The sequence below is a fragment of the Lepidochelys olivacea genome (genome assembly GCF_965140295.1).
Source record: "Lepidochelys olivacea isolate rLepOli2 genome assembly, chromosome: 23".
Taxonomy (NCBI): Eukaryota; Metazoa; Chordata; order Testudines; family Cheloniidae; genus Lepidochelys; species Lepidochelys olivacea.
In genome coordinates this window covers 3,582,280-3,651,269 of record NC_140433.1, presented here as the reverse complement: position 1 = coordinate 3,651,269, position 68,990 = coordinate 3,582,280, and the positions used below count along the sequence as shown (strand labels likewise).

The 68,990-nt window shown below is 58.2% G+C and overlaps 3 protein-coding genes and 1 pseudogene across 7 annotated transcripts; 2 read left to right on the top strand and 2 right to left on the bottom strand.

The window, feature by feature from the left end:
- Positions 1-32,737: 32,737 nt before the first annotated feature.
- On the bottom strand, positions 32,738-38,930 carry LOC311511935 (calpain small subunit 1-like; the record flags this gene model as incomplete). The annotated part of the gene is made up of 5 exons (XM_084612896.1): positions 32,738-32,913; positions 37,909-38,025; positions 38,127-38,205; positions 38,692-38,768; positions 38,891-38,930. 5 exons carry the CDS (start codon positions 38,928-38,930, stop codon positions 32,738-32,740), a joined length of 489 nt encoding a protein of 162 aa, XP_084469022.1.
- A 3,219-nt stretch (positions 38,931-42,149) lies between these two features.
- MED29 (mediator complex subunit 29) lies at positions 42,150-51,573 on the bottom strand. The gene is made up of 4 exons (XM_084612353.1): positions 50,998-51,573; positions 46,591-46,649; positions 44,503-44,587; positions 42,150-43,316 (listed from the first exon to the last, which is right to left on the bottom strand). Exons 1-4 carry the CDS (start codon positions 51,235-51,237, stop codon positions 43,089-43,091), a joined length of 612 nt encoding a protein of 203 aa, XP_084468479.1. The 5' UTR covers positions 51,238-51,573; the 3' UTR covers positions 42,150-43,088.
- An 82-nt stretch (positions 51,574-51,655) lies between these two features.
- On the top strand, positions 51,656-61,923 carry PAF1 (PAF1 homolog, Paf1/RNA polymerase II complex component). The gene is made up of 14 exons (XM_084612352.1): positions 51,656-51,859; positions 53,430-53,459; positions 54,477-54,569; positions 54,718-54,839; positions 55,193-55,259; positions 55,503-55,604; positions 56,043-56,148; positions 56,321-56,389; positions 56,849-56,952; positions 57,461-57,577; positions 57,934-58,062; positions 58,486-58,591; positions 59,340-59,427; positions 59,977-61,923. Exons 1-14 carry the CDS (start codon positions 51,810-51,812, stop codon positions 60,375-60,377), a joined length of 1,584 nt encoding a protein of 527 aa, XP_084468478.1. The 5' UTR covers positions 51,656-51,809; the 3' UTR covers positions 60,378-61,923.
- A 1,544-nt stretch (positions 61,924-63,467) lies between these two features.
- On the top strand, positions 63,468-66,979 carry LOC311511926 (suppressor of cytokine signaling 5 pseudogene; annotated as a pseudogene). 4 transcript variants are annotated; one of them, XR_014714617.1, is made up of 2 exons: positions 63,468-63,566; positions 65,321-66,979. The product of XR_014714617.1 is annotated as a suppressor of cytokine signaling 5 pseudogene (transcript). The 4 variants fall into 4 exon arrangements; XR_014714618.1 differs by having other exon boundaries at positions 63,548-63,566; positions 65,326-66,979; XR_014714619.1 differs by lacking the exon at positions 63,468-63,566 and adding an exon at positions 63,739-64,019 and having other exon boundaries at positions 65,326-66,979.
- The last annotated feature ends 2,011 nt before the right edge of the window (positions 66,980-68,990 follow it).

The window sequence follows — 68,990 nt, the reverse complement described above, 5'->3', positions numbered from 1 at the left end:
TGTGTGTGAGACATTGACGGGGTGATGTTGTGTACGTGTGTGACATTAATAGCGGGGTGTTGTCGGTGTGTGTGAGACATTGACGGCGTGATGTTGTGTACGTGTGTGACACCAATAGTGGGGTGTTGTCGGTGTGTGAGACATTGACGGGGTGATGTTGTGTATGTGTGTGACATTAATAGTGGGGTGTTGTCGGTGTGTGTGAGACATTGACGGGGTGATGTTGTGTATGTGTGTGACATTAATAGTGGGGTGTTGTCGGTGTGTGTGAGACATTGACGGGGTGATGTTGTGTACGTGTGTGACATTAATAGTGGGGTGTTGTCGGTGTGTGTGAGACATTGACGGCGTGATGTTGTGTACGTGTGTGACACCAATAGTAGGGTGTTGTCGGTGTGTGTGAGACATTGACGGCGTGATGTTGTGTACGTGTGTGACACCAATAGTGGGGTGTTGTCGGTGTGTGTGAGACATTGACGGCGTGATGTTGTGTACGTGTGTGACACAAATAGTGGGGTGTTGTCGGTGTGTGTGAGACATTGACGGGGTGATGTTGTGTACATGTGTGACATCAATAGTGGGGTGTTGTCGGTGTGTGTGAGACATTGACGGCGTGATGTTGTGTACGTGTGTGACACCAATAGTGGGGTGTTGTCGGTGTGTGTGAGACATTGACGGCGTGATGTTGTGTACGTGTGTGACACCAATAGTGGGGTGTTGTCGGTGTGTGTGAGACATTGACGGCGTGATGTTGTGTACGTGTGTGACACCAATAGTGGGGTGTTGTCGGTGTGTGTGAGACATTGACGGCATGATGTTGTGTACGTGTGTGACATTAATAGTGGGGTGTTGTCGGTGTGTGTGAAACATTGACGGCGTGATGTTGTGTACGTGTGTGACATTAATAGTGGGGTGTTGTCGGTGTGTGAGACATTGATGGGGTGATGTTGTGTACGTGTGTGACATTAATAGTGGGGTGTTGTCGGTGTCTGAGACATTGATGGGGTGATGTTGTGTACGTGTGTGACATTAATAGTGGGGTGTTGTCGGTGTGTGTGAGACATTGACGGGGTGATGTTGTGTACGTGTGTGACATCAATAGTGGGGTGTTGTCGGTGTGTGTGAGACATTGACGGCGTGATGTTGTGTACGTTTGTGACATTAATAGTGGGGTGTTGTCGGTGTGTGTGAGACATTGACGGGGTGATGTTGTGTACGTGTGTGACATTAATAGCGGGGTGTTGTCGGTGTGTGTGAGACATTGACGGCGTGATGTTGTGTACGTGTGTGACACCAATAGTGGGGTGTTGTCGGTGTGTGAGACATTGACGGGGTGATGTTGTGTATGTGTGTGACATTAATAGTGGGGTGTTGTCGGTGTGTGTGAGACATTGACGGGGTGATGTTGTGTATGTGTGTGACATTAATAGTGGGGTGTTGTCGGTGTGTGTGAGACATTGACGGGGTGATGTTGTGTACGTGTGTGACATTAATAGTGGGGTGTTGTCGGTGTGTGTGAGACATTGACGGCGTGATGTTGTGTACGTGTGTGACACCAATAGTAGGGTGTTGTCGGTGTGTGTGAGACATTGACGGCGTGATGTTGTGTACGTGTGTGACACCAATAGTGGGGTGTTGTCGGTGTGTGTGAGACATTGACGGCGTGATGTTGTGTACGTGTGTGACACAAATAGTGGGGTGTTGTCGGTGTGTGTGAGACATTGACGGGGTGATGTTGTGTACATGTGTGACATCAATAGTGGGGTGTTGTCGGTGTGTGTGAGACATTGACGGCGTGATGTTGTGTACGTGTGTGACACCAATAGTGGGGTGTTGTCGGTGTGTGTGAGACATTGACGGCGTGATGTTGTGTACGTGTGTGACACCAATAGTGGGGTGTTGTCGGTGTGTGTGAGACATTGACGGCGTGATGTTGTGTACGTGTGTGACATTAATAGTGGGGGGTTGTCAGTGTGTGTGAGACATTGACGGCGTGATGTTGTGTACGTGTGTGACATTAATAGTGGGGTGTTGTCGGTGTGTGAGACATTGATGGGGTGATGTTGTGTACGTGTGTGACATTAATAGTGGGGTGTTGTCGGTGTGTGAGACATTGATGGGGTGATGTTGTGTACGTGTGTGACATCAATAGTGGGGTGTTGTCGGTGTGTGTGAGACATTGACGGCGTGATGTTGTGTACGTGTGTGACACCAATAGTGGGGTGTTGTCGGTGTGTGTGAGACATTGACGGCGTGATGTTGTGTACGTGTGTGACATTAATAGTGGGGTGTTGTCAGTGTGTGTGAGACATTGACGGCGTGATGTTGTGTACGTGTGTGACATTAATAGTGGGGTGTTGTCGGTGTGTGAGACATTGATGGGGTGATGTTGTGTACGTGTGTGACATCAATAGTGGGGTGTTGTCGGTGTGTGTGAGACATTGACGGGGTGATGTTGTGTACGTGTGTGACATTAATAGTGGGGTGTTGTCGGTGTGTGAGACATTGACGGGGTGATGTTGTGTACGTGTGTGACATCAATAGTGGGGTGTTGTCGGTGTGTGTGAGACATTGACGGCGTGACGTTGTGTACGTGTGTGACATTAATAGTGGGGTGTTGTCGGTGTGTGAGACATTGATGGGGTGATGTTGTGTACGTGTGTGACATCAATAGTGGGGTGTTGTCGGTGTGTGAGACATTGATGGGGTGATGTTGTGTACGTGTGTGACATCAATAGTGGGGTGTTGTCGGTGTGTGAGAAATTGACGGCGTGATGGTGTGTACGTGTGTGACATCAATAGTGGGGTGTTGTCGGTGTGTGAGAAATTGACGGCGTGATGTTGTGTACGTGTGTGACATTAATAGTGGGGTGTTGTCGGTGTGTGTGAGACATTGACCGGGTGATGTTGTGTACGTGTGTGACACCAATAGTGGGGTGTTGTCGGTGTGTGAGAAATTGACGGCGTGATGGTGTGTACGTGTGTGACATCAATAGTGGGGTGTTGTCGGTGTGTGAGACATTGACGGGGTGATGTTGTGTACGTGTGTGACATTAATAGTGGGGTGTTGTCGGTGTGTGAGAAATTGACAGCCTGATGGTGTGTATGTGTGTGACATTAATAGTGGGGTGTTGTCGGTGTGTGAGACATTGATGGGGTGATGTTGTGTACGTGTGTGACATCAATAGTGGGGTGTTGTCGGTGTGTGAGAAATTGACGGCGTGATGGTGTGTACGTGTGTGACATCAATAGTGGGGTGTTGTCGGTGTGTGAGAAATTGACGGCGTGATGTTGTGTACGTGTGTGACATTAATAGTGGGGTGTTGTCGGTGTGTGTGAGACATTGACCGGGTGATGTTGTGTACGTGTGTGACACCAATAGTGGGGTGTTGTCGGTGTGTGAGAAATTGACGGCGTGATGTTGTGTACGTGTGTGACATCAATAGTGGGGTGTTGTCGGTGTGTGAGACATTGACGGGGTGATGTTGTGTACGTGTGTGACATTAATAGTGGGGTGTTGTCGGTGTGTGAGAAATTGACAGCCTGATGGTGTGTATGTGTGTGACATTAATAGTGGGGTGTTGTCGGTGTGTGTGAGACATTGACGGCGTGATGTTGTGTACGTGTGTGACATTAATAGTGGGGTGTTGTCGGTGTGTGTGAGACATTGACCGGGTGATGTTGTGTACGTGTGTGACACCAATAGTGGGGTGTTGTCGGTGTGTGAGAAATTGACGGCGTGATGTTGTGTACGTGTGTGACATCAATAGTGGGGTGTTGTCGGTGTGTGTGAGACATTGACGGGGTGATGTTGTGTACGTGTGTGACATTAATAGTGGGGTGTTGTCGGTGTGTGAGAAATTGACAGCCTGATGGTGTGTATGTGTGTGACATTAATAGTGGGGTGTTGTCGGTGTGTGTGAGATATTGACGGCGTGATGTTGTGTACGTGTGTGACACCAATAGTGGGGTGTTGTCGGTGTGTGAGACATTGACGGCGTGATGTTGTGTACGTGTGTGACATTAATAGTGGGGTGTTGTCGGTGTGTGTGAGACATTGACGGGGTGATGTTGTGTACGTGTGTGACATTAATAGTGGGGTGTTGTCGGTGTGTGTGAGACATTGACGGGGTGATGTTGTGTACGTGTGTGACATTAATAGCGGGGTGTTGTCGGTGTGTGTGAGACATTGACGGGGTGATGTTGTGTACGTGTGTGACATTAATAGTGGGGTGTTGTCGGTGTGTGTGAGACATTAACGGCGTGATGTTGTGTACGTGTGTGACACCAATAGTGGGGTGTTGTCGGTGTGTGAGACATTGACGGGGTGATGTTGTGTATGTGTGTGACATTAATAGTGGGGTGTTGTCGGTGTGTGTGAGACATTGACGGGGTGATGTTGTGTATGTGTGTGACATTAATAGTGGGGTGTTGTCGGTGTGTGTGAGACATTGACGGGGTGATGTTGTGTACGTGTGTGACATTAATAGTGGGGTGTTGTCGGTGTGTGTGAGACATTGACGGCGTGATGTTGTGTACGTGTGTGACACCAATAGTGGGGTGTTGTCGGTGTGTGTGAGACATTGACGGCGTGATGTTGTGTACGTGTGTGACACCAATAGTGGGGTGTTGTCGGTGTGTGTGAGACATTGACGGCGTGATGTTGTGTACGTGTGTGACACAAATAGTGGGGTGTTGTCGGTGTGTGTGAGACATTGACGGGGTGATGTTGTGTACGTGTGTGACACAAATAGTGGGGTGTTGTCGGTGTGTGTGAGACATTGACGGGGTGATGTTGTGTACATGTGTGACATCAATAGTGGGGTGTTGTCGGTGTGTGTGAGACATTGACGGCGTGATGTTGTGTACGTGTGTGACACCAATAGTGGGGTGTTGTCGGTGTGTGTGAGACATTGACGGCGTGATGTTGTGTACGTGTGTGACACCAATAGTGGGGTGTTGTCGGTGTGTGTGAGACATTGACGGCGTGATGTTGTGTACGTGTGTGACATTAATAGTGGGGTGTTGTCAGTGTGTGTGAGACATTGACGGCGTGATGTTGTGTACGTGTGTGACATTAATAGTGGGGTGTTGTCGGTGTGTGAGACATTGATGGGGTGATGTTGTGTACGTGTGTGACATTAATAGTGGGGTGTTGTCGGTGTGTGAGACATTGATGGGGTGATGTTGTGTACGTGTGTGACATCAATAGTGGGGTGTTGTCGGTGTGTGTGAGACATTGACGGCGTGATGTTGTGTACGTGTGTGACACCAATAGTGGGGTGTTGTCGGTGTGTGTGAGACATTGACGGCGTGATGTTGTGTACGTGTGTGACATTAATAGTGGGGTGTTGTCAGTGTGTGTGAGACATTGACGGCGTGATGTTGTGTACGTGTGTGACATTAATAGTGGGGTGTTGTCGGTGTGTGAGACATTGATGGGGTGATGTTGTGTACGTGTGTGACATCAATAGTGGGGTGTTGTCGGTGTGTGTGAGACATTGACGGGGTGATGTTGTGTACGTGTGTGACATCAATAGTGGGGTGTTGTCGGTGTGTGTGAGACATTGACGGGGTGATGTTGTGTACGTGTGTGACATCAATAGTGGGGTGTTGTCGGTGTGTGTGAGACATTGACGGCGTGATGTTGTGTACGTGTGTGACATTAATAGTGGGGTGTTGTCGGTGTGTGAGACATTGATGGGGTGATGTTGTGTACGTGTGTGACATCAATAGTGGGGTGTTGTCGGTGTGTGAGACATTGATGGGGTGATGTTGTGTACGTGTGTGACATTAATAGTGGGGTGTTGTCGGTGTGTGTGAGACATTGACCGGGTGATGTTGTGTACGTGTGTGACACCAATAGTGGGGTGTTGTCGGTGTGTGAGAAATTGACGGCGTGATGGTGTGTACGTGTGTGACATCAATAGTGGGGTGTTGTCGGTGTGTGAGACATTGACGGGGTGATGTTGTGTACGTGTGTGACATTAATAGTGGGGTGTTGTCGGTGTGTGAGAAATTGACAGCCTGATGGTGTGTATGTGTGTGACATTAATAGTGGGGTGTTGTCGGTGTGTGAGACATTGATGGGGTGATGTTGTGTACGTGTGTGACATCAATAGTGGGGTGTTGTCGGTGTGTGAGAAATTGACGGCGTGATGGTGTGTACGTGTGTGACATCAATAGTGGGGTGTTGTCGGTGTGTGAGAAATTGACGGCGTGATGTTGTGTACGTGTGTGACATTAATAGTGGGGTGTTGTCGGTGTGTGTGAGACATTGACCGGGTGATGTTGTGTACGTGTGTGACACCAATAGTGGGGTGTTGTCGGTGTGTGAGAAATTGACGGCGTGATGTTGTGTACGTGTGTGACATCAATAGTGGGGTGTTGTCGGTGTGTGAGACATTGACGGGGTGATGTTGTGTACGTGTGTGACATTAATAGTGGGGTGTTGTCTGTGTGTGGGAAATTGACAGCCTGATGGTGTGTATGTGTGTGACATTAATAGTGGGGTGTTGTCGGTGTGTGTGAGACATTGACGGCGTGATGTTGTGTACGTGTGTGACATTAATAGTGGGGTGTTGTCGGTGTGTGTGAGACATTGACCGGGTGATGTTGTGTACGTGTGTGACACCAATAGTGGGGTGTTGTCGGTGTGTGAGAAATTGACGGCGTGATGTTGTGTACGTGTGTGACATCAATAGTGGGGTGTTGTCGGTGTGTGTGAGACATTGACGGGGTGATGTTGTGTACGTGTGTGACATTAATAGTGGGGTGTTGTCGGTGTGTGAGAAATTGACAGCCTGATGGTGTGTATGTGTGTGACATTAATAGTGGGGTGTTGTCAGTGTGTGTGAGATATTGACGGCGTGATGTTGTGTACGTGTGTGACACCAATAGTGGGGTGTTGTCGGTGTGTGAGACATTGACGGCGTGATGTTGTGTACGTGTGTGACATTAATAGTGGGGTGTTGTCGGTGTGTGTGAGACATTGACGGGGTGATGTTGTGTACGTGTGTGACACCAATAGTGGGGTGTTGTCGGTGTGTGTGAGACATTGACGGGGTGATGGTGTGTACGTGTGTGACACCAATAGTGGGGTGTTGTCGGTGTGTGTGAGACATTGACGGGGTGATGGTGTGTACGTGTGTGACATCAATAGTGGGGTGTTGTCGGTGTGTGAGACATTGACAGCCTGATGGTGTGTATGTGTGTGACATTAATAGTGGGGTGTTGTCGGTGTGTGAGAAATTGACAGCCTGATGGTGTGTATGTGTGTGACATTAATAGTGGGGTGTTGTCGGTGTGTGAGACATTGATGGGGTGATGTTGTGTACGTGTGTGACATCAATAGTGGGGTGTTGTCGGTGTGTGAGAAATTGACAGCCTGATGGTGTGTATGTGTGTGACATTAATAGTGGGGTGTTGTCGGTGTGTGAGAAATTGACAGCCTGATGGTGTGTATGTGTGTGACATTAATAGTGGGGTGTTGTCGGTGTGTGAGACATTGATGGGGTGATGTTGTGTACGTGTGTGACATCAATAGTGGGGTGTTGTCGGTGTGTGAGAAATTGACGGCGTGATGGTGTGTACGTGTGTGACACCAATAGTGGGGTGTTGTCGGTGTGTGAGAAATTGACGGCGTGATGGTGTGTACGTGTGTGACATCAATAGTGGGGTGTTGTCGGTGTGTGAGACATTGACGGGGTGATGTTGTGTACGTGTGTGACATTAATAGTGGGGTGTTGTCGGTGTGTGAGAAATTGACAGCCTGATGGTGTGTATGTGTGTGACATTAATAGTGGGGTGTTGTCGGTGTGTGTGAGACATTGACGGGGTGATGTTGTGTACGTGTGTGACATTAATAGTGGGGTGTTGTCGGTGTGTGTGAGACATTGACCGGGTGATGTTGTGTACGTGTGTGACACCAATAGCTGGGTGTTGTCGGTGTGTGAGAAATTGACGGCGTGATGTTGTGTACGTGTGTGACATCAATAGTGGGGTGTTGTCGGTGTGTGTGAGACATTGACGGGGTGATGTTGTGTACGTGTGTGACATTAATAGTGGGGTGTTGTCGGTGTGTGAGAAATTGACAGCCTGATGGTGTGTATGTGTGTGACATTAATAGTGGGGTGTTGTCGGTGTGTGTGAGACATTGACGGGGTGATGTTGTGTACGTGTGTGACACCAATAGTGGGGTGTTGTCGGTGTGTGTGAGACATTGACGGGGTGATGGTGTGTACGTGTGTGACACCAATAGTGGGGTGTTGTCGGTGTGTGAGACATTGACGGCGTGATGTTGTGTACGTGTGTGACATTAATAGTGAGGTGTTGTCGGTGTGTGTGAGACATTGACGGGGTGATGGTGTGTACGTGTGTGACATCAATAGTGGGGTGTTGTCGGTGTGTGAGACATTGACAGCCTGATGGTGTGTATGTGTGTGACATTAATAGTGAGGTGTGTGTGTGTTTCATTAATAAGTGGGTGGGTGTATGTGAGTGCGACATTAGCCACGGGGTGTTGTGTGGTGTGACATTAACAATGTGTATGTGTGTGACATTAATAGTGGGGCATGAGGGTGACATTTGCCGCGGGGGTGGGGGGAGTTGTGCACACATCCGTCTCTGGGTCTGCCTGCGCCGAGGTGTGTGTCTTTGCATGGGCAGGCGTGTGTCTCTGCACACGGGAGTTTGTGCAACCTTGCACCTGATTGTGTCTCGATGCGTGCGCGCGTCCTGCCGCCTCCTCCTGGATGGACTCAGAGCCGCTCCGCTGTTTCCTAGCCCCCTCTCTGGCTGGCCCCCGAGGGAGATTCCCGGAAGGAGCTCTGCGGTGGGGGCGGGCGGTGAGGAGCGTGTGGGCTCTGGGTTGCAGGAAGGTCTCTCTGAGTCACTCTGAGCGGAGCGTGATGCCAGCTGGGTTCCCTCGGCCAGAGACGCTGAGCACTGCGGATGCGCTGGGCCTCCCGCCCATCCCGCCGCCCGGGAGCTTCTGCTGGTGCTGCATGGCCCCCGCTGCTGCCTGCAATCTCATCCCCCACGTCTGGGGAAAGAGGCAGAAGGGATGAGTTCAGGCCTCTGGGATGTCAGACGGCACCGTCAGTAACCTCAGCCCCGACCTGCGTCACCCACTCGCACCCAGCCCTGCCGGTGCCCCACAGTCCCGACCCGCAGGCCCCTGCTATCCCGGCCCTGGGCTCCCCCCGTTCCCCACAGTCCCGACCCGCAGCCTCCTGCTATCCCGGCCCTGGGCTCCCCCCGTTCCCCACAGTCCCGACCCGCAGCCCCCAGCTAGCCCAACCCTGGGCTCACCCCATTCCCTGCAATCCCGACCCGCAGCCACTCTGTTATTCCAGCTCTGGGCTCCCCAGAAATGCACCTTCTCTCATTAGTGGCACATACATATCAGGGGAGGACCCTTCCCTCTCCTCCAGGAAGGGCTGGGTGGGACTTGGGGCAGGTCCGACTGCCGGATCAGACAGTAGAACCAACGAGTCAGACCCGCAGCTGGTGCAGATCAGCCCCACTCTGCTCAATGGAGCCATGCCAATTTCCCCCAGCTGGGGATTTGGCCCCATTGACGCAACTGGAGTGACACCGATTTAGCCCAACTGGGCATCTGGCCCCAAAGACTCCATTGGAGCGAAGCTGATTTACCCCATGTGGGGATTTGGCTCCATTTGGAGCCATTGGAGTGACTCCGCTTTACCCCAGCTGGGGATCTGGCCATATTGACACCATTGGAGAGATGCTGATTTATGCCGGCCGGGGATCTGGCCCCGTTCTCTCCAGCCAGGAATCCCAGTCCCCTGAAACCACTTGGCAAGAGAAGTGGTGAAGAACGGGGGTTTTGTTCAAAGCAAACAGCCCCTCCAGCTTCATTTGGTGAAGCCCCCTGTGGTTATTTCATGCCCTCGATGGTGCCAAGTTTCTCAGTCCAGCTGTTGGGACCAGCTCGGGGGGGGGGGGGGCTGGAGAACTCAGAAGAGGTTAAAGGAGCAGGGAGATCGCATCCCTGCACGGGCCGGTTTGCAGGATGAACCAGAAACGTTTCCCAAGTGAGAACAGGACTGGGGCCCAGGGCGCAGTTGGGGGGAGACGGGGAAATTGAAAGCTCCCCCCCGCAGCAGTGGTCATTTGCCCAGAAGAATCAAACCCCAGCGGCTTGTGAATTTGAACCTATGTGCTCCTTTGAGTAGGGGAGGGCTGGCCTTTCACAAGAGTTTGATGCAGTTCTTGGGAGTCAGACGCGGGGGTGGGGGTGGGGGTGGTTCAACCACTCAGTTTCCCGGTTGAGAAATTCCTGGACTGTGTCCCACTAGTGGAAAGGTCTGGGGTGGGGGGCGGCGGCTGGGTTCTATTCCCAGCTCTGGAAGGGGAGCGGGGGCTAGTGGTTAGAGCAGAAGGGATCTGGGAGCCAGGACTCCTGGGTTCTCTTCCCAGCTTTGGGAGGGGGGTGGGATCTAGTGGGTTAGAGGGGGGCTGAGTGTCAGGACTCCTGGATTCTATTCCCAGCTCTGGAAAGGGAGTGAGGTCTAGTGGCTGGAGCAGCAGGGGGCTGAGTGGGTTCTGTTCCCAGCTCTGGGAGCAAGGGGGAGGGGGCGTAACTGGGGCATGCACTGACCCTGCCAACGTTTCCCAGAGTCTCAGCTTTTGTTTATAACAGACAGGAAGCCTTCAGCAGTTACAGTCGCCCCCAAAAATAAAAATCTCAAAAACGTCACTTGAGTTCAGCTGAGGAAGTCACATGCGCCTGAGTTTGCAGAGAGCCTGAAAAACTAGCGCTGCGAGGTGAACTGTCCCTTTCACGTCGGACTAGATGGGTCCCGTGGGCTGACCTGGGCTGGTGCCGTGAGATTCACGTCGTGGAGAATCCAAGAGCCTCTCGATCATTCGTCACCATCCCTACGGCGCGTCCACTGGGGCTGTTCCCTCCGCCCAGGCGTGACAAAGTAGGAATGTCCTGTAATATTTTTATGATGCCCATGTGTGCCCCCACCTGCCCACCTAGCCAGTGGGATGGCTTGAAGTTTACGGCTAAAACACCATGAGTAAATAGGTCTTAGTTCCCTGCGTGCCGTCGAACCGTTCTACGGTGGCGGAGCGAAAACTGAGCGACAAGACGTTGCTAAAAATGTTAGGCGCTAGGCCAACATGGGACAAGACAAGCCTCGCTGTGTGTACTTACAATTGTAGGGCACTGGCAAGGGAGGAAACGTTAAACCACCTGATGGAGGAGAAGAAAAGGGTAAGATGCTATCTCCTCAGTGTCTGTGAAACCCGATGAAAGAAGGAGTTGGAGGTCAGCTGGAAGGATGGAAGCGCTGTGGGGCTCGGAAATGGAGATGGGGCTAGAAATGTCGGAGGAGTCGGATTTATCGTCAGGAAGGATTGGCCTTCGAAAGTCAGATCATGCCCGCTAATATCATCACGTATCGGTGGGCTTCATCTTCAGACGGCGTCAAAAGTTACCCTCAAGGCCATCCCGGCCTACGCTCCCACAAGTACAAGCGAGGACGAAGAAGTGGAAGAATTTCTACCGAGAGCTCGAAAGAGCCCTCGCGCAAAAGTCCACTCACACTGTCGCGATGGGCGATTTCAACGCCAAGGTCGGGCGAGGGCAAGCTGGCGACAAGTTCATAGGGGGATACGGCAGCAGCGAAAGGAATGAAAGAGGAGAAAGGCTGGTCGCGATGGCAGAAACGAAAGACCTGTACGTGGCAAACACCTGGTACAAAAAGAAGGTCGCAAGAAGGTGGACGTGGATCACGCCAAATGCGAAGAGCAAGAATGAAATGGACTGTATTTTAGTCGATAAAAGGCGCATCGTTCAAGATGTCTCTGTGGTGCAGGCTTTCAACACCGGCAGTGTCCATCGCCTGCTTGGAGCGAAGTTGATTTTCGAGGAAGCGGTGAACAAGGCGGCGTTACAGACGGCAGACAGGAAACATCGTCCGAAGACATTCGATGAAGCAAAGCTGAAGAAAGCGCTTTCTGGGTTTGACAGGAGCCAGACGGAAAAGCGTGATGAGGACCATAGGATCTTTGCTGACGAGCTGAGACATTGCATAAAAGCAGCTGAAAGTGAAAAGCTGAAGAAGGCGAAGGGAAGGATCTCGAATGAAACGAAAAGCTTGTTGGAGAAGCGGAGAAACAGGCAAAGGAGCTCAGATAACAACCTCGAGTCCTCCATTCTGTGCAAGCTTATACGGCGAAAACTGAAGGGCGACGTGGAGAATTTCCGGAAAGAAAAGCTCCTCAAAACAGCCGAATCACGCAAGAGTCTTAGGACATGCAAGTGGGAATTGACACAGTATCGACTGAGCATAACAGCATTGAAGAACAAGGACGGATAGACAGTGATCAACAGAGCAGGGATGGAGGAGGTCTGCAAGGACTTCTATACAGAACTGTTCAAATCAAGAATCAATGTCCCTCTCCCAACGCTCCAAGAGTCAGAAGAACGCGTCCCCCCAGTAATCGTCAGCGAAGTCCGAAGCGCACTACACCAGATGAAGAAGGGAAAAGCTCCAGGCAAAGATGGAATAACGTCAGAAATTATTTCTGCAGGAGGTGAAAAACTTTGGAAGGCCCTCGCTTTAAGATTTAGTCTATATCTTGATGAAGGAAAAATACCATCAAGCTGGAAGGAGTCGAATACCATCTTGCTGCACAAGAAGGGTGATCGAGAAAATCTTAAGAACTACCGCCCTATATGCCTGCTTTCTCACATCTACAAGCTTTTTACAAAAGTGATAACAAACCGACTCTCACAGACTCTGGATGAACAACAGCCAAGAGAGCAGGCAGGGTTTCAAAGAAATTTCAGTATGATCGACCATATATTTACCCTTATCCAGCTCCTAGAAAGAGCGAGGGAATACAAACTCCCACTGTGCATTGCTTCCATCAACTATGAAAAGGCTTTCGATAGTGTCGAGTTTAACGCACTATTAAAGGTGCTCGCAGAGCAGGGCATTAACGCGCAGTACATCAGTTTGTTGAAGGAAGTGAATACTGGATGTACAACAGACATTACTCTCCTCGAAACTCCCCTCCGCATCCCAGTCGAAAAAGGCATGAAAACAAGGAGATAACGATTTCACCGAAGCTATTCACCGCCTGCCTTGAAATGCTTATGAACAAGATCAATTGGAGAAGTGGTGTCAACATAAATGGAGAACGATTATCCCACCTCAGATTCACAGACGACATCGTACTAATTGCCGAAAGCACCAACCAACTGCAGAGCATGCTACGAAGACGCAACAAGAAAAGCAGTCAGGTCGGCCTGAAAATGAATCACTGCAAAACAAAATACATGTGATCAGACGTCTTACGAAAAGCCTGAATAACGGTAACAGGAGAAGAAATCGAAGAAGTGGAACAGTACATATATTTGGGCCAAGAAGTTAATATGTGCCAATACCTGAATGGAGAACTCTCGCTAGGGATTCGGGCAGGATGGTGTGCGTTTAATTCCATCAAGGACGTCCTCAAAGGAAAAACCGACAAGACCACACGTACAAATATCTTCAATTCAACAGTGCTGCTAGCCATGCTGTATGGCAGTGAAACGTGGGCACTGACAAAGAGCGAACAGTGGCTGTCGGTGGCTGAAAGGGCAATGGAGTGAGCTATGTTGGGAATTTCCCTTCTGGATCGCGTCCCAAATGAAATTATCAGAGAACGCAGCGGTGTGAAAGATATTATCGTGGAAAGCAGACATAACAAGATGCGATGGGTGGGCCACACAGCATGGCTCACGGACAAAAGGTGGACAGCAATATTGCTGAATGGGACCCGCAAGAAAAAGAAAAGACCACCCAGTCGGCCTCCAAGAAGATGGGAAGATGACATTGTGAAATGTTTTGGACGAACGTGGAGAAAAAAGGCAAGAGTGTGAAAAGAATGGTGGGCGTGTTGTGATCGGCGCAGTCTTAACAACAGCTGAAGACCTGTCAATCCAGGTGATCCGGGTGTGTGCCTCAGTTTCCCTCTGCCCTTTGCATTGATCCCCCATGGTTGCAAAAAAGGGTAAAAAAGCTGCTCCTGGCCCACAACAGGAGACATGAGTCCTGTGTGTCCCACTGACTGTCTGAGGGGTGTCTGTGTGAAAGGGGCCTTAAAGGACTAGCTGAAACTGACCTGTAGCAGCAGAGAGTCCAAAAAGACGAGGATGGAACAACTGACGCCTAGCACAGACTGGCAGCTGTCCCATAGGACTGAGCCACGGATGGACCCCACGGCAGCTCGGGAAGGACCATATCAGAACATTTGCTCCTCTCCGGCGGCCCACGGCCTGCCCTGTGGTGCAGCCCACTGGCTGACAGACCCTGCTTGGTTTGGTAAAGGCTGCCTGGGGTCATCGCCAATCCTCACGGAGGTGCCAGCGTCCGGGAAGAGCATAAACACGTCAGAGCCGGGGGCATCCCAGTTGGACTCGCCTGGCAGAGCTCACAGACCAATAATTGACACTTATAGAAAATTCATTAACTAAGTTTCATAGAGCCCAGGAGTCCTGACACCACTCCCCTGCTCTAAACACTAGACCCCACTCCGCTCCCAGAGCTGGGATAGAACCCAGGAGTCCTGACTCCCAGCTCTACCCACCAGCCCCCATTCCCCTTCCAGAGCCAGGGATAGAACCCAGGAGTCCTGACTCCCAGCCCCTTCTCCCTCTAACCCACTAGACCTCACTCTCCTCCCAGAGCTGGGAAGGGAACCCAGGAGTCCTGGCTTCCAGCTCCAGTCCCTAGGAGATCAGACTGGCTCCTTATGGCCTTAAAAACTTACAGGGCAAATCCCCCACTCAGGCCAATCAGCCGAGGAGTGATCCTGATTCACACCAGCTGCGGACTCCGGCCCTCCCAGACTGAGCCATAGAACCCAGGAGTCCTGACTCCCCCCTGCACCCACTAGACCCCACTCTCCCTAGCCCATGTGGATAACTGTGGGCAGCACTCCTCCCCAGCGCCCCCGGAGCATTTTGGGTCTGCCTGGTGTGGCCCTGCCTCTGGCCTTTGCCGGGAAAAGGCTGACGCGGGCAGGCTGCAGATGTGTTTCTGACGACCTGGCAGGCCGTCAGAAAAGCAGAAGCTGATGAATTGCACAACTCGAAGGAACGTAAACCCGGTGCTCAGCTCCAAGCTGCAGCCCTGCCACGCCAGGAACAACGTCCCCAGCCCCGCGGGCGGCGGCTGGAAACGCGTCGCCGGGACTAGCAGCCGCTGGCTAAGCCCTCCGAACCCTGCAGCAGCGCCCGAGACCCGCAGGCAATTCCTGCCTCTGTTACAACTGCCTTTGGCTTCAGTCCCGTCCTCTGATTGTCTGTATTGTTGCTTGTATAAAGGCAGAGGCTACAGGCCCCAGCAGAGAGAGATCAGGGCCCCATTGTGCCAGGCACTGCACAGACCCCGAGATCAGGGCCCCATTGTGCCAGGCACTGCCCAGACTCCGAGATCAGGGCCCCATTGTGCCAAGCACTGCCCAGACCCTGAGATCAGGGCCTCATTGTGCCAGGCACTGCCCAGACTCTGAGATCAGGGCCCCATTGTGCCAGGCGTTGCCCAGACCCCGAGATCAGGGCCCCATTGTGCCAAGCACTGCCCAGACTCCGAGATCAGGGCCCATTGTGCCAGGCACTGCCCAGACCCTGAGATCAGGGCCCCATTGTGCCAGACACTGCACAGACCCCGAGATCAGGGTCCCATTGTGCCAGGCATTGCCCAGACCCCGAGATCAGGGCCCCACTGTGCCAAGCACTGCCCAGACCCCGAGATCAGGGCCCCATTGTGCCAAGCACTGCCCAGACTCCGAGATCAGGGCCCCATTGTGCCAAGCACTGCCCAGACCCTGAGATCAGGGCCCCATTGTGCCAGGCATTGCCCAGACCCCGAGATCAGGGCCCCATTGTGCCAAGCACTACCCAGACTCCGAGATCAGGGCCCCATTGTGCCAGGCGCTGCCCAGACCCCGAGATCAGGGCCCCATTGTGCCAAGCACTGCCTGGACCCTGAGATCAGGGCCCCATTGTGCCAGGCGTTGCCCAGACCCCGAGATCAGGGCCCCGTTGTGCCAAGCACTGCCCAGACTCCGAGATCAGGGCCCCATTGTGCCAAGCACTGCCCGGACCCCGAGATCAGGGCCCCATTGTGCCAAGCACTGCCTGGACCCTGAGATCAGGGCCCCATTGTGCCAGGCATTGCCCAGACCCCGAGATCAGGGCCCCATTGTGCCAAGCACTGCCCGGACCCCGAGATCAGGGCCCCATTGTGCCAGGCGCTGCCCAGACCCCGAGATCAGGGCCCCATTGTGCCAAGCACTGCCTGGACCCTGAGATCAGGGCCCCATTGTGCCAGGCATTGCCCAGACCCCGAGATCAGGGCCCCGTTGTGCCAAGCACTGCCCAGACCCCGAGATCAGGGCCCCATTGTGCCAGAGACAGAGTCACCAGCATTAAAAATCGCACCCTGGTTCTTTAAAAGTCCGTAACCCTCACCGCACCCTGAACTCCTACCTACCAAATATGCTGATAGTTACATAAAGGTGGAGCGGGGATAGATGGGGGGGACAGACGGGTGGACAGAGGGGTGTGTATGGAGATCTAAGGATAGATGGGTGAGTGTTTGGGGACAGAGGGGTGTGTAGGGGGACAGATGATGGGGGGTGTAGGGACAGAGAGATGGATAGAGGGGTGTGTATGGGCCGGAGAGATCACCCAGCACTAAGATGCAGCCACTTCTGGGGTAGGACGCAGCAGTTAGTTATACACAGATCCCTCACCCATGTACAAGGGGCGCCCTTGTACAAGCAAGCAGAGCCCAGCCTGGAATGGGCGCCCCGGCCCATCTCTCATCCCTGAGCCGGCTGAGCGCTGCGGTAACTCCCTGTCCAGGTTTACAGCCCCTGCCGGCTCTCAATCGCCCTGCGCTGGCATGGTGGTAGCCACACCCCCTCCCTGATGCCACAGCTCAGCCCGACCTGGCCTTCCTCCGGCCAACGCCCCCTGCCAACCGAGCCCAGGCCAAGCCGGTTTCGCCATCTGGTCTGAGAAGCACCACCCGCTTTCCCGGACAGCAACAATGCTGAAGCCCGGCAAGTCCATCAGGAAGTGCGGAAGGCTACTGGCAAGATCTCGCCACACGTGGGTGATTCCGCAGGGCTTCCTGGTTTGTGCCAGGCCCCGGTTCTCCCTCCAGATCTCCCTCTCCCGGAGGGACGTGACTGAAGGTAGTCGTGGGAACAAGGATGTTGCTCGCCAAGCCTGCCTGGGAGCTCCCCCCGCAGACCCCCAGACTCATTGCTTCGTGAGCCATGGCCCCTGTGAGCTGGGCATCGCTGAGCCCGTTATAAACACTGAGGCAACGTCACAGCCTGCTGGCAGGCCAGTCGGCATCACGTCCCCCGTTTTACAGACGAGGAGAAACTAAGGCACAGAGCGGGGGAAGGGCCTGCCTGAGGTCACAGAGCCGATCGGTGGCAGAGATAGGAACACCCCTGGTCCCCAATCCCACCTTCCCACCACTAGACCCCACTCCCCTCCCATGCCAGGGATAGAACCCAGGAGTCCTGGCTGCCAGCCCCCCACTGCTCTAATCACTGGACCCCACTCCTCTCCCAGAGCCGGGAATGGAACCCAGGAGTCCTGGCTGCCAGCCCCCCACTGCTCTAATCACTGGACCCCCCTCCTCTCCCAGAGCCGGGAATGGAACCCAGGAGTCCAGCCCCCCAGTCTCCTGCCCTAAACACTCCCCTCCCAGTGAGAACCCAGGAGTCCTGCCAGGTGTACAGAAACCGCCTGGGGGTGGGGAGAAACGGTGCCGAAAGGGGCGTGCAGCGCTCAGACAGCCGAGCGCCCAGGAGGTGGTGGGGGCAGTTCCAGGAAGGGATGACAGGGCTTCCCTCTGGTTACATAAGGGCTCACGCGGGTGACCTCAGTGTCACGCGCTTCCCCCGTGTCCCCCGCCCCGGCCTCCTGAGTCACCTCCCAGCCGGGCACAGGGCTGAGCCAGGCCAGGCGCCAGATGATCAGAGCCGGGCGCCACCTGAGCTCATTCTCTTCCCCTGGCACCGTGAGCCGGGCACGTAACCCTCGCCGGCGGGGAACCCTCGTGTGCAGCACAGACTGGCACTCGTTCCTCCTCGCACACGCCCCCATCCCCTCCCCCATGCAGATAGGGAAACTGAGGTACAGAGCCGCTAAGTGATTTGCTCACGGTCATCCAGGAAGCCTGTAGCAGAGCCACCTAACCACTGAGCCAGCCTTCCTCTTCAGTGATGGAATGGGTCAACACCCTTGCCCTGCAGTCTCTTATTGGTTATCATCTGCTAGCCCCCAAAATAAGATCAGGGCCCAATTGTGCCAGGCACTGCACAGACCCCGACTGAGATCAGGGGCCCTAGCAAGCCAGGCGCGGAGCGAGAGACAGTCCCTGCCCCAAAGAACATCCAGTGTAAATACACAAAGGCAGGGCTAGTCTCCCATTGTACAGATAGGGACACTGAGTCCCCCAAAGGCTGCTCTAACGCTTGCTTTTCTCCCGGGGGGGCGGGGGCAGAGAATAGTCACAGTTCAATGTGCCCCAGACACGCCCCCGCTCCACCCCCTATGGGCCCTGGGGGGCAGAGAATAGCTACACTGCAGGGACAGCCCCTTGCAGGTGGCGGGGCGGGACTGAGTCTCAGGGGGTTGTTTGCAGCCCAGAGGAGCCCGAGAACCAGTGCGCCCGCCAGCTGGCCGCCCCAGGATCCCCTCGCCTGGCTCAGGGTGGCGCGGGTAGGCAGGGCATGCAGGAGAGGGTTAAGGAATCAGCTGTTGCAGGTGAGCTCAGGAAAGGCAGGGAGAACAATGAGCTCATTGTGTGCCAAGACTCAGGTGAGCCCAGGAGTAGCTGTTTACCTGCTGGCTCCAGGCAGCCTCTTGGGGGAAGGGAAACGTAGCAAGTTAAATCCCACAGGGAGGGAGGAAGGGAGACCCCTCTAGGGTTATAGATGGAGCAATTATTATGGTGATTACGGTATCACCTAGAGACCCCAGCTGCGATCAGGCCCAGGGCCCCCAACTGCCAGGCGCTGCAGACACCAAGGACAAATCAGCCCCTGCCCCCAAGAGCTTCCGGTCCTCTCCAAGGCAGGCGTATGCACCCCATGTATGGAGATCACTTTGCTACTGCTAAAACGCAGCCACAGCTCTTTTTACAGCTCACTCAGCAATGAAATGCAGCCACCTCTGGGGTGGGGCACAGCAGCTGTTTGTACAGGAATCTCCCCCTCGGCACTGAAACACAGCCAGCTCTGGGGTGCAGCGTGGCCGCTGTTTATGCAGGGATCACTCAGCTGCTTCTGAGACGCGGCCCCCGTCTTCAGAAAGGCCTGGCTGCTGTGTAGCACAACAAGGAGTGAGGGTGACCCCGGCATCCGACTGAAAGCGCGGAAGGATCTGAGACAGGTTTATCCTCATCTGAGCGCTGGCAGGGGACGGATCACCCCTGCTCTGGTGGAAACCGCCCTGGGCTCCTGAATGGCCACAAGGGGTTTTCTCTTGCATGGGGGAGATAGCACCCCTAGGGCGTTGGGTTCGGCACTGACTCTGCGGGCAGAGCGCCCCCTACTGAGCCGCCCAGCTCGCCCACCCCACTACCCAACCACACCCATGCCAGCTGCTACCCTAATGGTGTCGAGCCCTACCAGCGCCAACCCCCGGGGGGATTTTTCCCAGGCCCCAGTCGCCCTTAGCCGCCACCCTGGCAGCTGCCTCTTGCATCAGCCGATAAGGCTGCCTGGAGGGAAGGACCCGGCTGGAGACCTGTCAGCTGATGATGGCTCATGCCCGGGGGATGGGGGTGGACAGTTCCAGGTGGATCCACCCCTTCCACTTCCTCTCCCACCCCCCGGCTCGGAACCGAGCTAGAACCGGCCTCTGGAATAAGGCTGCTGCTGAAACCCTGAATCTGGGGAGCTGGGACTTTGGATCCAGGCTGCTCCCGGGGTTTGGAACCTTCCCCTCAAGCGTGTTCATAGAGCCCCTCACAGGCAAGGCTGGCCGGGCGGGACTCAGGACTCCTGGGCTCCGTCCCCAGCTCTGCCTGGGCAGCCCTGGGGAAGTCACTGGTCTTCCTGGGCCTCTGAAGTGGGGTAGTCACCCTGCCTTCCCCTGATTGGACTCGGAGGCGGGGTCTCTCTTGCGTGGTGCGAGGGAGCCCCAGGTTTGGCTGAGGCCTCCAAAGTACCCCCTTAATAGCAACAGTGGGGTTTGTGGACCCTCAGTCAGTGCCAGGCGGAGTCAATGGCTTTGCCAGCTCAGGCTGTTGGTCAGAGGCAAATCTCCTGGGAGAGAGATTTCCTTCCTGACCTCTGTGGAGGACAAATGGGGGCCCTGGAGCATGACCTTGACCCCTCCCATGTTGGCATCTCAGTTCAGAGCTGCAGGGTTAGCCAGGCCTCTCTTGAACCCTGTTTTAGCCCTGGTGCCCCCCAGCTGATGCAGGAGAGCATCGGCACGCCAGTGCCCCACGGGCAAGGATTTGCACAAGCGAAGCAGCCACCAGCCACGAGCAGAGAGGCTGCCGGCTGTATGGCCTGGCTGACTCTTACGCTGCCGGCTGTCCATTGCCCCAGTGGCTGTAGGTCACCGACTGTAGCGGGATGGTATCTGTGGCACAGATGTGCCCTGCAACCAGTCAGCGGGGGCTCAGGTCCATGCCACTGGGTTGCCCCTCCCTGTGTCACCCACTCCCGGGCACTGATGCTAGGCTACCAGAGTTGAAAACCCGTATACAGCCAACAAGGACTGACAGGATGGACACGGAAGCCGGGCCGGGCTGGTTTCTCCAGCACTGGTGGGCGCAGAGGCTGAGAAGAAGCTACAGGCATGGGGCTGGCCTGGGGGACGTGGGGTTTTGAGGAGGATCCCAAAACACGGAGGAAACCACTTGAGGGAAAATGGATTTGTCACTCACAGACTCACCACTGCACACACAGAGAGCCGCAATTAGGCGCACAAATACAGTTACACGCAGACAAGATGCACAATTACACGCACACAATTACACACCTGTACGGGTCGACACTCCCCCCCCCCCGAGACACCGTTATGCACACCCAAAAAGCGGGGATGCGCCCATTACAGAGGCACAATTACGCACCGAAATGATGTTCACGCCCACACAATGGCTTACACACGCAGCAACACAATTCTGCACACACAAACCTACACAATGCGGCGCACAAACCCAACTGGACACGCACATCGTTGCACGCCCATGCGTGAACCCCTCAGTTCTGCGCCCAGGCCCGACTGCACACACATGCACACAGCTTTGCACACCCCCACCCCCGTTTCACACGCCCACGAGCGGACGCACACGCATGAGTGCAGCTGTTCCATGGTGCAAGTCACCGGGGCTGCATTTACACCATCACTCCCAGCTCGTGCCATTCTCTTTTCACGATTGTGCACAGTGACTCTTGCCCACGCTCACGAGCATGCCCCCTCACGAGTGCACACACCCGCACCCCATGCCGCCTGGAACAGGCCCAAGGCCACACGTCTTTCTGCACCCTCCCTCTCCCTCTCCCACACATGCTCTCTCCACTCCCTATTTTGCACGCCCGCCACTAGCACTGCCCTCGCACGCCCCCTGCCATTGTCTGTAGCCCTGACCCAGGCCGCTGTGTCCTTTGGCAGCTGCTGATTCTAAGAAACTAGTCGGTCCCCCCGCCCATTACGCAACCCGACAAACAGACCCTTTGACAGAGAGCAAAGGGCACATGCCTTTGCCCGGGGCTGAGCTCCAGCTCCCTTTCTAGGCAAGTCAGCCGGGGCGAGCCCGGTGTATCTGGGTCACTAGTGGGCCCCCCGGTGCACTCGTGCGAGCAAGACCTTCCTTTCCAGGGGCCTGGCGCTTTGTCTTCCGGCCTTGGAATCTGTGAACGGTGTCACAGGAACGTGAGCGTTACAGGCCGGCCGATCGTGCCTTGCACGACTGCGCACCCACAGAGGGGTCCCCAGCCTTGAACCTAGCGAGCCGAGATGCCCGGCTTGACAACGGGGTTCCTGGGGCTGGCGAGGGGGAGTGAACGAATGTGCACACGCACGCACGCACCCGGGGAATCTCAAGTCTCCGCACGAGGGGGCTGGGAACTAGCCCAGCGGTAGGGAAGGTGGCTTCCCGCAGGGGAGCTCGGGGGCCCAGATCTCGGCTCCCGGCAGTCACCCTGGGGCCTCCCAGCACTTGAGAGGCCAGACTTCCCCTCTGAAACAGCTCCCCCCCCCCCCGCCCTGCCCCTGGCCACACAAGTGAGGCAGAAGCAGGTGAGTCATGCGAGCCGAAGGACTGATCCAGCTGCTGGCACTTCCGGCTGGTGCCAGGCCGGCCCTGAGGTGTGTGTGTGGGAGGGCACTGTGGGGAGACATTCGGCCACAGCACAAAAGATCCTGCAGAACCCCCCCACCCCCAAACTGCTCCCCCATGGGAAGCCTTCATCCCAGCGAGCTGCCACAGCTGCCCGGCCGCCCTCAGCCCCACCCCACAAGCCAGGAATGCGGGGCAGTGACGTGGGCACCTGTGTGGCTGGGGAGCAGCTATCCCCAAACGCTCCCTGCTCTGCTTCTCCCAAGGCTCTGGGATGGAGATCGGGGGGGCTCTGGTGATGGGGGAGGGGGAGCATAGGAAGGGGTGCTAAGGGGGTGCTTTGAAAATGGCCTGGGGGACTGGGGCCTGCAAAGGGGGCTAAGGGGTTAAACCATATGATGCTCTTGTGCAGTGAGGCAGGTGGGCCTTGTGGGACGGGACTCGGGGGGATCTGGGCTTAGTGGCTGCCTCTTCCACTCCCTGGGGGACGGCGGGCAAGTCCCTGCCATCGCTCTGTGCCTCGGTTTCCCCATCTCACTCAGAGTCTGTGCAGCGCCCGGCACGGCAGGGCCCTGATCTCGGTCTGGGTCTGGGTCTGGGTAGCGCCTGGCACAACAGGGCCCTGATCTCGGTCTGGGTCTGGGTAGCGCCCAGCACGACAGGGCCCTGATCTCGGTTGGGGTCTGGGCAGCACCCGGTGCGACGCGTCCCTGATCTTGGCCGGGGTCTGGGCAGCACCCGGCACAAGAGTCCTGGTGGGAGGGGGGCCCGGGGATAGAGGGGGGGAAAGTCCCTTGGTCCTGGCAGCGGCAGGAGGGTTGGGGATTCCCCAGATCCCTTGACCCGTTTCCCTGGATCCCTTTGAACCCCTGTGGGGCCCGGGAACCATCTGTTTCCAGGAAGGAAGGGGCGGGCAGTGGGGGCAGGCGAGACTGTCCCCTGCTAGGGCTGAGGCTTCCCACTGCCCGGGGGCCCTGCTGAGAAACCAGGTTGTGGGGTGTGGCAGGCTGGGAGCGTTTTCCCTCCACCCCTGGCCCTTCCAGGAATCCAGCTAGGAGCCCGGCTTTCCTTCCCCTTCCTTGCAGGAGGAGGGACCTTGCCTGGCCTCCTCCTCCCCTAACCACATGAGCGTGAGCTCCTCTGTGGGGAAATTCCTCCCCATCCAGCCACACCAGCCGCGCTGGGCTGGAAATACCCCTCTGGAGACAGCCCCGCTTCTGGGGGCGGGGGTGGGGGGGGTGTCATAGGGCGACCAGATGTCCTGATTTTATAGGGACAGTCCTGATCTTTGGGGCTTTTTTTTTATATTGGCTCCTATTACCCCCCACTCCCTGTCCCGATTTTTCACGCTTGCTGTCTGGTCACCCGAATGTGTCACATCCATTCCGCTGCTGCTGGAAGCAACACGGGGAGGGTTTCCCCTGGTGCCCCCAGCCCCCCCCCCAAGTGTCCTAGGGGAGACCATATACCCACAGCCCTCCCCCTCGGAATCGCTTGCTCCTGGGTGGATTTCAAAGCACACAAATTAAGATACAGTCACGGAGATTTAGGCCCCGTCGGGCCGGGCGCTGCCCAGACACACCGTGACCGAGATCGGGACCCCGTCGGGCCAGACGCTGCCCAGACACACAGTGACCGAGATCGGGGCCCCGTCGGGCCGGGCGCTGCCCAGACACACAGTGACCGAGATCGGGGCCCTGTCGGGCCGGGCGCTGCCCAGACACACAGACACCAAGATCAGGGCCCCGTCGGGCCAGACGCTGCCCAGACACACAGTGACCGAGATCGGGGCCCCGTCGGGCCGGGCGCTGCCCAGACACACAGTGACCGAGATCGGGGCCCCGTTGCGCCAGACGCTGACCAGACTCACAGTGACCGAGATCGGGGCCCCATCGGGCCGGGCGCCGCCCAGACACACCGTGACCGAGATCGGGGCCCCGTCGGGCCGGGCGCTGCCCAGACACACAGTGACCGAGATCGGGGCCCCGTCGGGCCGGGCGCTGCCCAGACACACAGTGACCGAGATCGGGGCCCCGTCGGGCCGGGCGCTGCCCAGACACACAGTGACCGAGATCGGGGCCCCGTCGGGCCGGGCGCTGCCCAGACACACAGTGACCGAGATCGGGGCCCTGTCGGGCCGGGCGCTGCCCAGACACACAGTGACCGAGATCGGGGCCCCGTCAGGCCAGGCGCTGCCCAGACACACAGTGACCGAGATCGGGGGCCCCCGTCGGGCCGGGCGCTGCCCAGACACGCAGTGACCGAGATCGGGGCCCCGTCAGGCCGGGCGCTGCCCAGACACACAGTGACCGAGAGGACTGGGATGAGGACTGGGGTACAGACTGGGATCCCCGGTGTTCAACATGAGGGCCACATAGGTCCAGTGGGGCTCCCAGGGGATGTCCTGGTCTGAGAGAGACTGATGGGGGAAGGGGGTAAATGACTAACTGCAGTGTGTTTGTATACATGTGTGTACATGCATGTTAGTGCATGTTTGCATTCGTGTGTATACAGATGTATGCATACATGTATGTTGTGTGCGCGATTGCACATGTCTGCATATGCGCTCTTGTGTATACACGTGTGCACACGCATGTTAGTGTGTGTTTGCATGCACGTGTGTGTATACAGATGTGTGCGTACGTGTGGGGGTCACTTGTGTGTGTGAATATTCAAGTGCGCGTACACGCATGTTGTGTTTTTTGTGCTTGCCTGCATGTGTGCGCTCCTGTGTACACACGTGTGCGTACATGCCGGCTGTGTTTGCACGCGTGTGTGTTTGCACACATCCGTGTGGGTGCCTGCGTGAGGGAAGGCACGTCACGGCGGCTTGAGGCAAGGGGCTTCTAGATACGCCGCGACGCCCAAGCCCTGTCGTACGCACACGCTCAGCCTGTCGACAAACAGACCCCGGTCCCGCGGTGGAGCACACGCGTCACCGTTTCCGAGTGGGGTGGAGCTCGGGGAACCCCTGGCGGCTCCTGGCCAGCCCCTGTGTCCAGACAGCATCACACCTTGATCGGGGCGGTTTATGGTGGAGTCAGGGGGGACTTTTCAGGCAGTGGGGCCGGCCAGGCCTGACAAAGACGCAGCCCCGCCCCAGCCGGTGGGAGCAATGCAGTTTCCTGTGCGCCATGGGGGCGTCTGTGTTGGTTTCGACACTGATAAACCTGCAAAACAAGAAGTGAGACAGGATGGGGGAGGGAAGCGAAAGGGACTGTGTCCTCCCCCCCCCATAGCAGAAGCAGGGTGGGGGGGCTGTTACTGCACAACTTTGCCCCCCGACCCCCCTCACACACCTTGCCGGCGGTTGGCTGTGGTTAGCATCCCCGACCAGACGCTCCGGTGATGGGCACGCCATAAGAACCTATGCAGGCTAGACTAGACCCCCCCTGGAGCCGCTCAGTCCCCTCTGCCTTTAGCCTGGGGGCGGAGAGGCTGCATGTCCTGGGTGTCTCAGGAATTGGGGTGCAGGCTTCCTGGGGGGGGGGGCAGCCAAGCCAGCAGATGTGGAACCCTGCTGGGGCTCGAGGGACCCAGGGTGGGGGGCCCTGGGTCCAGTGTGCACTGGGCCTGGGTCCCAGGTGTGTGTGTGGTGGGTGAGCACACCCACCGCACACCCTCCCCCCAAACTGCAGAGCCCCCTGTGCAAGCATACACACACACACACACTACGGACTCCCACTCACTACAGACACCCACCGTGCACGCCCACACTGCAAGCTCCCTTGGCTGATCCCGCCACGTGCAGCCAGCCCCCATGCTTCAGGGCCCCTGGTGAGTTCACTGGCGTGGTCAGGAAGGAAGGAACGCCTCCCTGCTGATGCAGAACGGCTGGTGCCATTGATCTGGGGGTTAGCGATGGGTCCTGTCTCTACAGTGCCCAGCACCAGTCACTGCTGAAGACAGGATGCCAGGGGGAGCAGCGGTGATGCCCCTCCATCTTGTTAGCCGGCGGGGGAGGGGGAGGTGTTTCCCTTCGGGGTGATGAATGAAACTTGGTGCATATCTTGTGCTCAAGATGCAGCATATTCCTGCCTAACCCATCAGCCAGTCTGGACCCCCCCTCACATCTCTGCATCAGTCCCCCACCCCATGTCCCAGCCAACCAGCCTGCAAAAACACCTCCTGTCCCAGCAGACCTCAGCGCTGAGGAATAACGAATCATCCAGCGGAAGGACACTGGGAAGAAGGGGAAGCCCTGGTGAAATTCCGGGGTACCATCCAGACCAGTGAAGGGCAGTGTCACCCCCTGCCCTGCAACCTGAGGGGCCTCCCAATGCTTTGCTGGTGTGGCTTCCAACTGGGGTCGTTCACAATCGGTCTGCCAGCATGCAGGCCCTTTCCCCAAAGCATCTGGGCACAGCCAGCCCTAGTGCAGCGCCTCTGATCCCAGCAGCCAGCCAGCAACACACCCTCCTGCCTCCTCTTTGCAGCGTGACCCCCAACACGCTCCTGGTCCCGTGTTCTGCAGCATCCAGCCCCTCCCAGACAGCCCAAATATACTAGCTTTTCTGGCCCTCTGGGGCAATCAATGCACATCCGTTCACTGCCTTAAACGGAGTGATCCAGCCAGTCCCCAGCCCCAGATCCATTCTGATGAAAGACCAAACCAAGTTTATTTCAGGCCAAAGAGGGAGGTTTGGTGGGAGGCCCAGCCATGAGGCGCTCAGGTCAGAAAGGGTTACGGGAAAAACAAACAGAAAACGCTCTCTCCACTTGGTTCCAGGTGACGGTCCTTACCACCTGCTGGCCAAACTCGCAGGCCAGGAGCTGCTCCCCAATCCAGTGGCTATTTTCTCCTGTCTCCCTAGCTGGGATGGGGCACGATCATGGGGCGGGGGTGGCTTTCCCCCTCGCTTTTACATCAGCCATTGAAAAGCATCTTCCTGCACGCATCCCCTGGAGAAAGTTCTTCCCAGCCGAGCGCAGGGAGGCCTGGAGTCCAGCGGGAAAGCGGGGTCCCGCTCCTTCTTTTCACCTGCCTACGCTAAAATGCAGGTTTTCTTGTGTCGTCTTTCTCCCCCCTCTGGCTGGCTGAGGCTGCAGGTTACAGCTTCCGGGCAAACTGTACCCACATCCCTTTGGGTAAGCCAGGCCAGCGTGACCAGTTCCACCTAATGGGGCTGCGGGAGTTCGTGGTTGTGCCTTTAACATCAAGAGCCAGGAGGAGGCGCGGGGGATTTCGCGTAAGGTTGCTAGGCACATTTCGCTGTGATTGTGGCGACCAGCCAGTGATTAGTTTCCAAATGATCCCTCACAAGGCCTGTTTTGTGCAAAGAATATTACAGTAGGGTGTAGGGTGTGAATGCGGGTGTGTGTGTGAATACGGGAGTGTGAATGCAGGGGTGTATTCCGGCCCAGCCCCTGACTGGATCCTTAAACCTCCAGGCGGCTGGGCAGTGACATCCCACCCCATACACACACACAGGCATGGTCTCTGACTACTGGAACAAAACAGGGCCCTTCTGTCTGAGCCAAGCGTAACTGCCCGTTCCGGATTTGCTCCCTAGTGCCCCCAAGTGTGAACTGCACCCGCTCGCTCCAGATCTACCCTCGCAGGGACAGAACAGACCAAAGGATGGGGTCCATCGAACCTGTCTCCAGTGGTGACGGCACCAGCTGCTGTAGAGGAAGGGACATTATGGCCCCCGATAGATAGATCGATAGATAGAGGGGGTGAATGGGGATAGATAGATAGATAGATAGATAGATAGATAGATAGATGGGGTGAATGGGGATGGATAGATAGATAGATAGATAGATAGATAGATAGATAGATAGATAGATGGGGTGAATGGGGATGGATAGATAGATAGATAGATAGATAGATGGGGTGAATGGGGTGAATGGGGATAGATAGATAGATAGATAGATAGATAGATAGATAGATAGATAGAGGGGGTGAATGGGGATGGATAGATAGATAGAGGGGGTGAATGGGGATGGAGGGGGTGAATGGGGATGGATAGATAGAGGGGGTGAATGGGGATAGATAGATAGATAGATAGATAGATAGATAGATAGATAGATAGATAGATAGAGGGGGTGAATGGGGCTGGATAGATAGATAGAGGGGGTGAATGGGGATAGATAGATAGATAGATAGATAGATAGATAGATAGATAGATAGATAGAGAGATAGAGGGGGTGAATGGGGATGGATAGATAGATAGAGGGGGTGAATGGGGATGGATAGATAGATAGATAGATAGAGGGGGTGAATGGGGATGGATAGATAGATAGAGGGGGTGAATGGGGCTGGATAGATAGATAGAGGGGGTGGGGTGCAGGTAGAGGAGCTGGCGATGGGCGTGAAGGGGGGATTCCCTATGCAGCCTGCTGGAAACAGCCCGGGGAAACAGCCGCTCTCCTGGGTTCTGCAGTTCTCAGCCTGAGTCGCTCAGGGATTTCCCAGGCTGGAGCCAAGTTTGAGCATGGAAAACAGGAGAAGGAAAGGGCTCCCCTCCCAAGGGGCTGGCTGGCCGAGCCCTGCCTGCCTCGGGCTTTCTTGGGCCGCAGAATAGTCTGTTATAGCCAGCCAAACCCAGCTCTGACCTCACACGGGCCAGGGCTCCTGACCTCAGCCACTCCCTGGCCCTGGCTGGGGATCGGCGCTTGCCAGGGTCATGGAGTGAACTGGGAAATCCATGGGGGGTCCCCGGGCTGGGCTAGCAGGGGGCTGTGGGTTGGGGTTGAAGGGCACGGGCAGAGCTTTCGGCGGGGAGCCCGGGGCTGGGAAAGCAGGGGGCTGCGGGTCAGACTCAGGATCGTGGGGAGCTGGGGTCACCTCCCCTTCCCAGGTGGCTCAGGGCTGGTGCAGACCCCAGTCCAGCTCCTCCCAGCCTGGAGAGCCCTGGCAGGACCCTCCAGGCGGACAGCAGGCCCAGGGCCCATTTTGCCCTGCTCCATCTCCGGTGTCTAGTTTAATATGAGCTGGTGCATGTTCCAGTGTGAGCTTGTGCGTTTGCACGTGTGTTTGACCGTGTCTGCGCACACGTCCCCGTGTACTTGCGTGCGGGCACACGTGTTGGCATGTGTGTGCGGGCCTGCGCCCAGGTTTGCACTCAGGTCCATTCGCACCGGCGTGCATTCGAGGGTGTCTGGCTGTGTGTGTCCCCGGGTGCAGCTGTCTGTATGTGCAGGCATGTTACATGCATGTGTTTGCACAGGTGTGCGTGGACACGTCTGCACGTCTGCAAACATTAGTGTGCACAGGACCACCGCATTGCCAACCCCGAGCAGCCTGACCTGTCTGTGAGCGGGGCGGGAGAACCCCAATAGGACGGAGGGGCTGAGTGCTCCGCGGCCCACCCCCTTTCCATCCCAGAAGGGGCCAGGGGAGGGCTCCTGCTCCCTGGGTAGTTTGAGGCTCCATTTGGGGGCGGGGCCCGTCCAGGAAACGTGGGGGAGGGGAAATGGGGAGGTGTGGGGGAGGGGAGAGGTAAGCAAATCACTTTCTTGCTAGTGACTCATTCCCCACAAGGCAAAGCAAAACAAACCTGGCCCAGTTGGGGTGGGGGGGCCTCGGGGGCACCCGCTCTGGGGCTTACGGTAAATAGCTCCACCTGAGCCAACCAGCGGGCCCAACAGCCCCTGCAGAGCTGGGAATAGAACCCAGGAGTCCTAGCCCAGCCCGCCCCTCCCCCCAGTTTCTGGGTCAGCAGAAGGGGCTGTGGGGGAGGAGGCCCTCGCACGGGCGTGAGATAAACAGGGGTCTATGCCCGAAAATGCACGGCCGGCCCCCACTGCACACCCCAGCCTGCCCCCCACATGCCCAGCCTCCCCCATCTACCCACTATCCCCCCACGCACCCCCCTATCCCCTCAGGAACCCAGCCTCCCCACCCGCCTATCTCCAGCCTGCAGCACCCGGAGTTAAGATATCACTGCTTCATAATTAGCTGATAATTGTTCATTATTCCCACGCACCCCAGTTCTTCTCTTGCATCACACACATACACACACGGAGCAGGGCTCAGCCCCTCCAGCAGGGGGCAGCATCACACACACACACACCCCGTCCACACGCATTGGCCCCTTCACTCTCACGCACACTCCCCCAGTATGGTGGCTCACACAGTATTTGGGAAGACCCCTCCTCCAGAGGCAGGTCACCCCATCACTGCCCATCAGGGGTGTCCTTGCAGCTCTCTCTGAAACAACAGGCCCTGGCCCTTGGAGGAGACAGGAGGCCGGGGCAAACAGGCCCCGGTCTCACTGATCCCTATGGCCCTGCTCGGGTGGCTAGACAAGCCCCAGGTCGGCTAGCAGTTTGCATGGAGCAAGCTGATCTGGGCTTACCCTTGTCTGAATTTAAGGATCAGAGCTGGAGGCTGAATGGCACTCAATAGCAATGCAAATGTACAGCGCCTGGCACAATGGGGGCTGAGTCCATTACCAGGGTGCCTAGATTCTACCATAATACACCTAATAGCAATGCAAACGCACAGCACCTGGCACAACAGGGGCCTGCTACATTACCAGGGTGCCTAGATTCTACCGAAATGCAAATGTACAGCACCTGACACAACGGGGGCCGGATCCATGACTGGGGTGCCTAGATTCTACCATAATACACCTAATAGCAATCAAAACATACAGCGCCTCGCACAATGGGGTGGTGGCCTGTGCCTCTGAGACGCCACGACATCCAGAACAGTAAATGATCAGGCATGACAACCACAGTCGTCACCATCTAAGGAGAACGCAAGTGAGAAACCACCACGGAAGGGAGTGGAACAAAACGTGCCTCCCGTCAATTGCTCAACCAAGGTCACTGGGTTTGCAGCTGCTGCCGCACCTCAGCCCATGACAACACAACCACTTTGGAAACAGAAAGAGAAAGAAGAGGCTGCCCTCAGCTCCCACCTGCCGCCCTCCCCTCCCTGCTCCCACCTTTGGCCCAACTCCAGGGCAAACTCTCAGAATTTCCCCCCCTTGGCTGCTCCCAGGGAGAAGATGCTGCAGCCCGGGGCTTCCGGGAGGAGGAGGCATGCGGCCCGAAGGCGGACACAGTGGTGACTTTCTGGGATGAGTGCAGCTGTTTGGGAATTAAAAGCTGACTCCTGGATCGGGGAGGGGAGTGCGGCCTAGTGGTTAGAGCGGGGGGGGGATGACTGGGAGCCAGGACTCCTGGATTCTCTCCCCAGCTCCGGGAGGGGAGTGGGGTCTAATGGTTAGAGCAGGGGGGCTGGAAGCCAGGACTCCTGGGTTTTCTCCCCAGCTCTGGGAGGGAAGTGGGACTTAGTGGTTAGAGCAGGGGCTGGGAGCCAGGACGTCTGGGTTCTATCCCCAGCTGGGATGGGCTGTGGCATGTAATGGGTTATAGATGGCCCTTGTTGGTCAGGACTCTTGGGTTGTGTTTCTGGCTCTCGGTGGGAGCGTAACTGGAGGCCAGGACTCCCGAGTTGTCTTTGCCCTCAGTGACCTTGGGCAAATACCCTCCCCCTGCTGTGAAATGAGGGGGTGACCCAGCTTCTGGAGTATCTGCCACGACACCGGCCTCACTCGTGTTGCCAGGGGACTTTGGAATCCTCACACGGAAGGTGCCAAGGACACACACAGCGTCACTGTCACTATAGTAATAACCATGTGTTTTGCAAACACTAATTAAGCGTGTGCGCTGGAGTAATTACCCTGACTTGACAGATCGGGAAACCGAGGCATAGGGAAGGAACAGCACAGGGTGAGTCACTGGCAGGGCTGGGATTTCTGGTTCCCAGTGCTGTTTGAGGTCACAAGAGTACACTGCTTCCCTGAGCTGGGGAGAGAACCCAGGCATCCTGAAGCCCAGCCCCTTCTCTAACCACTAGACCCCACTACCCTCCTAAAGCTGGGGATAGAACCCAGGAGTCCTGGCTCCCAGCCTCCCGGCTCTAACCATTAGCTCCCACTCCCCACCCAGAGCTGGGGATAGAACCCAGGAGTCCTGGCTCCCAGTCTCCGAGCTGGGATGGGAACCCAGGAGTCCTGGCTCTCAGCCCTGGGCTCCACTCTCTAACTCTCCTGCCTCTGTCCTTCCACATCCCCCAGCTTGGGAGACCCTCTGTCAGGTGCCCCAATGTCCCCTTAAAGCCCGGGACCCTTCGGGTGCGTCTCTGGCCATGGGCCTGCTGGGACCTCCGACCCCACTGGAAGGGGGCTGGAGTCTTGCAGGGAGATGGGGCTGAGCCAACTGGGCTGCCACACACATACACACACACGTGTGTGTGTACACAGACAAGCCCACACTCCCTCCCTCCAAGCCTGTTGCCCCTAATCTGGGCCATGACTGGAGCACCGAGGGGGCTACCGTAATAGCGCTAAAATAATCGCAATAAAAATGTACCCCCCACCCCCCAGCCCCATGGACCCCCGGTCTATGACTGGGGCTCTTCCACGCTACCGCAAGACATGTAATAGCCCCAGCCTCCAAATGCCAGCATCAAACCTCAGTTTCCAAGCATACAAGGCCACTTGGCTCCTGTCAGCCACCGCGTCCCGGGACCCCTCGGCCCAGCCCTCGCACTGCACCCTGTGGTCGTCCACGTGCTCATCCCAGGAGCCGGCGCTCAGCTCTGGTTCGATACAAGTCTCCAGGACTGCAGGGGCTCAGCTCGGCCTAAGCCTTCCCTTCACCGTGACCCCAATCACAAAAACACATGGGGAGCCGAGATGTGAATGGGGTCTAGTGGTTAGAGCAGGGGGCTGGGAGCCAGGGCTCCTGGGGTCTATCCCCAGCTCTGGGAGGGGAGTGTGGTCTAGTGGTTAGAGCGGGGAGGGGGGCGGGGGGGCTGGGAGCCAGTACTCCTGGGTTCTAACCCCAGCTTTAGGAGGGGAGTGGGGTCTAGTGGTTAGAGCAGGGGAGGGCTGGGAGCCAGGGCTCCTGGGTTCTAACCCCAGCTTTAGGAGGGGAGAGGGGTCTAGTGGTTAGTACAGGGGAGGGCTGGGAGCCAGGACTCCTGGGTTCTAACCCCAGCTTTAGGAGGGGAGAGGGGTCTAGTGGTTAGTACAGGGGAGGGCTGGGAGCCAGGGCTCCTGGGTTCTAACCCCAGCTTTAGGAGGGGAGAGGGGTCTAGTGGTTAGTACAGGGGAGGGCTGGGAGCCAGGACTCCTGGGTTCTAACCCCAGCTTTAGGAGGGGAGCGGGGTCTAGTGGTTAGAGCAGGGGGCTGGGAGCCAGGACTCCTGGGGTCTATCCGCAGCTCAGGGAGCAGAGTGGAGCCCACTGGTTAGAGCGGGGACTGGGCCTCACACTCACAATTGCTTGGTCTGGTGTTTACACCATTCCTGGCGTGCCCTGGACGCATTCCTAGCTCTCATGCTGCCCCCTGCAGGCTGTTAGAGGCACTGGCCTCTGTATGACAAAGGCCCTGGACGCCCAGGGATGGAAGGGGGGGGCAGCATTCGGGGCCAGGGGCGTCAGGGCTGGTTTCTGGGCCGGCCTGAGCCACACATGGTGATCCGGAAGGAGGCTGAGCCTGGCACAAGCAGGGCCTGTATCAGCCCCCCAGCCTGCCCACCCCAGCAGCCACGGGTGCGACGCCCTGGGCCGGAGTTGCAAAGGAAGAGACAGTGCTCACACACACACACACACCCCTACACACTGACACAACCACACAGAGCTCCCACAAACACACCTACACACTGACACAACCGCACAGAGCTCCCACAAACACACCTACACACCGACACAACCGCACAGAGCTCCCACAAACACACCTACACACCGACACAACCGCACAGAGCTCCCAAAAACACATCTACACACCGACACAACCGCACAGAGCTCCCACAAACACACCTACACAACCGCACAGAGCTCCCACAAACACATCTACACACTGACACAACCGCACAGAGCTCCCACAAACACACCTACACACTCACACAACCGCACAGAGCTCACTGACATTAACAGAGCTCACAAAACCTCACTAACACAATCGCACAGCGCCCCCAGACCCACACACAGCTCACAAATACCGACACAACTACACAGCTCTAACACACACACAGAGCTCACCCTTCACACACACAGCTAAAAAACCCAGACACGCGCAAAGATCACAAACACACACAGCGCTCACACAGCTAACCAAGACACACTGACACAAACCCTGAGCTAACGCACACAGCTAACAACCCTGCCCCCCCCACACACATGGCTAACAACCCCGCCCAACTTTCAGACACTCTCAGCTCCCCAGACACAGATCTCTCTCTCTCCCCCCCCCCCAAAACCAAACAAACACAACACATCCCTCCCCCTCTTCCAAGGAAAGGCAGAGTTCACACCTCACCCACACCCAATTCACCCACAGCAAACACACAGCCACCCCCCCGCCCCTGCCCGGACTGCCACAGCGCCCTGCCACACACGCGCTAACCCACAAACCCTCTCAGTGACGCACTGACTGGCGCGTCCGGAAACCCACCCGCCGGCACACCTGCTCTCGCCTGCGTGCACACCCAGTGTGCGGCTCACACTCCTGCTGCCCTGTGCATGCCCCCTCGCACTCACACACAGACAGTGAAAAGAACAGGAGGACTTGGGGCACCCTAGAGACGAACCCATTTATCTGAGCATGAGCTTTCGTGAGCTACAGCTCACTGCATCGGATGCAGGCCGTGGAAAGTGTGGAAGATCTTTTTATATACACACAAAGCATGAAAAAATACCTCCTCCCACCCCACTCTCCTGCTGGTAATAGCTTATCTAAAGTGATCACACACACAGCTCACAAATACTGACACTTATCTAAAGTGATCACTCTCCTTACAGTGTGTATGATATGGAATGGAAATGGCCCACCTTGATTATCATACACACTGTAAGGAGAGTGATCACTTTAGATAAGTGTCAGTATTTGTGAGCTGTGTGTGTGATCACTTTAGATAAGCTATTACCAGCAGGAGAGTGGGGTGGGAGGAGGTATTTTTTCATGCTTTGTGTGTATATAAAAAGATCTTCCACACTTTCCACGGCCTGCATCCGATGCAGTGAGCTGTAGCTCACGAAAGCTCATGCTCAGATAAATGGGTTCGTCTCTAGGGTGCCCCAAGTCCTCCTGTTCTTTTTGCGAATACAGACTGACACGGCTGTTACTCAGACAGTGCACACCCCTCTGTCACACTCACATGCTACAGTGCACACACCCCATCAGCCTGAACTGAGCCGGGGAACAACCCCTGGGGCCTTTACCAGGGCCCCGTATGGTGCCCCACCAAGGAGCTGCTCCGGCCCAGTTCCTGCTTCCCCGGAGCTCAGAGGGGGCCTGGCCCGCGCCCCAATGCACCCCAGGAGGGAGGCAAGGCACAGGGGAGTGCCAGGGTTGCAGCATAGGGTGCTCATGTTAAGAGGGCTCCCTTTTTCCCTGCCCCCTGCTCCCCAGCTGTATCACTCTCTGCCCTCCCCTCCCCAGGGGGTCCTCTGCCACTCGGGGCAGCCCTGGGGCTGGGGGCTGGCCTGCCAGCCCGGTGAGCCACAACAGGAAATCCTGCAAATCTGGCTGTGGGAAGAGGGCTGGGTTGCAGGGGACAGAGTAGGGGGCTGGGAGGCAGACTTTCAGGGGGGAATCAAGGGGCTTCTCCATCCCCCACTTCCAGCCGCCCCTCCCCGCCGGCCAGCCCATCCCCGCAGCAGGGCTGCCAGGGTGGGAAGAAGTTGCGTAAATCAGAAACAATGCAGAGAATTCCCCTCTTGCCATGCAAAGAACAGGCTGTTCTCTGTGAGTTCATCCCTCAGCCTAGATCAGCCACTCCCCGCCCCCCGGCCACAAGCACCCCCCCCCCCTTTCCACCCCCACCTCTGCTCCCCCGGACCCACCACCACCACCACTCCGCTCTCAGCTGGAGGGATGAAAATCCGAACCAGGAAATGAGCTCAGAGGCCCACGCAGGAACTTCAGGGGAGGGGGAGTTGATTTTGGGTTTGCAAACAGGCCCCCCCCTCCCCTGCCACTGCCAGGCAATGCAGGTCATGCAGCACAGTGCCAGCTACACTCAATGGAGTGGTTAGAGCAGGGGGCTGGGGGTCAGGACTCCTGGATTCCAGTCCCAGCTCTGGGATGGGAGTGGTGTCCAATGGTTAGAGCAAAGAGGTGAAGCATGGTCTAGTGGTTTAGAGCAGAGAGGTAACAGTCAGGACTCCTGGGTTCTTCTTCTGGCTGTGTGACCTTTCCCATCCCTGTGTCTCAGTTTCCCCACCTATAAAATGAGGAGAATGCTACTGGCCCACATGCCAGGAGGCCGTGACAGGCCTCGTTAGTTATTAACATACAGCACAGAGAGTGAGTGACCCAGGGGGAAGGTATGTGACTGAGATCAGCACCTGGCCTTTGCTCCAGTGGAGTCCCTCTAGGTTTACACACGGGTATACCTCGGATCAGGATCTGCCCTGGTGGAGTTACTCCAGCTTTCACACTGACATAAACAGGATCAGAAGCTATAGTCACGCCACTGACATCCATGTGGCGACTCCTGTTTACACAACTGAGATCAGAATCTGCCTTGGGTTGCACTGAAGCCAGTTGGGGAGTGACTCCAGATTTACACCACTGTGATCAGAATCTGGCCCAGGCTGCACTGAAGCCAGTCAGGGAGTGACTCCAGATTTACACCACTGACTGTGTAATCTGGCCTGGCCTGTGTCCGAAGCGGCTTGGCTCCTTGTTCCCGCCCTGCTGCTGGGCTGGAGCTTGGCAGCTGGTTCCTGTTTCCAAGAGCTCACTGCTGCTCCCGGGTTTGGCAGAGAGGGGAGGCCACGCTGGCCTAGGACAGAGCGTTCCCTCCCTACGAGGGGCTCGTCCCTCCTTTCCCACCCCCAGCCACAGGATGCAGCTTCCCCCTCCCTGACCGCAAACAGCGGGAGCAGGGGTCCCAGTTCCGAGGCTTCAGCCCTAAAAATTCTGCAGTGATGCAACCTGCCTTTTCCAACCGCAGGAACCTGCCTAGAACTGGACGTCCTCTTCCCAGCCCTGCCGCTTCATTGCAGGAGTGGTTATTCGCACAGCCCCCCCTCCCCCCGCAACCCCTTGGGGGGAAACCCCCCCGGGAGGGGCGGCCTCCATGCCAGAGGGATTTGAACTCCCCTCCCAGCTGCTTGAGGAGGATATTCATCGGCTGGGAGCAGCAGAGGGAGCTAGTACACACAGCTGAGTGGTCCTGATCCCAGCCAGCAGGGGGCAGCAGAGCACACACCCCCGGTGCCAGGCGCTGCACACTTTTATGGCTATTAGTTGTATTACGGTAGCACGTAGGGGCCCATCATGGCACTAGGCACTATACCGTTTAACGCGATTAGGTGGATTACGGTAGCACCTAGGCACCCGAGTCATGGACCAGGCCCCACTGTGTCTGGCGCTGTACATTTTAGTGCTATTAGATGTATTGCGGTAGCACCTAGGAGCCCCTGTCATGTGCCAGGAGCTGTACAAACACAGAGCTAAACCCAGATGGGAGGGGCCCAGCTCACACTAGAGGCAGGGGGTGGGGGTGGACGGAGGCAAAAGGGGGGCAGAGGACCCCAGAACCCTCCCCCCAATCCCCAGGACCGACCCACAGGCCACTTACGGAACATGGCGTCCAGGCGAACCAGGCAGCTGATGAAGTTGTCGCAGTCCATGTGGCCGTTCTCGTCCGAGAACCTGCGCACGATCATCTGGTACAGCTGCTCGTTCAGCCGGAAGCCTGGGGGTGGGGGGCAGAGACAGTCACTCCCCATCGACCTGAGACAGCCCTTGTGGGTCCCCCCCCCCGCCCGCCAATCCCACCCTTCAGTGGCTCCTTACCCGCTGCCTCGAAGGCGCCTGGCAGCTCGTTGCTCCCGATGGTGCCGGATCGGTCCGTGTTGTACTGTTTGTAGACACACTGGGGGTGGGTGGGGGGGAGACAAGTTGGTTATGGGCTAAGAGAGTCACCCAGCGCTCTCCCCCCACTAAAACGGCAGCCCCTCCCTAGAGCGCTGGGTGACGGAGGGAACAGGGAGGGGGACATCAGAGGCAACGCAGCCCCTTAACTCTGCCCCCAAGGAGGGGACTGCTCGGATCCCAGCTGCCCCCCTGCCGGGCACCCCCAGTACCTCTGGCAGGTAGGCAGGGGTGCGGCGCTGGGAATTCTGGGTACCCAGAAGGCAATGCAGCAGCAAGGTCCCCCCCACACACACGCAGGGCTGAAAGTAACGCATGTCAATTCCAGCCGGGAAGGCTGCTTGGAGTCCAGCGCTCTTGAAAAGGCCCCCCCCAGACTGGGAGCCCCAAGGTCTCTCGTTCCCACTCCTGTTCCCACACCAGAGGGGGGGTACAGTCGGGTCTCAGCCACACGTGATAACCGCCCCCCTCTCCCCGATCTCTCTACCTGCCACTTCTTGATGTTCCCCCACAAATACTTGAACTCCTCGAAGCCCAGCTTCCCGGTCGTGTCGCTCTGAAGCGCTCGAGGTCAAGGAACAAAGACGTCAGCCAAAGCCACCCGGGGCCCTGCCAAGCCGCGGGGAGAGGATCCAGCAGCACGAGGGCCTTCAACATGGGTGGAAACGGCCCCCTGAGACTCTCACCCGTGCAGGGGATCTCCCCAGCCAGCGTGGAGCTGGGCATACGGGCCCCAGCATAAGGGGGGGAATAAGGGCGTGGCCGGAGCGCACTGAGCTGTGGCTATTCTCTGCCCCCCAGGGCCCAGAGGGGGCGGATCGGGGGCGTGGCCGGAGCGCACTGAGCTGGGGCTATTCTCTGCCCTCCAATAGGGGGCGGATCGGGGCTGTGGCCAGAGCGCCCTGCACTGGGGATGTTCTCTGCCCCTTAGGGAGTGGATCACCAGCCCCCCTACATTACCTGAGCATGGGCCCCACAACCTTCTCTTGCATCTAGGCCTATGTCCTGTGCCCCATGATCCTGCCTAGTTCTGGCAGACCAGCTGCTGTGAATGGGCAGGAAGCTGGGGGCCTTTGCACCAGGGGACAGCAAGAGTGTCGAAGACCCTGAACTGAGCACAGTTGGCTGGGGACTGGGTGACTGCTGGCCAAAAGCCAGGGGCAATCGCCCCAAGGAGACTCATCTCCCTCCAGCGGGGCAGGGAGAACTGAAACACACCTTTGTTACAGCAGATCCACAAAGGGATCCAGGTCCCGGGCTTGTTAAGAGTCTGGCTTAGCTAATTAAGCTCTGGGCCCAATCCCCGATTGTCCCTAGCCGCAGGGCCCATTCGGGCTAGCCCACGCCCACTTCCTGGAACGGGCTGAGGGCAGCGCTTTCTAAAGCAGGTGCTGATTTTTGGGTGCTGAATGCGAGTGGCTCTGGACCAGATTCCCAGAAAGCACCAGCTGCAGCTGAAGCCGAGGGGCGCTGGGGCTGGCGGGTGGATTTTCCCCCGAGCCCTCATGACCAGGGGAGACTCCTTCCTCCCTCCATCCCTCATTAAGGGCCCCGGAGCTGCGTTCTTTTGAAGAACACAGGATTGGCTCCCCCCCCCCCACAAATGGCCTGCCAAGCAAGGAACATGGGCTGAGATCCTCCAAAGGTATTTCAGCCCTCCACCGGTGGGAGTTGATCCTCAGCTTTAGATAGGTGCTTAACTCCTACTGGTGACAGTGGCAATTAAGGTCCTAAAAACCTTTAACGATCTAGCCCCCAAGCTGCTGCAATGGGGTTTCTTAACCACAGTCACCTTTGCTCTCCCTGCCCCGCAACTCTACGCTCATATCCCCATTTTCAGGATAGGACTATCGTGGGATAGACAATCACCTTCTCAGGCAGACAGGCCCCTCCTGCAGGCTGTCGTCAGGTGCAAAGTCCATTGCTTTATGGGCCATGTGCTCCCCCAGGGGTTAAACTGTGAACCAAAGCACGCCTGGGTAGGTGGAAAGCCGGGGAAGCGTGCGTGGGAAAGCTCACCCCTGGTTTTCCAGGGCCTAGGGCAGCTGGAGTACAGTCCCGCATTTCAAGGAAGGGTACTAGGCCGGGGCTCTGCCCCAACAGTGACAGAGCAGAATGAGAGAAGCAGCGTTAGGCATCAGCTTTTAGAAACTAAACCTCACACCATCCCAAAGAGACAGGTCAGAGCTTTTATTAGAATGACGACACCAAGAAACCTGCGGGCTGGGTTCCGATCGGTCAAGTGCCAGAGTAAATCCACCATGTGCCTGGTGCTTTCAATGGGAGGCTGCGGATTTACTCCTTGGGGCTTAGAACGCAGCCCGCTGTCAAACACATTTTATGGTTGAATGCAAAAAAAGTTTTAGAAAAACCCAAATAGGAAAAGTTTTTTGTTTTTGTTTTTTTTTAAAGAAATCAAAGGGCCAAAGTGTGTGTGAAACTCTTTGTCCTTCTGAATATAAATTCTAAACCGCACTTTGTAATTTGAAAAGCCCAAACTCAACTCCTGGGGGAATTCTGCATCCAAAAATGGAAAATGCTGCACTACAAATCCATTAAAATTCTGCATATTTTATTCGTCAAAATAACCCAATATAATCCCGCCAAGGATTGTGAAAGAAATCCCCCAAATAATTGAAACCAGCAGGAAGTACGTCTGTAACAATACAGGGCACAAAAAAGATTCCCCCAGGCGTAGAGTTAAAGAAACCCCTGCGCCCACATGGATCCTCACTGCAGGACCAAGGTGGAAGTTACCCTGAAGTAGGAGAGATGGGGAGGAAGGCAGAGAGCAGATGAGTCCGCTGAGCGAAGGCATCATCTTCGGGGGAGGGTGTCTGTCCCAAGCCTCTTCCCAGGGAGAGGTGAAGGTGCTCCCTGATTCTCTGAGAACAAATCCCAAGACTTCACTGCTCCTAGTCCCCCACACTTCTTCAGCTCCCTCCCCCTCATGATCCTTGCCACGGGGACTGTGCCCCCTCAATTGCTCTGCCCATGCTCACTGCCCCTCTCCCTCAGGGCACAGCCCTATGCCCTCACCTCTCTCTTCCCCTGGAGATTTCCCACCCCACTGGCCCCGCCAGGCTCCAACACCCTCCCGGCAACTGGGAGCCCTGTGCTCCCTCTGCTTCTTCTCACCTCCCACCACCACCTCTGCGGACTTGTGCCCCCCCCCCCTTTCTTGCCTGCCCCACCCCCAGAGGCCCTAGGGCAGTGGAGGAAACTGACCACTGGAGTCGCAGCCAGAGAATTCCAGGTCCTGGAGGAGGGACCTGCCTGTGCAAGGCTGCAGGTAAGAGCTCTGCCTGGAACTGGGGCGTGCGCCGTGAGCTGACCTCTGGTGTGAAACTTGGCGGGGGGGCTATGCCCCCCCTCCCTCCTTATATGGCGCCCCGGGCTCCTTGCAGCTTCCCACAGCTGCTTGCATCAGCCTCTGCAGGGCATGTGCAGCAAGGAGTGCACACTGGGGCTGCACAGAGGTGGGGGATCACCCTGCAGCCCTCCCCCCACCACCCAACCCTGACACAGATCAAGGGCCAGGCGTTCCCCACAAACACCCCAGTGCCCCGCCCCTCCCTGCTGGGCGCATCGCAATAGTGAGCGATAGAGTCAGAGTCTTATATGCACACCCAGCCCGGCAGCAGTGATTTACATCTCTCCCAGCTGCTCCCACGTGCCCGCTTGGGACCGCTGCCAAGGAGAGGCAGGTGACCCCCCCTCTTGTGGCATCCCTTTCAGAATCAATTGTTCTGCAGGGAAACAAAAAAAAAATCTGTGGGGAACAGGAATTCTGCGCATGCTCAGTGATGCAGAATTCCCCTAGGAATAAAATTCAGATTCCTGGAGCAAACTGGGAAGGGAGAGAGAAGGTGAAACTGATTAGAAATGGAAAGTGAAACTGACCAGGCTAGATTGAGTCTGACAAATAGAGGGAAACAAACTGAATCAAAGCTGTTTTGCTTTAATTCACTCTTTGGAAGGGATTCTCCTCTAGGTTTTATGCCAGTCTGATGCAGAGATAATTCTGTTCATTACTTCTGCTCTGTGTTGGTGTGAATGGAATCACGGTCCAGCCTTCTGTTTTAAACGGTCACAGGCATTATCATAAATGAGCTTTAAATGAGCCGGAGCCCAACTCCCCTCTCGCTCCTGCTGGTCAGGAGAGAAATGTCTCAAAGGACAGAAAGGTTACAATGGGGTAAAGGCAGTGTGTTGGCGGGAGGAAATTAACACCTGGGGTTGTTTTAACTCAATGGCATTTCTCTGAACTGGTTACTCTTTAAGAAGAATAAACAATACACCCACCAACCTGGAAAGCTACAATCCAGCCCATTCACCTGGGGTTGGGGAAGTTTTAATTTGATGGCAGAGAAAGATTCTGTCTGATCCTCCTCACTTCATTAGCAGCACAATCTCGGGTCTCCTCGACCCCTCCTGAAGTCAAAGGGGAGTGGAGGGTGCTTAGGCCCTGGCATGGCAGACCCAGCAAGTAGATCGCGTGCCGGGTGAGCCAGTTTAATGCGTTCTGAATGTACGTGGGCCAAGACATCGGGTGGTATAGACTAGTGTAGCAACAGTGAGCTCGGCGAAGGCCTGACGACAGCTGAGGATCACGCCCGGGCGGGAGGAAGGAGTAAGACCAGAGGGAGTTAGAGGAGAATGAGAGGGGAGGAAGAAGCAGAGCAGGAACATTTGTTTCACTCTCCATACGAACGAGAGCATCCACCCACGCAGGGAATTCAGAGGACATGAGACAGGCCGTGGGTCAGGTGCAAGTTTGTAAAGTTTCACCGTCTGACACAGCGCCGGCCTGGAAACGATCCAAGTCTCCTTCAAACCACGCTGGTCGCAGAGCAGGAACAATAACTGTGCCAGCACCGTGGGCTACGGCCCCCCTTGGGCGGGGATCTTGCCGGTGATCTTGTTGGAGCACTCCAGCAGGGCGTTGTGGATGTCCTTGGCGCAGGAGATCTGGGATTTGATCATGCTCAGGTATTGGGTGTAGGGCAGGCTCTCGGTCTGCACCGCATCGGGTTTGGTGGCCGTCGGCACCAGGTTGGGGGAATGCTTGGTGCTGTCGAAGCTCTGGGACAGGCATTCGTAGGCAAGCCGCTGGAAGGGGAGGGAAACAGTTAACACATGGGATCCAGCCACTCGCCCTCCGGCCTTGGGCAGAACAATCTTCCCTCTAGTCTCTAACCTGCCCCTGGACAGATCAACACCACATTTAGCCTCTTTGCATTCACATTCTTGCCTGTACCCACAGTGCATCTGTGCTCATTTCTCCAAGCCCCACAGCTCCCACCCCCTCCCTTCCCCTTGCTCTGAGCCCTCCCATCACCCTACTCCCTATGCCTGGGATGTCCTACCACATCATCTCCTGACAGACGCTCCTCTTCCTTCAAAGCCACCTCTCCCAGCAGTCCCCACAATGCCCCCCATCCCTTGAGCCCATTTTGTCCCGCTGCCCCGGAAAAGGCTCCCTTCAGTAGAGGGCAGAGAGCTCAGTCTCCCTGCTGAACTTGCCAGGGCAGGACCCATGTCTTTGTTTATGGCTGCAGACCCCTGTGTCAATGACTGAGATCGATACTCCCTAAAGGGACCTGTAATGATGCCCATGGCTGGGTCCCCTGTAGGGACCAAACCTACAATGCCTAGAACTAACAGTGAAGACTCCACTGTCTGAACTAAAAGGACCATTAGCCTGGAGACCGAACTGCTCTGCGTGACCCAGCCACGAGAGGGAGACAGAGCCACACAGTCAGAGCAGGGCAAATAACGGATTTTTTGGCGCTCTGGCAATTCTGAGAAGTAAAATAAAATAAAATAAAATAATATGTAGGTCAAACCAAAAATGAAGGTTTTTTTTTTAAATTTCAGCAAATCAAGAACTAAAAAAGGTTAGTCTGGGGTCGAACAAAGCAGCTTTTGGTAAAATTAAAGGAAATTTTCAGATAGCCATTTGGACTAAAAAACATTTCAGATGGGGTAGGACTACATCTCCCAAGAGGCACCATGTCTCGTGGCGCGAGATGATTGCATCACTGCAGTAGCGGGCAACATGGGAGACACCGTTTGGTTGCTTCACAGCCTCCTTCTCTATGGGCCGGGCTTTCCGGACAGCCTCCATCTCCCATGATGCCCCACAGCCAGCAACTGCAGTGATGCAATTGCCTCGTGGGTGCATCATGGGACACTAAGTCCCGCTGGGGACCCCGGCCTATGGAGGAGAACAGGGGACATGATGCCATCAAAACTACAACTCCCATGAAGCACTGTCGATAAGGGGCTAACTGACCAGACACAGCTCCAGCTGGTCGCACAGGGCGTAGAACTCCTCCAGGCTCTTGTCGAAACGCTGCACCACCCCATCGTTGCTCTTCCTGAAATAACAGGTACTGTGACACGGCAGCCGAGGCATCTGCTCTGGGAAAGGCACGCAGACCCAAACCGCAGCACCTCCCGGGTCAGGGATTAGGCCCCACAAGAGAGGGCAGACAGAATGGGGCTGATCCTCTGCTGGGACTGCTGGACCCCAGGCTGGGAGTCTCCCCTGTGACCCACAAACCTCAGTGTCAACTGAGAAAGGGGTACAGAAGGGTTACAATTATTTCTTGAGTCTGGTTCATGAAAGGGCATCACGTGAGCTCCCAAACGAAAGCTGGTGTCTCAGTGCTCAGCAATATCATTGGGAAAATGTACGTGCAGATTCTATGTATCTATATCTACTCCAAATACATTCTTCAAGTCTGGATCAAGATACTGGTCACCAGCAAAGGTGAAAATCAGGTTCTCTCTCAGACAGGCCCTCTCTCTCCATCCACCTGTTGACAGGTAAATTGTGCAGGGTCCCAGTCACAGTGGGCCTCCAGTCACAGTGGGCCTCCCGTCACTGGCTTGTGGGGATTTAACAGGAAGAGAAAGAGCCGGGGGAGGGAAGGCACCCTTCACCAAGGAAGAAAAAGGACGGCAGTTTTGTTCCATGAAAAGGGGCCTTTTCTGGCAGCTTGGTTGAAAACGCTGCAGAGAACTTCAAGAGAGATCAAACTTCTGCAGACAGAAGGTTTAACCTGTTGAGTTTAGACTCTCCGAAGCGCGTTAAGATTTTGTTTGCTATGTAACCGTGTTTCCAACCTCCTCTGTGCTTTGGTAATAAACTTCTTCTCGCTTTCCCTACCAAGAGGGCGGAGCGAGGTGGTGTTGAGCTAAGTGCTGGGCCTGAATTGCATTTTATGAGCACGGTTCCTGTGGGAACAACAGGCCTGGGATTCTGGGAGTGTCCTGGGCACCACAGGGGACATGCCGAGGACTTGGAGGTTGGCGTGCGTCTCGAGGAGGGCAGGGCTTGTGCTGCCCGAGGCTGCTGGATTCAGGGAGCTGAGCCATAGCAGGGCCAAACAAGCTGCTTCACGCTAAGGGCAGGTGGTGCTGAGGTGCCTCCCAACCCTGGGTACCCCTGGGGAACATTGGCCCCCCACCAATGCACAGCAAGATGCTGGGGATCCCAACTGAGATGGGGCAATGCCGCCGGATTCCAGAGGATTTACAGTGAAGGGGGTGGGGCAAGCGGAGCAGAGTCTCCAGCAGAGCGGGCAGGGACAGAAACAGAGAGGATGGTAAATGGGGCCGGAAAGTGGGTGTAGCCCACCCCATCTTTAAAGGGGACACGTTAATGAGTCTTGGGGTGACCACTACAAAAGGGACAGCTGCAGGGCAAACTCTCCCCTCTTCCACACTCCCAACAATATGGCTCCCCCACCCCAGAGGGTCACCTCTTTAGCAGGGGTAGCTCAGTCACTGTCCGCCATTCAGTCCCTGGCCTCTCTGTAACACCTGCCCACGATGGGGCTGGAGTGCCGGAGGGAAGAGTGGGTTTTGGCCATGCGGGTGCCCGTTCCAACTAGACCCAGCCAACTCCTTTCACATGGGCCCCCCAGCAGTTGTCAGGCGGGGGTGGCGTTTGGCCGTTACTCAGCTGCGCTGGGATCGAATCAGCACTGATTTGGGGCACCCTATTCAAGTCACCCAGGGCTTCATTCTCCCAGACGGTACCGACAGGAGCCATCGGGTGCCCAGAACCCGGTGCACCTGCCATCCACAGCCACTTCGGGAAGTTTGGTTGCTAGGTACCGGAACAACATGGGCTCCAGAAAGGCACCAAAAGCAGGCCTGGCTCTGATCTTTACTGACACAACAGAGCTAGTCACTCACCCCAGCCTATCTCGAGATGGCCCCATGAACTGCACTGGAGTCACTCCTGCTTTACACCAGGGGGAGTGACCGGCAGTGTCCTCTGATGCTGAGAAGTTTAAGACACGGGTGAAAGCCTTCTGGCTCCTGGGTTAGAAGATAGCCCTGCCCGGGGAGGAGGGGAGAGAATACTCACTGCCCGTTATCGATGTTCGTGTTCTGGACGAGATTCTGAGCCGCGATTTTCATCAGGTTCTGGAGTGTGAGAGAAAGCAAGAGTCAGACAGTGCAAGGTAAGCGACAGGTGCTGGCGCTCCCTCCTTTGCTTGGCTAGCCCTGGGAATGGGGTCGGGACTTGATGCCGTCTGTGCCCAGAGAGGCCGTGTTTGAGACCCTCACAGCTGTCACAAGAATCCTGGCTTTGGCAAGAAACAGCCATTAATATTAAACACCACACTGCACTGCGGTCCTCTGGGATCTCAAAGCAAATCACAACTGTGGGCTGGCGTTCAGTTCCCCATCTTACAGATGGGGAAACTGAGGCATAGAGCCATGAAGCCATTCACACAAGGTCACCCATTCCAGAGCTGTGAAAAGGACTGAACTGCCAAAGTCTGCTGCTTTAACCACTAGCCACCACTCCCCACCCAAAGCCAGAAACAGAGCAGGCAGCTGGGGGTCAGGACTCCTTTAACCACTAGACCCCAATCAAAGCATTTTACAAACAATAATTAAACCTTACTCCCCCATCCAGGTGGTGAATATCCATCTCCTTGTTTGAAAAAGCAAGGCACAGTCACGCAGGAACCATATGAGCTATTCCACTCTTGTGAATTTCTTAATGCAATTTACATCTAGGGGCTCTAAATCGGGAAAGACTAACAGGAACTGGAACCAAACTTAATCCACGAATTTGCTGAGTCAAATCAGGTCAGATGGCATATTGACAAGAGGAATTTGGGTTAAAGTTCTGTTCCATTTTATCTGAACGTTGCAGTTTCTGAGATGTTGACATTATTATCTAACCCAGCGCTGAGTCATTTACCAGAATCTCAGTCTCAAGTGGCTTATGACATGACACACAGATTCTGTACCGGTTTCATTCTCCTGAGTTTCTATTTTTGGAGAAGGGTGACTCACTTTGTTTTAAAAGTAAATATTTTGTTCTTAAAAAATGCTTTTTTTAAGTTGAACCTTTCTAAAAAAGCCCCATCGGTCTGGGCAACAAACTCCCTGACTCAGATGGGGGCTGAGAAACGGATGTGAAATCTTGAGGTAGGTTTTAGTTTTAAAAAACGCCATCCTCTATATGTTGATTAAGCCTGGAAACTGAAACGTGACATGGAGTGTTTTCCCATGCAAAGGCTCTGGTCAGGCAAGCAATAGCTACCTCAACCCTCCCCTTTCAATCTCGTTGCTCGATGCCAATCCACAGGTTAGAGCATCATAAAATGAGTTTCCATTTCCTCACTCAAAGCACGAGAAGTTGCCGATGGGCAGTTTTAAAGGACCCCCCTTAGCACCAGAGACAGTAGCCACTGATATTAACAGGGCAGGTCACCCACATAAGAGTGGCCAGACGAATGGTCCAGCTAGCCCAGTCTCCTGTCTACTAACAGTGGCCAATGCCAGGTGCCCCAGAGGGAATGAACAGAACAGGGCATCATCAAATGATCCATCCCCTGTCACCCATTCTCAGCTTCTGGCAAACAGAGTCTAGGGACACCATCCCAGCCCATTCTGGCTAATAGCCATTGATGGACCTATCCTCCATGAATTTATCTAGCTCTTTTTGAACCTGTTGTAGTCTTGGCCTTCACAACATCCTCTGGGAAAGAGTTCCACAGATTGACTGTGCGATGTGTGAAGAAATACTTCCTTTTGTTTGTTTTAAATCCGCTGCCTATTAATTTCATTTGGTAACCCCTAGATCTTGGGTTATGAGAAGCAGTAAACAACACTTCCTTATTTACTTTCTCCACACCAGCCATGATTTTATAGACCTCTATCATATCCCCCCTTAGTCATCTCTTTTCCAAGCTGAAAAGTCCCAATCCTATTAATTTCTCCTCATACGGAAGCTGCTCCATACCCCCTGTCATTTTTGTCATCCTTTTCTTGACCTTTTGCAATTCCAATACATCTTTTTCGAGATGTGGTGACCACATCGGCACACAGTATTCAAGATGTGGGTGTACCATAGATTTATATAGAGGTGACATGATATTTTATCTATTATCTATCCCTTTCTTAGTGATTCCCAACATTGTTAGCTTTTTTGACTGCCGCTGCTCATTGAGGAGCTGAAGAAAAACGGGGAGGGATCTCTAGGTCCCACCCCCCAGCTAGTCCTTCATACCCCTCCAGGGGGCACACCCAGCTCCTTTGGAAACAATGCAATAAGGAACAGACTGTTCCGACTCTCAGTCCACTTAATTATTACAACACAGAACACTCCACTGTGTAACCAGTTCTGGCACAACTGCCTCCAACGTCAATATTGAAGAGAGGCAGGCTGACTTCTGGCCATCTTTTTCCGGAATCCTTGCCAGCCGCCTGTCCTGGTATTGTGATCTCGCTTTATAAGGGCAAGGGTCTTCACAGCAAACGTAAGAGCTACAGGCCGATCACCTTGATGTCCGTGCCGGGGAATGGGTGTGTGCACATTCTGCCGGCGTGTTTGGAGCCCCGGTTACATCAGAAGCATCGGCCCAAACAGTCAGGCTTTATGGGGAACAGGTCCACGTTAGACACCATTTTGGCCCTCCACTTGTCGGAGATATGCTGCGAATTCAAGAAGCCCCTGCACATGGTGTATGTCAATCTTAAGCCTGCGTTTGATTCAGTTGACCAAGTCGGGCTATGGAAGGCCTTAAAGGGCATTGGTGTCCCAGCCACTCTATTGGACTTGATCAGCAAGCTGCATAACAGAACCACTGCTTGTGTACGTCTGGGGAATCGGATGTCGGCACCTTTTAAATCCGTATCTGGTGTCAGGCAGGGCTTTGTCTTGGCCCCTGCACTCTTTTGTCAGGCAATGGATTTCATAATGCAGCCTTCCATCAGATCCATAGGCATTAAAATCGGTGATCTCTCGCTCTCAGACCTTGACTCTGCTGATGCTGTTGTTCTCCTAGTATAGAGCCCCGACAGGTTTCGTGAGGCACTCCAGTAAACGGAGGAGTTGTCGGCCAAGGTCAGCCTCCATGTTCATGGTCAAAGACTAAAATGCAAAACCTAGGATCAGGTCCAGCTGTGACTCCAATCTCTTTGAATAATGAAACCGCCAAAGCAGTCTCCAGCTTTTGCTATTTGGGTTCAATACTCACCAGTCCCTCCAGCTCTCACCCGGGGGTTCTTCACCAGATTGGCATTGCAGCGTCTGCCATGGGTTGTTTACAACAAATACGGCATCATCATCATCTTGGCACGACAGCCAAGTTCAGATCTATTCGAGCTGTATCCTCTCCGTACTGCTGTACAGTTGTGAAACATGGACACTATGTCGCTCAGACGGGGCAAAGCTCGAGTCTTTCCTCACAAAATGCCAACATCGTATATTGTGCATAAAGTGGAATGACTTCATTTGTAACGCAGATGTTTACAGTTGCTCTGGTTTACAGACTACTGGGGCCATTGTCCACACCCAACGTCTTACGCTTTTCAGACATGTTGCCAGAATGCTGTTCTCCTGGTGGCTTATAACATCCATGATAAAATCCCACCAACCGAGGGGTGGCGGCGGCTCACAGGCAGACCCCCTATTAAATGGGAACATTAAGTCTGTTCCGACATTGGACTTTCAGCCTGTTAAGCCCTTGTGACCACACAGGAACGACCCAAATGGCTAACGATTGCTCCGATCAGCTGTTTAACTAAGCATTGAAGAAGGCGGCTGGCTTTCTGGTTAAGGCACTGGAATGAATCTGGATTCTCTTCCCGCCTCTGCTACAGACGTCCTGTGTGCCTGTGGACAAGACATTTACCTGCTAATCGGGCAAACACCCCCTGCCCCCCCCCATGTATTTTGGGCACCCAGGAAAAGCCTTGCCACTGGAATCAACAGCGTTATTCCCAGGCTTATGGTGAAGCACATGCCTGCAGCATCAGAGCGTTAACCTCGGTGGGCCTCACTCCACCATCTGCTGGATTGAGCGGATGAGGCTTCTCTCCTCCTACCGGTTGTCTCTCTGGTCGGACTGGGAGCCCTTGGGGGGCAGAGACTGTCTCTCACTAGGTCCGCCTGGCACAATGAGGGCTCGGCCCTGAGTGAGGGGGACTCGAGGCGCGACTGTAACATCCCTAGTAAACAGCGAGTTCCCGTTTCACCAAACGCACCGCGCGCCAGGTTAAAGGGCACCGCAGCCATGCTCCCACCCGGTGCATCACAGAAATGGCCCCCGCCGCGCTCATCAGCGAACCCCCCCACTAAACAGCCTTAACTCTGCCCACCCCAGCAGCTGCCCCACCCGCTCCCCCATAGACCTCAGCCGCCGCCCTGGAAGCTCCGCCCCCGCCCCTTCAGGCCACACCCCCTCCCGCTTAGCCCCTCCCCCTCACCTCCAGCGTTGGGCCCCGCCCCCTCCCCAGGCCCCGCCCCCACCTGCAGACTCTCCTTCAGCTGCGGGATCAGCATCTTGTAGCGCTGCACGGGGTCGAAATCCTGCGCCTGCGCGGCGGCGGCGGCGGCCTGGGCCTGCGCCTGCGCCTGCGCGGCCGCCTGGGCCTGCAGCTGGGGCTGCTGCCCCGGGCCCGCCTGGAGCGTGAGCGGCGGCCCGGGCGGCGGGGCCTGAGACGGGGCCGGCTGCGGCTGCGGCTGCGGCTGCTGCGAGGGGGCCGCCATCTTCCCTAGCAACGACAGCTCCCTCCCGGCGTGCACCGCGAACTACGATTCCCAGCGTGCACCACGCGCTCCCTGCTCGCACAATGACTAAAACTCCCAGCCTGCATTGCGCGCGCCGCTCCTCACCCAGCTGGCCCCTCCCGCACACGCCTGGAACTACAGCTCCCGGCATGCATCGCTCCCCGCAGACTGGAGACTCCCGTTCCCGTCATGAACCGCGCCCCTAGCGTTCATGCGCAATACGTTCCGAGAGCGCCGTGCCGGGCACTACAACTCCCAGCACGCCCTGCTCTCTGCCCGGAAGTGCACCTCTCCGAGCCGCGCTTCCCGTGAGACTGCGCGGTAGCAGGGCCCTGTGAGCCCGTCCGTAGGTGTCTACCCCGGTGCCTGTCTCCGGGGCGGAGTCTCGGTCCGCCTAGGGTCCCGCCGCCTCGCCTCCCCGCCTCCTGAGCTCCCTCTCCCGGAGCCGCTCCGCGGGGCGCGGCCGCGTTTCCCGTCAGGCGGGCCTCGGCCACCCTCCCCGCCCGCAGGCCCCGCGGCGGGGCAGCAGCGATCGCAGCCGCGGCCCCGCCATGGCCCCGACCATCCAGACCCAGGCGCAGCGGGAGGAGCCGGGGCACAGGTAGGGCCGCCCCCGGCCGCACGTCACAGCCGTGACCTCATACCCCCGTGACGTCACGGGGCCCGGACGCCTGGGTCCCTTCCCACCAGGGGTGCTGGGGAGAGTGGGAGTGGGGGGGAACCTGGGTCCCTTCCCGCCAGGGATGATGGGGGAACCTGGGAACCCGGACTCCTGGGTCCCTTCCCGCCAGGGATGATGGGGGGGGCGGGGGAACCTGGGAACCCGGACTCCTGGGTCCCTTCCCGCCAGGGATGATGGGGGGGGCGGGGGAACCTGGGAACCCGGACTCCTGGGTCCCTTCCCGCCAGGGATGATGGGGGGGGCGGGGGAACCTGGGAACCCGGACTCCTGGGTCCCTTCCCGCCAGGGATGATGGGGGAACCTGGGAACCCGGACTCCTGGGTCCCTTCCCGCCAGGGATGATGGGGGGGGCGGGGGAACCTGGGAACCCGGACTCCTGGGTCCCTTCCCGCCAGGGATGATGGGGGGGCGGGGGAACCTGGGAACCCGGACTCCTGGGTCCCTTCCCGCCAGGGGTGTTGGGGGGGAGCTGGGAGCCCGGACTCCTGGGTTCCCTCCCCTCCGCTAGGGGTGATGGAGAGAGTGTGTATGTGCGGGGGGAAGCTAGGAGCCTGGACTCCTGGGTCCCTTTCCGCCAGGGGTGATGGGGAGAGTTGGGGGGAGCTGGGAGCCTGCACTCCCCCCCCCATAGCAGGGGTGATAGGGAGAGTCTGGGTCCCTTCACCACCCCACCCTCCCTGTCGGGGGGGATGGGGAGAGTCGGGGAGGGGGGCTGGGAGCCCAGACTCTTGGGTTCTCTCCCTGTCCCCCCTTCCGCCAGGGGTGATGGGGAGAGTTGGAGGAGCTGGGAGCCCGGACTTCTGGGATTCCCCCCCCATAGCAGGGGTGATGGGGAGAGTCAGGGTCCTGGACTCCTGGGTCCCTTCACCACCTCACCCTCCCTGCCGGGGGGGGGGGGGGGATGGGGAGAGTCGGGGCAGGGTGCTGGGAACTCAGACTCCTGGGTTCCATCTCCCGGTGTGTGGACAGCCAGAGCCCCGTGGGGAGGGCCTGTTCAGAGTCCCCTGAGAGGCCTGACCTAACCCCCACTAAACTCCAGCATAGCGTCACTGTGTGGCTGCCATATCCCACCCCAGACGTGGCCACATAAAGTCTACAGCAGTTCCACTTGGTGGATCCTGGCCCTGCTGCTGGTCTTGCCTCAGTTTCCCCTTCTGGCCAATAGAGCTGATGCTGCTGACTTGCCTTCTGTGGGGGAGGAGCAACGCATCAATATTGATAAAGTGCTTTAAATCGGTTTCACTCTATGTGGAGAGTCTGGGCAGGGCTCTCACTTTGGGGCAGCCTCCAGGGACCAAACCCACAGGCAGGTTCTCCTCCCCTCCCCCACCCCCAGTGTTGACCCTCTTTCTGCCACTCTGTGCCTCAGTTTCCCCATCTGCAGAGTGGGGATAATGCTACCGACACTCTTTGGTAAAGGGCATTGGACGAAAAGAGCCCACAGTGTTGTGATTATTTAATGTTGTTATTTATTTCCTTGTCTTTGCAGGCCCAACGCTCACCGGACCCTGCCTGAGAGGTATGATCCCTCCTCGTCCCACAGCTCACAGTTCCCCCACCGCTGTGCCCTGGGAGGTGGGGAGAAAACAGTCCTGTTTTTACTGCTCCCCTGCCCAGCCCTTGGACTTGCTGGCAAAGGCTGGTAGGGGGAGCGATTGCTGTGGCTGCTTGTCACTCACAAACCGGACAGAATCATAGAATATCAGGGTTGGAAGGGACCTCAGGAGGTCATCTAGTCCAACCCCCTGCTCAAAGCAGGACCAATCCCCAATTTTTGCCCCAGATCCTTAAATGGCCCCCTCAAGGATTGAACTCACAACTTTGGGTTTAGCAGGCCAACGCTCAAACCACTGAGCTATCCCTCCCCCCCCAAAAGGAGTGTCTCAGGATGAATCATAGAATATCAGGGTTGGAAGGGACCTCAGGAGATCATCTAGTCCAACCCCCTGCTCAAAGTAGGACCAAGAAAGATTAAACCTTACACAATGAATCATAGACTCTCACAGTTGGGAGAGACCTCAGAAAGTCATCTAGTCCAAACCCCTGCTCAAAGCAGGACCAATCCCCAATCTTTGCCCTAGATCCCAAATGGCCCCCTCAAGGATTGAACTCACAACTTTGGGTTTAGCAAGCCAATGCTCAAACCACTGAGCTATCCCTCCCCACCTCCGTCTGAGTCCCAGAGTCCCAGCAAACTCATTTCACGGCGGCCGGGCACGATCGTAGGTTGCCGTTGACGTGGGGCATTGGAGATTCCAGCACAGTTCGGTGGGGGCGGGGTGTTTGGCACATGACCCCTTCCGCTATCCCCCACCCATAGCTCCCTCCGCATGCACTCTTTCCATCCCCCGCTGCTGGTGGAGGATAAGGAACCCAGGAGTCCGGGATCCCTGTCCTCCATGGTGCCCTGCTCCAGACTCACCCTGTCACCCTAGGCTGGGCCGGTGGGATGAGGGATAAGGACCCCAGGAATCCGGGGGTGGGGGGAGGGGCAGACCCCCACCCCCAGTGCTGATGTCTCTCCCTGTGCTTCCAGATCGGGCGTGGTGTGTCGGGTGAAATACTGCAACAGTCTCCCGGATATTCCCTTCGACCCCAAATTCATCACATATCCCTTTGACCAGAACAGGTGAGAGAGCAGCTGCTGAGCCGGGCTGGGATCGGGGCCCCCTCCCAGGCTCACCAGTGCCGCTCCCGGGATGGAGGCTGGGGGAGGGGAGAGGGCTCTGCCCAGGGGGCTCCCCCCCGGGCCGGCGTCTCACCTGTCCCTCCCCCAGGTTTGTGCAGTACAAAGCCACCTCTCTGGAGAAACAGCACAAACACGACCTCCTCACTGAGCCGGACCTGGGCGTGACCATCGACCTCATCAACCCTGACACGTACCGCATCGACCCCAATGGTGAGAGCCGGGCCGGGCGGGCGCCCACGTGTGCATCACCGACAGATCCTGGGGCACCGTTTGTGTCTTGCACTGACTGGGGTGTGGGTGGGTGTGTTGTGCGTGCCCACGTCGGGCGGGGGCATCTTTTGCATTTCAGGGGTCCCTCCTTGCACCCCGAATCCTGGGTTCTAGTTTCAAAGTGCCCCCCACGAAGCATCTTGCTCACTGAAGAATCTCCATTGCACCCATCTCCAATCAGTCCTGCCCCACTGAGAGCCGAACCCAGGAGCTTTGGAGGTGGGGGGTGGGGCATGATGGGGGGGCGGGGGGGCTGGCGCAGGTCCTGTCTCATCCTGCTCTGCCTCTTCCAGTTCTCCTGGATCCGGCCGACGAAAAGCTGCTGGAGGAGGAAATCCAGGCTCCCACCAGCTCGAAGAGGTAGCCCAGCCCCCAAAACACATGGCATCCCCTGGCTGTGGAGAGCAGCCCCGCCCTGAACCCCTGGCTAGCCAGCTCTCCCCGCCCTGCTGTGCGGCCTTGGGGTCCCTTTGCTCGGTCCCACCCGATTGAGCCCTGTCCCCCAGTGGGAGGTTCTTCCCCCCCACACACACATCAGGAGGGGGCAATCAGCAGCTCCCTCTGCCCCACGGCCTATAAGCCCCCCATCCTTCTCTGCCCTAGATCCCAGCAGCATGCCAAAGTGGTACCATGGATGAGGAAGACAGAATACATCTCCACCGAATTCAACCGCTATGGCGTGTCCAACGAGAAGCCGGAGGTCAAGTGAGTGGGCCGGGAGCCAGCTGGGGTGACTCTCCTGGGCAGGGACAGCATCCCGGGGGTGGGGGGACGGGACCATCCCCTTTATGGGAGGGAGGGAGGTTACCCTCCCTCTGGGATCTCCGCTTCCTCTTGTGATGCTGCACGGCCCCCTGCCACAAGGAGCGTGGGGGTCGGAGAGTCTGCTCGGCTGCCCCTGTGTTGGGGTGCAGTATTTTCAGCCACTAGGGGGAGACCTATCCTGGCACAGGACTGGTTGCGTCCAGCAGGGGGCAGCATAGGTCTGGTGCTTGTGGACCTAGCCACGGGTGGTGTTGGATCCGGTTCGATCCAGCCGGCGAGGGTCAGGGGGAGCGTCGCATTCAGCGCTGCTGGTTGCATCCAGCCAGGGGGCAGTGTTTTCCCAGCAGGCCTCACTCTGCTAACTCTGCCCCCAATCAGGATCGGTGTGTCTGTCAAGCAGCAGTTCACAGAGGAGGAGATCTACAAGGACCGGGACAGCCAGATCGCTGCCATCGAGAAGACCTTCGAGGATGCCCAGAAATCAGTGAGTCGCCCTTTTAAATATCTCCCTCCTCCCCCACACAACGTACTGTACCTTTAAGCCTTAAAGGGCCCATGTTGAAAGCGGGGGGGCAGGGGAGGAGAGGGAGGAGGAGGGGATTTAGGGTTACCCCTCCCCTGAGGCCTCACTGTCTCTCTGCTTCCTCCATCCCCAGATTTCCCAGCATTACAGCAAACCTCGCGTCACCCCCATGGAGGTGATGCCCGTGTTCCCAGACTTCAAGGTAAGGCTGGGGGAGGGGGACTTGGCATTGGCTTCCCTAGGCCCAGGGGCACTGGCCCGTGGCACGCAAGGACCTTCGAGGCTCCGTTAGCGGCTGGGCCGGTCCTAAGCACCTCCCGGTCTGGGGCTAAGTGAGCATAGTGGGTAGCGCGCCGGGTCAGGAGGCAGGAGACCTGGCTTCTAATCCCACCCCGTCCTGTGACCTCTCTGTGCCTCAGTTTCCCCATCGGCCCTGACTCCCCTTCCGCAGATGGAAGTGTAGCCTGAAGGGAGCTCCCCCCATGTTGAGGGAGATCCAGGGGCTAATGCCGGGGTCGCTGGTGCCTAGAGGAGGGTCTGCCTGAGGGAAGGGCCATGGGTGTAGTGCCATGCCAGGGAAGTGGAGTGGGGGTGGTGGTGGGGGGGCGGTGTGGTGTTGGGGGCAGGGATCATCCCGCTAACTGACTCCTTCCCCCCCTAGATGTGGATCAACCCCTGCGCCCAGGTCATCTTCGACTCGGACCCAGCCCCCAAGGACACCAGTGGGGCTGCGGCCCTCGAGATGATGTCTCAGGCGATGATCAGGTAACGCCGCACCCCTCAGCCTTGGGTGGGGTGGGGATTCACCCTGCCTCTGCCTGGCCTGATATCCCCACTCCGCTAGCCAGAGCCCTTCCCGTGGGCCCCAAGAGCCGGGCGTCCCCCGTCCCTGCTCGGCGCTGGGTTCCTGTGCTAACCCCCTCCCATCACAGAGAGCCGCACCGCCAAGCGTTCTAGCAAGGCCGGGGGTGTCCTGCCCTGGAAGGAGGCTCCTCGCCCCCCCCAGGCTCAGCCCTCATGGACTGCTGCTGTAGGGCCGTGGGAGGGGATCCCTAGCTAAAGGGGGGGCAGGCTGCTGTTTGGATGGGAGGCCCCTATGTGCTCTCTCCCATAGTCAGGGCTGGCCCCAGGGCGGCGCTAGGGGGCGCTGTGCTGCAGGGGGCAGTAGGGGGTGCTCTCCCTGGCAGTCAGGGCTGTGCTCCATGGGGCGGAGGGGAGCGCCGTGGGGAGCTGGGGAGAGTGTTCCTCGTTAACCCTTTCCCGGCCGTCTCAGGGGGATGATGGACGAAGAGGGGAACCAGTTTGTGGCCTATTTCCTGCCCGTGGAGGACACCCTGCGGAAACGCAAGCGGGACCAGGAGGAGGAGATGGACTATGCACCCGAAGATGTGTACGTGGCTGGGGAGGTGGGGGGCTGGGAGAAGGAGCGGGGAAGGGGAGTTGTGTGGGGGGCCTGGGGAAAAGGTGGGGTAGTGCAGGGGAGGGGGGGGCTGTGCTTTGGAATGGGAGAGTGGGGGGGAAGGGAGGGGATGTTGTGTTGAGGAATGGGGGAGAGGTGGGGTGGGGGGCTGGGGAAGTGGGGGGGCTTGGGAACGGGGGGAGAGGTGGGGTCTGGGGAAGTGGGAGGTCTGGGGAAGTGGGGGAGCTGTGCTGGGGAATGGAGGGAGGCTGGGGGGGGTCAGCTTTGTGCTCAGGAGGGGGGGCGGCAAAGCTGTGGGGGTGCTGACCCTCTCTTCCCCCGCCCAGGTACGACTACAAGATCGCCCGGGAGTACAACTGGAACGTGAAGAACAAAGCCAGCAAGGGCTACGAGGAGAATTACTTCTTCATCTTCCGCGAGGGTGATGGCGTCTACTACAACGAGCTGGAGACCCGGTGAGGCGGGGGGAAGCCCGGGGCCTGCCCCAGCCGGGGCGCGGGGTGGGTCAGGGCCAGTGCCCATGGCCCGGCTCAGATCTCGGCTCCAAGGCCAGGTCTGGGAGGGCAAAGAGAGGGTGGAGTTCGTGGCCGCTGCCCGTCGGCTCTTGCACCGATGGGAATTGACCGGCCGAGGGTAAACTGAGGCTGGAGCTACCTGGTTCCTGACCCGGAGCGGCCCCCTGCTCAGAGCCGTGGGGGGCCAAGAACCGCACGGAGCCCGGCTGGGGCCATCCCAGGGAGCCCTGACCCCCCGGCAGCTGGGCCAGGGGGGATCCCCAGCTCCAGGATGTGCCTTTAGGGGGCTCATGGAGTGGGCAGAGCTGTGGCCTGGGAAGAGGGGGCGGGGCCTGACATCGCCCTTCGTTTTCTCCCCCGCAGGGTGCGGCTCAGCAAGCGCAGGGCCAAGGCGGGCGCGCAGTCGGGCACCAACGCCATGCTGCTGGTGAAGCACCGGGACATGAACGAGAAGGAACTGGAGGCTCAGGTATGGCGAGGGTTGCTCTCCGGGCTCTGTGCTGGGGGGGCGGGGGGAGCACTCGGGGGGGGTGGGGTGGGGGGAGTCAGTGCATCCATGCCCCCCACGTAGCTTCTGTTCTCACCCCCTACGCTGGGATCTGGGAGTAGAACCCAGGGGTCCTGGCTCCCAGCCCCCCCCCCCCCGCTCTAACCACTAGACCCCGCTCCCCTCCCAGTGCTGGGGAGAGAACCCAGGGGTCCTGGCTCCCAGCCCCCCCTGCTCTAACCACTAGACCCCGCTCCCCTCCCAGTGCTGGGGAGAGAACCCAGGGGTCCTGGCTCCCAGCACCCCCTGCTCTAACCACTAGACCCCACTCCCCTCCCAGAGCTGGGGAGAGAACCCAGGGGTCCTGACTCCCAGCACCCCCCTGCTCTAACCACTAGACCCCACTCCCCTCCCAGTGCTGGGGAGAGAACCCAGGGGTCCTGACTCCCAGCACCCCCCTGCTCTAACCACTAGACCCCACCCCCCTCTCAGAGCTGGGGAGAGAACCCAGGGGTCCTGACTCCCAGCACCCCCCTGCTCTAACCACTAGACCCCGCTCCCCTCCCAGTGCTGGGGAGAGAACCCAGGAGTCTGGTTCCATGCCCTGAAGGCCCCATGCCACCCACTCTCACTGACTGAGGAGGGGTGCTGGTCGGGGTCCCAGCCTGGGCAGGGTGGGTGGGGTGTGCCCCCCCACCGCGTGGCTAACCCGGCTCCCCGGCCCCGGCAGGAGGCTCGCAAGGCGCAGCTGGAGAATCACGAGCCGGAGGAGGAAGAGGAGGAGGAGATGGAGATGGACAAGGAGGCCCAGGGCTCAGGTAGCGGCCAGGGAAGGGGGGGTTACAGCTCGGGGTCGGGGGGCGGCATGGGAAAAAGGGGCCCCTCTGCCTGTCCCCTCCCCCATCGGCTTCCTCCCACCCACTGCTGACGGCACCGGGGCTCGTAGCTCCCTCTGGTGGCTGCCCTTGGGACTGCCGTGGCACTTCATCCTCGGTCTCTCTGACCCCACACACACCCCCCCGGGGATGGTGCTGCGGCTCCCACTACAGGGGGCAGCCCTGAGCCCTGCCTCCCTCATTCCCTCATGGACTGGTCCTGTTCCCCACCCCCGAGGATGGCTCCTGTGCCCCCCCCCCCCCAAGAATAGGAGGTGAGTAGCCATCTCTTCTCTCTTCCCTTCCCCCTCCCATGGGGGGGGCAGTTCCCTCTCTTCCATCAGCCCTCCATCTCCCTTGGGGGGATGGTCCCCTTTCTGCCATCACCCCTCCCCCACTCCAGGGGGTGATTCTCCCCTCCCTGCCTCGACTGCCCCCTCCCTGCTGGGGGGGCCCGGCCCTGCCCCTCTGACTCTGTGGCTCTCCCCGCAGACGAGGAGCCGGAGAAGGGCAGCGAGAGCGAGCCGGAGGCCAGCGAGGAGGAGGAGGAAGAGGAGGAGGAAGAAGGACGCTCGGGCAGCGAGAGCGAGCGGGAGGCCAGTGGGCACAGCGCCAGCGAGGGCTCGCCGGAGGCCAGCGAGGAGGACGAGCGGGCGGCCCGCGACAAGGAGGAGATCTTCGGCAGCGACGACGAGGACTCGGAGGGCGAGGGGGGCGGCGGGCGGCGCAGCCCCGGGGAGGAGGAGAGCGGCAGCGACGGGGGCGGCCGGCGCCCCTTCCTCAGCGGCAGCGAGGGCTCCAACGCCGAGGAGGAGGAGGACGAGGAAGAGCGCAGCGGGAGCGGCAGCGAGGCTGCCTCGGACTCGAGCGAGGAGGGGAGCGACAGCGACTGAGTGGGGTGCAGCCCCTTGCCCCCCCCCCCGCCACCTGGGCCAGATCAACCCCCCCCTCCCCCCCGGGGGACCGTCACTCCAGCCTGCGGCCACCAGGAGGATGTGGGCATGATGGGGAGGACTCAGGCTCTGCCTGGCATCCCTGTGCTTGGTCAAGGACCTCTGGGGTTCCCCCCCCCCCAGACACTGGGGTGTTTTTATTCTTACTGCTGTTTGTTTTGCCCCCTGGACATACCAGGCTGTACCAGAGCCCCCTCTCCGTCCTCAATAAAAGGGTCTCGTCCTAAAACCCGGGCGTCTCTCCCCCGACCCGCGCTCGGCCCTGGCCCTGCCAGGGATCTCCCCCGGCCCTGCTGGCATCAGCGCCTCCCTCAGGCTGCGAGCGGAGGGTCCGGCATCCGCTGCCCAGCCCCCTCCTTTGCCGGGGTGCTGAGCCAGCAGGGTCTATTCTCCCTGGAGCGGGGGGCGGGTGCAGTGCGCCCAGTCAGAGGGCTGGGGCGGGAAGGCACTCCGGGAGGAGTGGGGGGCAGGTACTCCAGGGAAGAAAGGGCTTGTGTATCCCTAGATTCCCCATCCCCTTGTGCCCCAAACTCTGCCCTGTCCCCTGCAGGGGCTGGGCTCGAAGCTGCAGTCGAAGGGCCGGGGAGGCAGGCTGGGTTCCCCGCTCTCTGCGTGGCCAGGGCTGGGACTCACCAGCCCTTTCGCCGTTGGAAGTGTGAGCGGGAGATCGGACCCTGCATGGGGAGGGGAGCGGGGCGGAGCCCTTCTTGGGGAGGGTTAGGGGGCATTTGGGGACAAACGGGCTTTGAGGTGGGGGTAGGACCTTGCATAGCCATGCTGGCACCTGGGGCATTGAAACGGACCGGCATTTCCCTCGGCTGGGGAAACCGCCCCCCTTGCTCCCCTGGGGGCCCTGGCCAAAGGCGAGCACACCGCTGCCTCGCAGCTGCCTCGGGCGCCCAGGGCTGAGGCGAAGGTTGGGGGTGCAGCCGCTGCCCTGCTGGGATACACTGTACCTCCACGTAGCCCCCTGGAGCCCCCCACTTTGCTCGGGGTATGGCACCTCCCGAGGCATGCTGCGTCCAGAACGTACCGTCTGCCAGCCCGCCAGCTGCTGAGCATCCTTCTCCGGTTAACGGGCCAGGGCAAGCGCCGGCTAAGGACGGCCGGGGTGTTGCCGTAGGTGTGTTACTCCCACACGGCTGGGAATAACAAAGGCCCGGAGTGTCACGGATGCAATTCACCGGAGAGCTGCTTCGAATCGCACCTGCCCAGGCACCTGCTTTGTCTATCCCCATGAGGGGGTCAGTGAGGAGGGGAGAGGCGGGTATAAAGTAAGAGGCAATTAATTTCCTCTTCGTCAGCTCTGTGCCCCGGTCTCTGCTGGAAGGACCCTGCGCTAGACGGCCAGAGGGGTCCGCGTGGCGAGGTTCAGGCAGTTTGCGATTTGATCGTTTTCTTTGTGTGACCAGTTCTGACCTTTTGAGGCCTCGATCACCTCGAGTCTCTCTCTCGTTAATAAACGAGTTTTATTCTTTTATCTAAACCGGTGTCTTTTGATTGCAGGGCTTGGGGGAATCTCGGCTCCGGCTTAACGACGGCTGGTGCCTTTCCCAGTTCCTTGGTTACAGTGACGACTTGAGGCGCTTGCCCTGGCCAAGGGGGGCTCGAGCAGTGTCGGACGCACGTTTCTGGGGGGCAAGGCTGGGGCGATTGGCAGGTGCCTCCCTGGGTACGGCCCACGAGTGGCTGGGGGATCGTTCACGTCATGTAACAGGGCGTGCCGTCCCGTGCTGATTTCTGGGCGAGGCAGAGCAGCGTGAGCGGTATCTGGAGCTAGAGAGTTAAGGGGTCCCAACGTTTCCACAGGCCGGATGGTACCGTGGGGGATGTCAGACCTACACCCCACGCCTGCTGGAAGGGCCGGGATTCAGTGGGGGCCGTAGGGTCTGCTAGCTTGGCCTGCTGCTTCCAAGGAGAGCTGGTTTTGGGGGGGTGAGAATCAGCTGGGGGGGCCGTGCTTATCTTTTCTCCCCCCCCAGATCCTGCTGGGGGAGGGATTGTGTAGGGGGAGGTGTGGGATAATCAAGCAGGCCCCGGACAAGGCCAGGTGCTTTACCCCAAGAGGACTTGGAGGCATTTACGGGGGGGAGGATTCTGCAGAGGAACCCCCCGACTCAATCCAACACGGGCCAAACCCTGGGCTTTGCAGGGAGGGGGCCAACCAGGCCCGGGATGAGTGTGTGGCACGCACGGCTGTGAGACTTATGTGTGCGTGGGGGGGGGAGGGGGCTGTGAGTGTGAGACGTGGTGGGGGAGAGAGAGAGACACACTCCAGTGTGCAAAGGACACGTGCGTGTGGGTGCCCAAGGCCCATGTGTGCGAAGGAGGTGGATGCAGGTGTTAGTGGGCCTGGCACAAGCGGCTGTGAGTGAGTCTCAGGGCCAGACGGGGGCCCAGCCAGACGGGGGCCCAGCCCAGACGGGGGCAGAAGCACGTCACTGAGCGAGGGACGAGCAGGGTGTGTGTGAGAGACACTAAGTCGTGTGCAACACGCACACAAAAGTGCAAAACACCTGGGGCCAGGTGTGTGGGGGTTCTCTCCCCAGCTCTGGGGTGGGAGGGTGCAGTGGTTCGGGGCAGGGGGGCTAGGATGCCTGGGTTCTCTCCCTAGGGCAGAGTGGTGGGTTGTGCTTGGTGGTCAGAACTGGGGGGGAGGGGCTGGAGGCCAGGATGCCTGGGTTCTTTCCCTGGGTTGGGGCGGGGGTGGGAGATGGGGAACTGGGGTGGGGAGAGGGCCCAGGACGCCTGGGTTCTCTCCCTAGGTCTGGAGGGGAGTCTGCTGCTGCAGGAGGGGCTGGCGGCCAGGGCGCCCGTGCTCTCTCCAGGCTCAGGGAGGGGAGTGGGGTCTAGTGGTTAGGGCAGGGTGGGGGAAGGTTCTGGGGAGCAGGACGCCTGGGTTCTTTTCTCTTCCCAGGTTGGAGGGAAGAGTGGGGTCTAGTGAGGGAAGGTTGGGGGCCAAGATGCCTGGGTTCTCTCCTGGCTCGTGTGGGGGTGGGGCTGGGGCTGCGGGGGCAGGACGCCTGGGTTCTCGCCTGGCTCCGGTGGTGGGGGGGCGTAGGACGCCTGGGTTCTCTCCTGGCTATTGTGGGGGCAGGACGCCTGGGTTCTCTCCTGGCTCCGGTGCAGGTGGGGCTGGGGCTGCGGGGGCAGGACGCCTGGGTTCTCGCCTGGCTCCGGTGGTGGGGGGCGTAGGACGCCTGGGTTCTCTCCCGGCTCTTGGTGGAGGGCAGGACGCCTGGGTTCTCGCCTGGCTCCGGTGGTGGGGGGCGTAGGACGCCTGGGTTCTCTCCCGGCTCTTGGTGGAGGGCAGGACGCCTGGGTTCTCGCCTGGCTCCGGTGGTGGGGGGCGTAGGACGCCTGGGTTCTCTCCCGGCTCTTGGTGGAGGGCAGGACGCCTGGGTTCTCTCCCGGCCTGGCCTTCCCTTCCCCCGGCGGCGGCTGCAGCTGGGCGGCGCAGGGGGGGAGCTGGGCGCTGGGCCCGGCCTCGCCTCCCCGGCTGGCTCCGTCTTCGGTCGCCGCTTCCCAGCCCGGCCCGGGCCCGGCCCCGGCCCCGGCCTGGCCGCGTGGGGACCCTCCGCGGTGAGTCCGGCCCCGGCCCGCGGGCGGCGGCGACTGTGGGGTGAATTGGCAGGGAGTGGGGATCGGGGTGTGTGTGTGTGGGGGGCGGGTAGATCTGTGGAGCAGAACTGGGCTATGGGGATGGGGGAGCTGGGGACAGGATGGGGTGGGGGTAGATCTGTGGGGCAGGGCTGGGCTATGGGGTGGGGGTAGATCTGTGGGGCGGGGCTGGGCTATGGGGTGTGGGGTTAGATGTGTGGGATGAACGGGCAGAGAGTGGGGGTTGGGGTGTGTGTGGAGGGGTAGATCTGTGGGGCTGGGCTGTGATATGGGGTGGGGGGCGCTGGGGATAGGCAGGGGGTAAATGTGTGGGGCAGGAGTGGGGTGTGAATGGGCAGGGCTGGGGTGTGGGGGGAGTGGGGTAGATTTGTGGGGTGGGAGGGCTGGGGCCAGGATGGGTGGGGGTAGATCTGTGGGGCAGGGCTGGGATATGGGGCGTGGGTTGCTGGGGGTAGATGTGTGGGGTGAATGGGCAGGGAGTGGGGGTTGGGGTGTGTGGGGGGAGCTGGGTACAGGTGGGGGGTAAATGTGTGGGGTGTGGAGGTGAATGGGCAGGGCTGGGATATGGGGGGAGTGGGGTAGATCTGTGGGGCTGGGATATGGGGTGGGAGAGCTGGGGCTGGGATATGGGGTGGGGATAGATCTGTGGGGCAGGGCTGGGCTATGGGGTGGGAGTAGATCTGTGGGGCAGGGATCTGAAATGCAGCAACCTAGGCCCAGACCCTCACAGCTGCTGCCGGATGGTTGAGCTGGACCCCAAAACGGCCATCGTCTGGCCTCTTTCCTGGCTGAAGGGAACGTGCCCCCCCATGCTCTGAGCACGCCCCCACCCCGAGTGCTGAGGGCCGGCCCCTAGGATGGGGTAGGATGTGGAGGGGGTGGGGGTGGGGGCTTGTGAGTGGAGACTGTCACTTCCCCGTTAGCGCTGAGCGAAATACCTGCGGCTGGCTGGGATCGGCTGCTGGCCGGGACAGAACCCAGGTTCTGCCAGCCCAGTGCCCCCTCAGCTGGGCCACTGAGTTGCAACTTGCTCTGGGGTGGGGCACGCCTGGGCAGCGCAGCTGGTCTTACAGGGATCCCTCAGCTGGTGCTGAGAGGCAGCCACTTCTGGGGTGGGGAGCGGGCGGCTGTTTATACACGGATCCATTGCTCGGCCCTGAGACGCAGCCACTTCTGGGGTAGGATGCAGGGGTCCTGGGGTCCCAGTGGTGGGGTGGGGGATACAGCCTGGGTCTGGGCTTTAATGAACTCTCTCCCTTCAGTGCAGGCCGGATGCTCCCCGTCCCCACCATGAGTGAGCTGGGGTCGCCCCACCCCAGCAGAGACCCCCCAGCCATCTTCCGGTCCCAGCCGGGCCCCCTGACACCTTCCCGAGTCCTCTGAGCCCTCGGCCCCGTCATGTCCCAGGCCGGAGAGGGGCCGGACCGAGCGGCCCGGCCCAAGGAAAGGTCAGGCGAGGCCGGGGGCCGGCGCAGCGGACGCAGGCGGGCGAAGCTCCCGGAGACCCCGGCGGGGCGGGACCCAGAGGGGGCAGAGCCGGGCCGGGGGGCGGGGCGCTCGCTGCGGCAGAGGATCCGGGACGCGGTGGGCCAGTGTTTCCCCATCAAGGGGCACGGCGGGCCCCCCGCCCCGGCGTTCTCCCCCTCCCAGCGCAAGATCCACCTGCGGGAGCTGATGCTGGAGACCTGCCCCTTCCCGCCCGGCTCGGAGCTGGCCCGGAAGTGGAACCTCATCAAGCAGCACACGGCCCCCGTCTCGGCCCAGGAGGGCCTGGCTTGCGGCGGGGCGGGGCCGGCAGAGGACGAGGACGACCGGCTGCGGGAGCGGAGGCGCGTCAGCATCGAGCAGGGGGTGGAGCCCCCCCCGGACGCCATGATCCACACCTTCGAGGCCAGGGCGCAGATCAACCCGCTCTACAAACTGGGGCCCAAGCTGGCCCCCGGCATGAACGAACTGGCCGGGGACAACCGGGCCACCCTGGCCCCCCAGGAGGAAGAGGAGGAGGAGGTGGTGGCGGCCCCCGAACCGGAGCTCCGCGTTCACACCCAGATCGACTACATCCACTGCCTGGTGCCGGATCTGCTGCAGCTGACCCGGCTGGCCTGCTACTGGGGGGTGATGGATCGCTACCAGGCCGAGGCCCTGCTGGAGGGGAAGCCGGAAGGGACCTTCCTGCTGCGGGATTCGGCCCAGGAGGATTATCTCTTCTCGGTCAGCTTCCGGCGCTACGGCCGCTCGCTCCACGCCCGCGTCGAGCAGTGGAACTATAACTTCAGCTTCGACGTGCACGACCCCGGCGTCTTCCACGCCCCCACCGTCTCGGGCCTGCTGGAGCGCTACAAGGACCCCAGCACCTGCATGTTCTTCGAGCCCCTGCTCTCCCGCCCCGTGCGCCGGCCCTTCCCCTTCGCCCTGCAGCACCTGTGCCGGGCCGTGGTGGCCGGCTGCACCTCCTACGATGGCATCGGCCGCCTGCCCATCCCCGGCGCGCTCCAGGAGTACCTCAAGGAATACCACTACAAGCAGAAGGTGCGGGTTCGGCGGCTGGACACCTGCTGGAACTGAGCCCCGCACCCAACGCCCTGCCTTTGGGCCTCTGGGATCCTGCCCTTGGCTTGATCCTGCCCTTGGCTCCGGGATCAGGGTCGATACGGGGCCGTATTGCCCGTAAACTTTCCGCCTTTACAGCAGGTTCTGCCCCCCCCCCCCCGGTGCTCTGGGACTGTCGGCCTCAGCGGGGGGGGGGCAGAACCATGTGTCCCAATTGCCGTTCCACCCACGGGGCTAGGAGGGGGAAACTTCGTTAAAGGAGCCCCTGCCCCAATCCTGGCTGGGGGGGAAGAGGCAGCCGGAGCCTCAATCAGCTGTTTTATTGAAAGGGGCCGGGCTGCTGGAATAAAGTCATGTTGCTGTGACTGTAAGAGGCCCCTGCGGTCGTGTCTCCGGGCTGTAGCAGGGATGGGGGTGCCCAGCTCTGGCCCTCAGCCCCCGCCGATAGCTGGGAAAGGGGGGTGGGCTGCTGCCAGATGATTTGGGGGTTCTCAGCCACACGGGAACATTGTGGCTGCAGGGCGCCCGGGGCTACAGCGCTGGGCTGTCTGCTCCGGCTAGTGGGCAGGGAGAGGCTGCCTTCGTCAGCCCTGGCTGCAGCTGGGATGAAACCCCTCAACTGAGAAAAATAGGGACAGCAGTTGGGATCTGGTGCAATGCTCAACCCTGACCCACTCCCCATCACCCCCTATTCCAGCCCTGGGCTCCATACCCCGACCTGGATTTTCACCAGAGGTTGGCCCCTCGTAAAGGGGAGCAACCCACCTGGCTCGGTTCCTTTGGAGGCCATGTGGTGGGATCCCAGCTCTCCAAGAGGGGGCGGGGGGGGGAAGAGACCCATTCCTTGGTCTGCTCCCACTTTGTCCCCTGCCACCGATCCCCCTGCCCTGGCCGCGCAATACAAGAGCATCCTATGTACCATTCCCTGGGCTGCATGAACGGGCATCTCGCACGGGAGTAGAGGGGTTCTTTCCCTTCCATGTTTGCTGCTGGTGCAGCCGCTGCTGGGATCCGGTTCTGGTGCCCACAATTGGAGAAAGACATTGATCAATTGGAGAGGGGTCAGAGAAGAGCCATGAGAATGATCAAAGGGTTAGCAAACCTGCCTGGCAGTGAGAGACTCCAGGAGCAGAAATGACTGAGCTCAACAAAGAGAAGGTGAAGGGGTGACCTGCCCAGGGAACGAGTATTTAATCAAGGGCTCGTCAATCCAGCAGAGGAAGGTCGAACACAACCCACTGGCTGGAAGTTGAAGCTGGACAACTTCAGACAGGAAAGGGGTCAGTTTTGAACGGTGAGAGTCATTAATCTCTGGCACAATTGAGCGAGGGTTGAGGTGGATTCTCCAACGTGGCCCGCTTTTAAAAGAAGCTGGGGTGTTTTTTTAACAGCTCTGCACTGGGAATTATTCGGGGCAGATCTCAGGCCTATTACATGGGAAGTCACCCACTAGCTGCTCACACTGGCCCCTGCCGGCCTTGGGATCTTGGTGGTTTCTGCCTGCAGGAGCCAGATCCTTCCTCCAAAGGGTTGGGAGAAAACAGACAAAACTGCCCCCTTTGTGGATTCTGAGAGGTGGCTGGGAGCAAATTCACCAGCAGCCCCCCAACCTCCATGCGTCTTTCACTCGACCACTTGCTCCCAGGCAGGGAACCAGGCCCCTTGGCAAGGGAACGATCCCAGGACTGATCTCCAGGGCAGCAAACGACTCACCGGCCGGCAGCTGGTCCATAGCCCACCCCACCCTTGCAGCTATTGGGGTCTGGAGGATTTTGACCATGGGATGCCCAGCCTGCTCTAGGTTTGGGGAGCAGGGGTGTCTCCCCCTTCCAGAGACACCCCTTGAGTTGTTTATAAGCCTCCATTTTTCTGCACCTGGCCAGGCACCATCTCAGCTCAACTGTGGGGCCTAGAGCCACCTGGCCCTGGGGGTGTGGGGTGAGACAAGACCCGGCTTCCCCCCATCTTCCTCTAGGGCAGCCCCACAATCCACCACCCGCCTTAGGGACACTTCAGACAGGAAAGTGGGACCCGCTTCCAGGCAGGCAGCTATGGGGGGGAAGTTAATGACCCAGGACAGGTTTGTTCCACCTCCTTGGGGGCAGGGGGTGGGGTGGGGGCCGCAATCCAGGAATGAGGATCAGAGCCCTCACCCCAAGGTCTCTCACCCCCAGCTTCGAAAGAAGGGAGCAATGCCAAGGCAGAGCTGTGGAGAGAGGGAGAGGTGCCAGGGTGGTGTAGGACACAGGCCTGTTCCCAGACCAGCGAGTGAATTTGTGGGCAAGGGGCGAACCACTGCCCTGGTTTCCTGAAGCGCCGAGCTCTCTGCCAGCGCACTCAGGCCCCCGGGGCTAGGCTCCCACCCACAGCCTCAAGAGTCTG

Coding starts and splice junctions, on each gene's coding strand:
- MED29 (XM_084612353.1), bottom strand. CDS start 51,237: ATGGCGGCCCCCTCGCAGCAGCCGCAGCCGCAGCCGCAGCCGGCCCCG. Junction 46,650..50,997: donor AGCTGAAGGAGAGTCTGCAG/GTGGGGGCGGGG, acceptor CTCACACTCCAG/AACCTGATGAAAATCGCGGC. Junction 43,317..44,502: donor ACCAGCTGGAGCTGTGTCTG/GTCAGTTAGCCC, acceptor CTCCCCTTCCAG/CGGCTTGCCTACGAATGCCT.
- PAF1 (XM_084612352.1), top strand. CDS start 51,810: ATGGCCCCGACCATCCAGACCCAGGCGCAGCGGGAGGAGCCGGGGCAC. Junction 53,460..54,476: donor CACCGGACCCTGCCTGAGAG/GTATGATCCCTC, acceptor CTGTGCTTCCAG/ATCGGGCGTGGTGTGTCGGG. Junction 54,570..54,717: donor TATCCCTTTGACCAGAACAG/GTGAGAGAGCAG, acceptor TCCCTCCCCCAG/GTTTGTGCAGTACAAAGCCA.